Source organism: Perna viridis, chromosome 3, assembly GCF_037379345.1.
Source record: "Perna viridis isolate PV_CMFRI_1.1 ecotype Kerala chromosome 3, ASM3737934v1, whole genome shotgun sequence".
Taxonomy (NCBI): domain Eukaryota; kingdom Metazoa; phylum Mollusca; class Bivalvia; order Mytilida; family Mytilidae; genus Perna; species Perna viridis.
The window spans coordinates 49339868-49411956 of NC_142447.1; the positions used below are offsets into that span (position 1 = coordinate 49339868).

Consider the following 72089-nt stretch of genomic DNA (forward strand, 5'->3'; position numbering starts at 1 on the left):
CCAACTGTTCAGGACGCTATTGACTTAGATCTGTTGTTTTCGAATATTAGATAAATAAGATCGATGGAGTGAAACTGAATTATTTGCAGAATTTACAATTGGCTATTATATCCAAAAGAATGCCTTAAAATACTATACTATACTATACTATACCATACTTTACTATACTATACTATTGTCAGTGACTCAAGTAAATCATACTCATTTTTGTAACGTTTCAAAGCGTGCTGTAACTATGTACCCTTTGTAACGTCACGTAATTATTGCATGTATTAGCTGAATATACATTACGTTTTTGAGTTGAATACACAGTTTTAGAGAGCTACATATATGTCTTTGTTATTCCAGATTTAGGAAGTTTAAAGCAGTTAATATATCTACACTATACTATACTATACTATACTATACTATACTATACTATATGGAGAAAGGGTTTAACAGGAGGCTAAATTGCCCGACCCTACCCACCTCTCCCTATTTCCAGTGGCAATCAAAATTTGTCGACCCCATTGTCCTTGTGTCCCATCCCTTTTTCATTTCATCATCATTTCATGTTCATTTTATCATCAATTTCATGTTCATCGTCTGAATATAGCTGAAATATTGCTGCTCGGACGTTAAACCCCAACAAACAAAACAAACAAACATTTATTTATGACGTTATGTCTATGACGTAATTGTAAAAGTGCTCGTTGTGGTTGAGTTAGCGTAAAAAAATGTCAGGAATTTGGCTTCAGGAGTGTTCCCACCAGAAGAAAGAAATGTACGACGCCTGGATGCTAATCCTTGACCAAAACACATGCCTCAAGTTCGGGCTAAGCCAATCGCTTATTTTATGTTGATGTTTACACTTAATCTAATGAAGAAATGTGTTAAAGAAACTAATAGGTACGTTTACATATTGATGACCTTTTAGTAAATAAATATTTTGGGAATTGATAGTACTCAAGTAGGCTTTAAATCTCATTCCAGTCGCAAGATGGACAAATGGACCTTGGTCCCAGCTACCGACTTTTAAGTTGGTGAAGAAATAACAGGTTTTTTTTTTATATATAATTTTTGTAAGTGTTTAAATCGAACTCGATCATTATTATTTCTTTTAGGTTTTCCGAAAGAGATTGAAATCATATTGTCGTCTATATAGGCAAATAGTACCGTTTTATCAGCTACCAATGCCCGTTGTTCTTTTCTATATATTCATCCGGATAAGACAGTCTTTCACTGTCGGTTTCTCAAGTTTTCTACAAATGCTTAGACGCATACATTTAACAAGCCATTTAATAGAAATAGATTAAAAATAGTAATCAGTTTGGTTACAAATTGCCTAATATCCACTTCACATACATACGTATTTTCTTACGAAACCTTGTGAGTATCGATTCGTAGTCATTCCCAAGCTTTCGTATTCAATTATCCGTATAAGCTGGGAACCAATCGTAACGATACGTACAATGTATTCCTGCCATAATAATCTTTCTAAAACTCTTATACATTCCTAAATCGCAATGAAACGTAAACTGTAATTATCGAAAATAGGCTGCATTCATTCTAAGTATATTTCAAAAGTGATAGTTGTATTCGTAACCAATCGTAAACAGTCGCATATCACTCTCACAAGTCACTCACAAGAGTGGCTTTTTCGGAGAACTCATTTTCTGTGTTAGAGGGTGCCGGTTAGACAAGGTAGTGTTTTGTCAGTTTTTTTGGTATTTATTAATGATTTAATTTGTAACATTGAGAATCACAGTAAGAACATAGACATTTTTAACATTGTAAGTTCATCACCTTCTGTAGCTAATGATATATCATGTGTGGCAACTACCCCTATTTCGCTCCAACGTATACTCAATATTTGTTTCAAATATTCGAAAACATGGAGATTCCGATTTAATGCGAGCAAATGTCACATAATTCAGTTTTAAAAGATCACGAAAGAACGTAGTGACCAGTTTGTTTGGCGAATGGGTGACGAAATAATTTCAGTGGTCGATGAGTATACTCACTTAAGCGTAAAACTAAATTCTCGTTTAAAATCAAAGAAGAGAACTGAAGATGCTTGCAGGAAAGGAAAAATACTTTCTATTCATTAAAAGGTGTAATGTCAAGTTCGACACATCCATACGTCATAATTAAACTTTATGAAACTATAATCCTACCGAGTGTATCTTAAATAGATTTCAACATATCATTATTAAATATATTTTGGATTTACACTCATCCACAAGATCCGATATGTGTGAAAGTATCATTGGACTGCATCCGATCGTCAGTTGCATTCACAAAAAAACTTTCTACTACGTTGAATTCATGAAGTTGTGCCACACACACGTTGTTAAAACTATTGCCGATTCGATCCCACACATGAGAGAGATATAATGTTTTTTTCTCTTATTATTGATTGCATGCATTTTTAATCATTTTCCATTGTAGACTAGAAAATGTTGACACAAATTAGCCATTATTTCTTACGCAGTAAACAAACATGGTTATTTGGGTCGTCAAATATTCGTACGCTGTTGCTTGTATGTAACGCGAGGACATAGAAACTAGCGATAATTTTCATTCTCACTCGACTGGCGTGACATTGAAAATTATCGTATAGCTAGATCAAAGGGATTTTATTTAAACAAAATAGCAATAACAAAAGATCTCTAATGTTTGCATTTTATAGAATATTTCACCCTTCTACATGATAATGCTTCTATATTTTTGTAGGATTTCCTTTATTTTGTTGGGTATCATAAGATGTGGAAAATTAAAAATGTTTTCTCTTACATCAAACTGACATTTAACATTAACCGATCGTCTGATTTTCCCATAAAAATACAATCAACTATTATCTTATAACAAACCCAACCGATGCACAATAGTGTACTCTCGGTAATCTCGATATACATAATCACTGTATGTACTGAGTGGAGACTGTCGTGTTAACGCTTGAGCTCTTTTTTTATTTTGTTTGTTTGTTTGTTTTTGGGGGGTGTTTGTTGGTGTTGTAATATTACACAACACATTAAGTATCACTTAGGAAACACGTCGCCTTACATAATGAAAGAGAGTGTGGTTTTTTTTCGAGAGTGAAAGGGAAAAAAAATGGACAATTATGCCAACGACGAGATAAAACTCTTTCATATGCTTTACACTGGTATATACATATACCTACAATACTACAAAAGAAAGCATAAACAATTCAACACATGTGCAGTTGAGGTATGCGAGTTTTCTGTTGGTTTGATGGCAGCTAAGAAACGTCATAGGAATATGATATCTACACATAGTTAATGAATTTTTAATACCTCATCATTGAATAAGAAAGTTTGAAAATATCATATTTTAGTAAAAAGTGGAAATATTTTTTTATTTATTTATTAAGAAAATAATGATAGTTTTATATTTATTATTATAAAAGATGCATACTGTGTTTTGTTTGTGTTTTTAACTTTTAAAATAATAAAGGATATCCATAATGCTAATTTAATAAGTATTCACATTTGAACTTATTTTCGAATATGTTAAGCACAAACCATGTGATGTGAAGGTTTACAACTTTGTTATAAAACTATCATTATCTTCCATACTAAGTTTTTACTCTGTTATTGTACTTTCTTCATCTACTTATCATATGAAAAACTTAGCAATATTTTGTTTACAATAAATAATAAAGAGTAAAGGAGCATCGACATATTTAATTTCTGTAATAGTTATTAATCTTTGCAGACCACTAAGTCACCTGTGAAATATACAGGTATTTTTTTCATAAGCTATTTAGAATTAGATTATAGAAAGTTAGCATCTGTATAAACAAAGTAACTTGGTAAGTTTTATAGTTGTACGAAATAGATAGTTTGAGTCTTTATTTGATTCGATTATTTTTTTTAATACTTAAATTTAAAATTCATCTATATATGTAATAGTTGTTCGTTTGTTGTGTCTTATTTTTTCCTGGTATTTAATTGTGATACCTGGTTTAATAAGAAATGTCAGGCGTCCAAAGTTTCCATTATTTCTCCGGGTTAAAATGCCCAATGTAATTAACAGGCTCACTCTACCGTCTAAGCTTTTTTTTTAATTCGACATCGACTTCCATTTTACATAACCAATAACCTGTGGTAGGTATTGTCTTAATATGAGTGAAGCAGTGAGTCCATAAGATTGATTGGTTACACTGGGGTGATACGATATGAGTAAGAAGGTAATATTTTTCTTGATTCTTGTAAGATGGTTTCAACATATCCATAACTGATGAAGGATTGTTTCGAAATAACCTGGTTTGCAGCAGTTAACACTTATATTTAGCAGTTAATTAAAGTGTAAACTACACAAAAAGCCTAAACCATATTACCTGATAAAAAAATACAAGAAACAATCCTTATAATTACAGTTCAGACTCTTTGTTGAATCGTAGAGTAAGGCCCAGTTGACGTCGGTTATGCATAATTTGGATACTTAAAGAACCTTCCAATCAGAAAGCTTATTACCAAGCAAACGAAATGTTGAAGGTGATTATATATCTGCATTTATCATGTTGACATTACTTTTAAGTACATCTCCGTCTCAAAATCAGGCAAAATGTGGCACATGAAGAAAACGCAGATTTTTTTTGCATTTTCCAAGTATTTATACCTTGTAACATACAGAAAGAAACGATGGAAGTATTTGTAAAATTTGCCCTTTGAAGATATTGATAGGTCAAATTTGATTAAAATGTGCTACGGAAAATGGCGGGAAACTTATTTTTAAGTCGTCAAAAATTATCTATGTCATAGATACTTCATTATAAATTCAAGTAGCAGTTCGGTGTTTTCTAGATGTATTGAATATATTTGAGGCAAAGTAAAGAACAATTTCAGAAAAATGACGTGCCCCTCGTGACCGGCGCATTTTCGCTATCGTGATCCGTTTTTCTACAGATTTATTTTTTTCGTGATTCGTGATGAAAGCATTGTTCGTGAATCGTTTTCATTGTAGTTTTCTGTTCGTTCTTCTTGATTGGGACATATATTTAGTTCTCGTGATTTTTTTCCATTACGGAAATAAAGAGTTCCATTGAGTTGTCTTTCTTGGCTTAAAAAGTTGAAGTGGCGATTTAATTTAGAACATGGGAGAACTCAACACGTAAACAAATAATGATCCAGTAGTGTATTTGATTGTAGCTTAATTGAACCAATCTACAACACAAACAACCAGCTTCGGAATCTCTAATATCGAGATTGATTGGGGATACTCTTTTTATATTTTCGTGATCCGTGATCATGGTAATTTATTTTCTGTGAATCGTGATTGACAAAACAATCAACTCGTGAATCGTGATGAGACCCCCACCCCAATCAGGCCCCTCATTGCCTGATAACCACACAGAAAGGTACTTTAAAGATATCGACAGTCTCTCTTGGCGATATTTCCGTTGTAGATCACCTTTCTACACACTTTGATAGGCTTCTGGAACAGGGTTATGTTGCTACAAGATTGAAGTCATCACTACAGGAGATTTATGGTCGTCACCATGAACTTGTGGATCGTTATGGTGTATCCATCTGCACCATGAAAACTGATTTATTCAACGGGTCATAGTTTCCTTTCCTCGTTTGTTTACCCCGTACTTGACTTTTTATGAGCAACTCGGCGGGTGTTTCTAGAAAAAGCACAGGACGCTTACCCTACCGGTGCACCTGGTCCATGATCCCAGTTTTTAGTGGAGTCCGAGTTGCTCATTTGCTTTTGTTAATTTGTATGTATGATTTTAGTTCCTTTATGTTCTTTGTTGTGTATGTCTGTTTTCCATGTCTGGTCTTTGTCCCTGGATTACATTATTTTGATTACCGCTATAACCTTTCAAAGTAACAAACAAGACATAACGACCGAGACAGTTGCTTAATGACTTAAAGAACATTTTCTTGAACTCTGCTGCAGAAACTTTTGAGACTCGTGTTATCAAAAATACGAAAAATGAAAATCTGATAGAAAACAAAACAAATAAGCCTTGGTTTGATTATGAATGTAAGAATTTTTATCAAGCTAAAAGAAAGTTAAAATCAAAGCCTACGATGCAAAATAAAACACTCATGTTAGGAACAGAAAAGCAATATAAAAATATAGTAGACAATAAGTATAAATCATTTTGTAAAAAGTTGTCTGACGAACTACATGGTGCATTAAATGATAATCCGAACAAATTTTGGAAAATGCTTGGATCGCAAAAAAGAAGGAAACAACCAAATATTGAACTTGAACAGCTATTTGACTTTTTAAAAAACTTGAATTTTAACTCTATAAATAGTGAAAATGTGGATGAGCTACATATTGAAAACCCTACACTGAACGCTATCAAATAAATGGTCCAATTTCAAGGGATGAAATACGAAAATGTGTATTGAATTAAAAAAAAACGATAAGGCGTGTGGAGACGATAATATTATAAATGAATATATTAAAAATTCGTTAGACAAATTCTTAGATATCTACAAGAAATTATTCAATATAATACATGTATTTAACACCGGTGTAATACCGAGCAGCTGGTTAAGTGGAATGGTAAAACCAATATATAAAAATAAAGGAGACTTGAATTAGCCATAAAACTATTGAACAATTACTATCGTAAGTTGTCTCGGAAAATTGTTCACAGCTACATTTAGTAAAAGATTAAATAGTTATTCAGACGAATTTGATATTTTAAAAGAAAACCAATCCGGCTTCAGAGAAAATATTCTACTCTCGACAACATATATAATATATATACATTGTTTCAAGTTTTGAAAAATAAGAAGAAAAAACTATATTGCGCGTTTATAGACTTCAAAAAAGCTTTTGATACAGTATGGCGCGACGGTTTATTTCACAAACTACTTCAAAATAATATCAATGGTAAGATGTATAATGTTATCCATAATATGTATGATAACATTAAATCATGTATTTCCCACAATAATTCAAAATCTGACTTTTTCAAATGCGAAATGGGTGTCAGACAGGGAGAAAATCTTCTCCTTTTCTATTTTCAATTTTTCTGAAGACTTTTTCGTGTCGCGGAAAAGGAACCTAAAATTTTTTAAGTTATTTTTGCTTTTATACGCTGACGATACGGCCCTCTTGTCTGACTCCTCAAAAGACTTGCAAAAAAGCTTAACGCATTCGGTGTATATTGTGATATGTGGAAATTAAAAGTAAAAATCGATAAACAAAAATAATGATTTTCGGACTTGGAAGAATTAACCCAAATGAAGAATATTCTTTTAAAAGGATCGGAAATCGACATAGTAAACGAATTTGAATATCTCGGAATTACTTTCACCAGGACATGCACTTTTGATTTAACAAAAAAAAAAAAAAAAACGTCTAGCCGATAAAGCTTACAGAGCAATGTATGAAGTATTAAAAATTGGACATTTATGTAGGCTTTCAGTTAAACTACAATTGGAGCTATTTGATAATATGATTAAACCAGTACTGTTATATGGATGTGAAATTTGGGTCTTTGGAAAAAATTGAATTTATTAGTAAATTGTTTTTTAGCACAATGTTTGAATTTGTCGCGCATGCTTTGGGTTTTTTCGCTAGGCCTCCATACGATCCCGCAGTCTCGTTTTGACGAGCCGCGCTGCTAGTGCAAAAATATGCTAATGGCGACACACTGTTTTTGTCAGCTTTGAAAGTAATATGACGAATGGAGCCGATACTCCGGGTAAACTCAAAGACCTGATAGAAGGGTTAAGACGAGGAAAGGGCAGAAGACCCGATTTAGACGACGGTGCAAATGCGGCTGACGAATCAGCCGAGCAAAATGATGTCGACCTACAACCCGAAAGCCCCAAATCAGACGGTGCACACGATGCTGTTGAAGAACTGCAGGATCTAGAAAAACAGTTGAGGGATCTCAGACTTGAAAGGAAGAAAGCACATTTACGCCTGCAAATTAAACAAGAAAAAGACAGTTTGCGGACTTTGCAAGCCTCGACGATGAATTCCGGAATGCATTCGCTCAAGACAGGACCAACGATGTCATCTTCACAGTTTCCTTCAAATACAGGTGAGCCTATTAGCTTATTAGTTACTTCCAAAGAACAAAAAGTGCTTCAGATTTTGTCATTCATCTAGCCAGAGCCCGTTGAACAATTTGAAACGTTTACTTTGGGCGGTGAAGTTGAGTTTCGCATAGGCAAAAAGAAATCTTTGGATAAGGTTACAATAGAGGAGTGGGGCTACGCGAACATTAAAATCATGCAGGAATTGGTGAAACAAATGCGGCTTAACGGATATTAATGGTTCCCTCAACTATACCGCCGATGTCTATCGCTTAGCCGCCCGGAATGTATAGTATTCAGTTTTGCTATACGACAAAGAATATCGTCAAAAGCAGGCCGATGAGTTATTCGAATGGGGAACATATAGACAAGATTTGCGTGACTTTCAGTTAGTGTCTATAGCATTCGTAGAAGCTTTTAAAGTCGCCATTAAGGGTAGAAATCAGAAACAGATTACTGATGATCGGTGGAAAGGTCCGTTTCTGTCCGATGGACGCGAGATCTGTCGAAGCTTCAATTACAATTCATGTTATCGTGTAGATTGCAAAATGATGCATAATTGTGCAGTTTGTTTTTCTAGTGCTCACTCTGCGTTAAATGGTCACAATCAACCAATGACGAGACCAAAAAACCAGGAAGTGCCTAAAAATCGGGACTAGTTGTGGAGCCGAAGGCGACATCCGCGATTAACACCCTGCATTTCGAGGCTTGGTGTCGCCTATTACCTATGGAAACAGAGGACCGAGAATTCATTTTAGATGGAGTAAAAAATGGCTTTCGTTTATGTACAAAATTTGGCCTGCATTATCCAACCAATCGTGAAAATTATGCATCAACATTTAAAGTACGCGAAAAAGTAGAAATTCAGCTACGAAATAAGCTTGCTTTAGGAAATTATGTGATTACTAAAAAGATTTCAACAATTGTGAGCTGACTAGGGGCTGTCCCAAAACCAAATGGTGAAATACGTTTAAGTCATGACGTTGTTCAGCCTGTAAAAATTTCCCTCAATTCTTATACAAGTGATACAAATTGTTCATATATGGATATGCGACACGCTTCAAAACTTATTAAACCAAATAGTTTTCTTGTAAAAGTTGACCTTGAAAGTGCGTATAGATCCGCTAAATATCACAAGTTAGATCATGAAAACACCGGCTTAAAATGGACCTTCACAGGTGATGATGTTCCTACTTATATGTATGATTCTAAACTTCCATTTGGCCATTCGCGAAGCCCAAAATTTTTTCAAATGTTGAGTGGGTCAGTTTGTAAAATTATGAAATGTGTATACAATATAACATGTATTGCTTATCTAGACGATTTTTTAATTATTTCAGAAACTATGTATGATTGTTATATGGATTTGCTTTTATTGGTTCGCACATTGAGACAATTAGGTTTTAACATAAACTGTTCGAAGGTAGAAGGTCCAGCACAGCGAATAACTTTTTAGGCATAATAATGGATACCCGTGATTTGACACTTACCATGCCAGAGCAGAAGCAATCTGAATTTTTTAGCCTCCTGTTATCCTTTGAAAAACGCAAACGTGCAAGTGTTAAACAACTTCAGTCACTTTGCGGCAAGTTCTTGTCAAACGGTGAAAGGTGGTAGAACGTTCTTCAGACGTTTAATTGACGCTATTTCTAATGTAGAAAACCGCAGTAACAAAGTGTTATTATCTGCCGATTTTCTTGCTGACATTTCTTGGTGGATTAAATTTATGAAGGTTTTCAGTGGCACAGTGAAATATATGGACTCGAACAAAATCATTTCGTTACAAACTGACGCGTCTTCATTAGGAGACGCTGGCTATTACAATGGAGATCTCTTTTATGTTAATTGGTCTATTGACTTGCCAGTTATTCAAAATGAACATATCAATATTAAAGAAACTGCTGCTGTCATCTTAACTGTACTTCGTTGGGGACATTTATGGACAAATAAAACTGTTATAAAGTTTACGGACAATATGACGACCAAATGTATTTTGAATAAGGGGTCGACAAAGAACAAGTGGCTGATGAGTTTACTGAGAACTTTGTTTTGGTTGTCCACTATGTATAATTTTGACATTCAGGCAAAATTTTTGAGAGGGCGTTACAACGTTATTGCCGATGCTGCCTCGCGTTTTCACGAAGAATGTCAACTTTCGAGACTTTGTTACATTAACTAATTACAGTTACATTCCATTTACGGTACATGAACTATTGAGACATGTTTCGTTTGCCTTTTATCTTTTTAGATGGTGCAAATATGATAGCGGACTTGGAGATAGCCGTTGGTAGATTGAAAGGAAAGAGGTGGGCTTAATCAACAGCTGGAACGTACGCCACGCACCTGCAGACGTATCTTCAGTTTTGCGACGAGTACAAACTGCAGCCGGTATCATGTGACCAGAAGACTATTGAGATTTATATCGCATATTTAGTGGACAAGAAACATTTCGCATATAGTTCTATTCGCTCCTACTTGAACATTATTTCTGTTTTACATAAGATGCACGATATACAGGATCCTATTTCTAACTCTTGGAATATACAGCACTTACTAACGGGTGTGAAAAGAGAACTAGGAACAAGTCAATCCTGCAAAGCGCCAGTTACGCCGGAACTGTTATTGAATTAAGGAACATTCTTGATTAGTCAAACCACAACAATATTGTTTTTTGGGCAGGTTGTTTGACAGGATTCTTTGGCTTTTTAAGACCAAATAATTTTCTTGTAAAGGGAACGTTTAATCCCGACCTTAATCTTCGCAGGGTTGATGTATTACCATGTAGCTGGGGCATGCTTTTACGTTTAAAAGTAGTTAAAACGCTTCAATATCGTTCAAAACCAATAGAAGTGGTATTGCCTTGTTTAAGTAATCACCCGTTATGTCCAGCTACAGCCATGTCTCATGTATTAGCTTTAGCCGGAGATTCTCTGGACCCCCTTTTTCTCTTGTCAGATAAGTCATGTTTAACATACTGTATTTTTAAATGCCTTCCGGTTTGCTTTGCAAAATTTAAATGTAAATACCGCAAGCTATGGTGGTCATTCCTTTCGCCGTGGAGCCGCTACCTGGGGCTCAAAAGCAGGTCTCTCTGACAACGAGATTAAGTTACTAGGATATTGTTCAAGTGATTGCTTCACAAGATATATAGATAGTGATGTTATTCAACGTTTAAAAGCAGGTTCTTCCTTCTGTACCCTCTTACCCCGTTAAAATTCTTCTTCGGGTTTGGGACTTTCGAAAAAGATATTTGACCTGGGAAATAGAACTTATAAATTGTTACTTTTTATTAAATCAATTTTTGATGAATATGGTTGTTGTTATATATAAGAGACTAATATACCACCTAGTGTATCGGCCTTGAAACATTTTATAAAACAACGACTCCATGATCAGTTTAGACAAAGTTGGAATACACTTATAATGGACTCGGCAAAGTCAATCAATTACAAATTATTTAAAAATGAATTAGAATTTTATTTTAAAAATTTTAAAGATGCTATGACGTTTTGTAGGTTTAGAACTACCAATAATTATCTACCTGTTGAGACAGGCAGGTGGAGAAATATTCTAAGAGAAAATCGTAATTGTAATTTATGTAATTGTGAAAAATTATATTTTGGAATGTAGTGCCTTAAATGAGGAACATAAACGATTTCTCTCAAAATATTATCTTTGTAACCAAAACATACTTAAATTTTCAACTGATATCCACAAGAAAACCGGTACTGCTTGAAAAACTGTAAATTTACCAGGCTTATCAATTTATCTATATAGGGGCTTTCTTACACTGTACCATAGTCTCCTGTATACGTTATTGTAAGTATTGTATATAGCTATTGTGCTTATAGTATTGTATGTTGCATGCAGTAATCTCTGTACCAATGTATATTGGCTTTATGAGAATAAAGATATAGTTCACTTGATTACTCTTTGATAAATATAATTAGTACAAATTACTGAACAATATGACCAAGTTTACAAATATCAGGGCTAGGACAAGACAAGACATTTACTATTATGTTACTATTAGGTACTAATTGAGACAAAAGTCACTGCTTACAACTCTTATACGGAATAAATTGTGTATACCAAGCTTAAAGGGAATTTTTAGAGCAACTGCCTTGTCACGCCAATTTACATGTACTTGTAGGGTGTCTTACAAGCTCGAAATATATAAAGCGCGATTTATTTTTTTCCATCCGATATGCACGTATTTAGCTGCTGCCTTACCAATTAGCTTTTATTTTGTTACTTTGAAATATTGAAACAAGTATGATTATTTTTGCGTAGATTTCAGCATTATAGATAGAAGTAAATTTTTTTAAATAATGAATCAGAAATAATAATTCCTTCCGCTTTGCAGGCTGCAGTAGATTTCATGCACTTTCTAATACCTACACTTTTCCTCGCTGCCTTGTGGCAGGAATAGGATATTGTCGGCTAATTTTCACAGTGATCCAGAGACAAACAAGAAAACAAGTATTGATTTTTTAAGGATTGCAAATTTTTCTAGATAAACATCTCTTGTGTCATTTTGTTAAGGGTTTTAAATATGTTTGCTTGCCTTTATGTTCAGTGTTCTTAATTTTTTGCTTTTCTTCTGGGTTCTATTTTTTTTTCTAGATAAAACATTATCTTATGTGTCGTTTTGTACAAAATTCTAAATCCTTCCAAAATTTTTTTTATCTTTAATGATGTTTGGTTTTTTGTTCTAAATCTCTAGACTAAAATTAGTTCTGTTGTTGTTGTTTATATTCGCAAATTCTTAAACATAAACTAATGATATAGAAAGACTTTTCGATAGAATTAAAGTGGATAGAAAATTGTAGCAATGTTTCGTCAAATAACAGCACAATTCTGTTTTAAATTGACATCTTTTGACATATAAAAAATCATTTCAATGGTGATATAGTACTGACAGTTGTGTATCACAGCGCTCGCCCGAGTATCAACTCTGATGATAACAAATCAATGACTTTTTACTCGACTATTTCGTTTCTTACTTTTTCGACGTAAATTTTTAATTAATTTCTCCTGTTCCTCCAAAGATTCCGGAAGTCCGTACATATGACGGCTCAATTTTTCATGTTCTAAGACGCGCGGAGTGATATATTGCGTATGGTTTCTATACCAACAAAGAATTTCGAATTTTTCACGAACATCCTTTAACTGTTCATATTGTTCCAAAGCCCTCTCTATCTTCTCCCTTCTTTTGTCCTTTTCTTCTGAATGTTTAAGTTGTTCAATTTTTTTCATTCGCTCTTCTCTTTTTTTCATACTCTTGGCCGTACGGTCATCCTGTGATTTATAATCTGCGTAAATCCCACTAATGTTACTGAATACTTTCGCTTCTCGACGACTCATTTTCTTTTCTGGAACATAGTGAGATGGATATTTAGGTCTGATGTCATACACAAATTCCAATTTAAAATCCTTATCGCGCTTTGGATAACGATTCAAAATTTTCTCCGTGTCATCAACATAAACTTTATTAATACTGGAAGTAGAATTCAAAACTGGCAGTGTTACTGTGCTACAATCACTACTTCCCCTGGTAGGATGTCGGTATATCGATCCATTATTCAGCATCGTAGACATGAATGATAATGGTTTCGGAGATTCGCTTCTCAAGATACTTTTGCCCTTTTTAAGTTTGGGTGATTTTGAACGCGATTTACTTTTCCCTTTGACACGAGTTCTTTCTTGGAAACTTCGTGGGGTATGTCCTATTGACGACCTTCCACCCGTTGTATTGCTATCTGTGTATCGGTCGCTATCAGTTACATCACTGTTCGATTTCACATTCGATTTTGATTGTGGTGTCTTTTGAGTACCTATTTTACTTTCTTTCTTTGTAGACTGTGACCTATTAGTCTCGTGACCAGTGTTTCCGGTTTTCGCGTGCTCACTAGAGGGAGTTTCAAGTCTTCTTTGTTCAGGACTTCTTTGTCTTTTATGGTCCAAGTCGGTTTCTGTATTGCTAACTGAACTACCGAAATATGGTGCTTGGTCTGATTTATTTATGCTGTCTCCTGAGCTCGGCGGAAGGGTTTGCTTTTGATCAGCAGGTTCAGACAAACTTAACGTAGCTTCGGCGACATCATTGTTGTCTGTCTGTTCAGTTGATGCATTTGACATGATTTCTTTATCATCACCAGACTCACGCAGATTCTCTGTGGTTTCACTTACTAATGTATCTTCAATGTTTTCAGAATTTGTGTCTTTCAGATTAACACTATCAAAAGCTTTTTCTTCTTTTCTCTCTGTACTGGGTTCGTTGTTATATAGTCCAACAGCAGTGACTACGTCCAGACTTTTCTCGTCTTCGCTTCGAAAACTTAGTGGTGGTAACGGTGACTTGGTGTCCGCCACTTGAAATTAGATAAGACAACAATTATAATGCATCTAACGTGTTATTAAAAAAACAGGCAAAAGTGCTACCAGTAAGGTAACTAGAATAATAGTATTTTTTTATAAAACACACGTACTTGGTACATTTGGGTGTTTATGTCATTTTAGGGAGACCTTTGGGAAGGACGTGCCAAATCTGTTTCAAATCTTAAGCATGTGTGTTAATTCAAGAATACTATCTTCAAAAATAAAAGGAGGACCTTACCTTTTTGACCTTTTCTGCACAGATAGATACGCTGGCAACCTATAACTGACTTGTAAGTCTATTTGGCATATTTCTTATTTAAACTTGATCAAAACGCATTATAATGGGGATTAATTTTAACACTCGGAATTAAATTAATTCTTTTCGCAAATATAAAATACCTTCTACCATTTACGTTAAAGGGAAACAAATAAACGATAATGAGACAATTCGTTCAGTAATTTTAAGTTACAATTTATCTCAATATTTACACACCAACGAACATATGGAATAATGAATGGTTTGTGAGATAAGTATAAAACTTGGACCAACAACTAGGGCGTTACCTATTCACTTAAACCCTTAGTTTTCATACAAATGTAATTAAAGTATGTTGCCACTGAGAACTTGAGTTGCTTTTTACCTTTTTAACACAAATACTGCTATTTCCGTTTGAGGAAGATTTCATGTCGATCCGCCCCTAGTGGATGCATCTCCAGTAGATCCACAAATACTGATTTGATGTCGATGAGAGAGTTATCAAGGGAAATCAAAGGACAAAGACCAGACATGGAAAACAGACGCACACAACAAAGAACATAAAGTAACTAAAATAATACATACAAAGTAACAAAAGTAAATGAGCAACTCGAACTGCATTACAAATTTGGAGCATGGATCAGGTGCACCGGTAGGGTAAGCGTTCCGTGCTTTTCTAGAAACACCCGCCGAGTTGCTCATAAAAAAGCCAAAAAGTCCTGGGTAGACGCAAGGGAAACTATGACACGATGAATAAATCAGTTTTCATGATGCAGAGGGATACACCCATAAAACTCGATGCATTATGAATTCATGCAATTAAAATATAAAAAAATGTACAATATAAATGAATAGATCATAGTTCATAATTGAATACAGTTTAGAGTTATTATATATAATTATTAAATTACAAAATTAAAAGTAATTATTCAATTGAAGTTATTTTTCATCATTAAAGGGTTGTTGTTATCCATTTACTTGTTTTTAGTCACGTTTTTTACAAGTTCAATGTAGCATCCAAGCCTACCCAAAAATAATGGACATCAAACAATTACTCAGAAAGGAAAAAAATCCGTTCTTTTTTTAATATAAGATGAAAATGGAGAACTTCTCCCGTTTCAAATATCGCCATGCCGTATCCATGACCGTTGTCGTAAATAAAACTGTCTGTACAAAATAACAGGTTTCAGTATATGAAACTGAATTTAATACACATATAAATTTATACAATATAATTATTAGAGGAGACGAAACAACCTGAGGACGGATCGACTTAGGAATTCATTAAGTATCTTGTCTTTTCTTGCCTTACGGAAACGTTTGATGCGATGGAGCTATAACAAAACGTTAAAAATTATTTTGGAAATTTATGTATTTATTTATTTGATTATTAATTTAATCATTTTTTGGCTTTTTAAAGTATTTATAACTTCTAAAATCATAGAAACAAAATAAAGAACATAGCACGTTTCAATATGCTGGCACAGTTTTCAGAGTATCGATTGTTTTCTTTGATTCATTATGAATTTGCTTGAATTTTAAATATATTGTACTGTGTAAAGAATTTCCCTTACCATTGCATGGTCCATGTGAGTCGCCTCTCGACTGTCAATGTTTTAATCTTATAATTTCCATTTTTCATACAATGATAATATTTTTATTTAGTCTTTTCCATAGGTACAGGTGTGTCCAAGGAAACATAGCCTGAGGGTTCACATTTAAATACAATTATCAGTTAACAGTTAATTATTGATCTATATACCAGGACAAAATACATTATTTTACTGCAAAGGGTTGATATCTCTTACCTAGACTGCAATCGAATTGTTAATTTATAATATTTCCTTCGACCCATTGTTGACTCTATAGATTTTTTTTTCTGTAATTAACCAACGGTTTTGTTAGGTTTGGAGAAAAAAATCCATTTAGATCAAATATTTGATTATTAAAACACTTTTATGTTATAAAGTGAAGCAAAGATGGTAAAAAAAGCCAAGTAGATAAACGATCCCCTTAAAAATCAAACAGCAGATACTAACTGTCAAATCGAGCATTGTTTTCAATCAAAAGAGACCATAAATGTTATAAGTATTAATGTTAAAAATATAATTTATATATACAATATACGTTTAACTTACTTCTTGTATATGGCAGGTTTACTTTTTATTTATTTTTTCATCTAACAAAATCCACTAGACATGTTATCCATTAAGATCAAGTATAAGTATACAAGGGAATCACAGTGATCCGCGGCCAGATTTAATGACAAGTGATCCAGAAAAAAAAACCCATTAAATTGTTGATTTAGACCTTCGTCATGGATCGACAATTAGATATATTTTAAAATCTATAAAATCGTGTTTGTTATAACATAATTCTACTTGAACTGGAGTTAGGTATTCGTTGAAAAAAAAATAATGACTGGGACATTGTTAATACAGTTAATATGCGACTTGATGTAAGTCAGGGGGCTGGATGTAAATAGCCCCACCTGGATATAAAAAGCCCCCCCCCCCTTCTGGATGTCCGAGACCCGACAGGGTAGTCAAGGATGTTAAAAACCCCTTAGTAGTGGATGTAAGTAGTCAATACAGAATTATAGTGTTCAATTAGTCTTACTTCATCTGACCAGAGAGAAGAAAATAACTTACTTGAATGTATGCCATGCAACTCTGTAAATTTCTCACGAAGCCAAATGAATTACTAAAAGACGAACAAACAATACTGACAGTTCTGAAAATGTCTGTGATCTGCGTTTTTAAACTTCATTAAACACCTCATTCAGTGGAGGAAATTCCACAACAAATCGGTGAAGAAGCACCACCTCCGTAGTGTGTGGAAATTCCAGGGACAATTTTTCGACAACTTGGTCAACCAGAACATATTCGATGAAGCGACTATCATTTATTGAGTTAATGTTTCACTAAATAATGTATAAGTACATGAAATATTAATATAAAAAAAGATCAATATATATATAAAAACTTTACAAATTCTTCAATTGACGATCTTCTCAATAAAAATATCTTTAAATAGTTTCAATATGTGGGGTGAAGTTGTGCAACGTTTATCAAAAGAAATTGATATTAATTTCTAAAATCTGAAAGTAATAGCATTTCAAGTAGAGAAAGGCAAACTTCGAATTTAGAGTCAGGTTAGCGGGGATTGGGTGGAGCAAACATTTTGTTCCTTATTCTTCTGCTGATTAACATGCATCAATTACCCATTTTCACTTACTGTGAAAGTACTTTAATTCGAAGATACCAATTTTCGTGGATTAGGGAAGAAACAAAAATTTGTGAATTCTCGAATTCGTAGTTTTGAGGTTTTCAGTACAAAGATCAAAGGGAATCTCATTTTCGTTGAGAACCAATTTTCGTGGTTTGGCCTACCCACGAAAACCATGAATATTGGTACCCCACGAACAATAGTACTTTCACTGTATTTGTAAGGCTGCTATAAATAATGAGCAATTTAATGGTCATTTAATACAAATACTGTATTTTCTTGTCGATATTGCAATGTTTCAATTTACCAATTTTTTTTTCTCAGTGAACAAAATTCGAGATGGGATGATTCTATAGATTTTTTTTTTGAGTACAATTTAACTGCTAAAACCATGTTTATAGGTCGAAGTGTTTCGTAATCTGTCGTTTACAGTTTAGCTAAAAACGAAATGACAGGGAAACTATATACCAATCCCCTGGAATTAAATCTTATTCAGTGCATCAAGGATTAAACCTTATATGGAGCGACCTAATCTTTTCATTTCTTTGTCATTAAATGACAATTTGTTTGTATATAGTGTCGAAGCAAATGCAAAAAATGTACAGCGCAAGTAAAGAAATCAAAAATTTAAATTAATACCACATCGATGATTTTCACACACACGATATGAATATTAATGCACATAAAATCAACCGTTGTCAAAAATACACAACGCGTATTAGTCAAAAAGAAAAGTCCATATAACAGTCTTAACCCTGAAAGTGTAATATTCCTTACTCGGTTCAGGATGGATATAGTTGGTAAAACCAGGGTTTACAGTGCGATAAATCCCCCCAAAAAAATCTGATCTAGTAAAATGTACTGACAAGAAAAAATGCGGCATCATGGCATAACACTACTGTGTGCTCATGTTTACTACTAAATAAATAAAATATTCTACATTGATGTAGTTTCAGATGATACAATGCACACATATTACACATTGGTACTAGTCGAGAAGTTTTAACGCATTTACAAGTCCATGGACTCTGATGGGAGGGTCCATCGTGCATCGCATTTACGTCGCCATAGATTATAAATTATTTCCATTTTGTATTGTTCGACTGATCATTCCCTTTTTTACGACTATATAATGATTGTAGCCCAAACAGGAAACAATTAAGAGATTCATCGATCGTTACCTTAATTATACATGCCCAAAATTCTTTGGTAACCTTTTGATACGGAGACCTTTTTTATAGGGGTAGGAGAAATATTTTTAGTTCTTATTAATTCTTTCATGAAGTCTAAGTTATGAAATTGAATTACCAATCGAATGATACAAAATTTAAGACGTTTTCGACATACAAGAAATTGTAGAGTTGAATTTATTCGACTTTTTATGGAAATATTGAAATTCAGTTTATACCGATTTTTCATTCTGACTATGAAACTCTTCACAAGTTATAAAAAGAGCCACTAAAGCATCAATTGTGAGAAAATGCAAAATAATAAGCCATTTTTTATCGAAGCAGAAATATACTAAGGACTGTGACATTCAAAAATATGTCAACTTAAGCAATTTTTCGGTGGGGGACAGGTACACTTTTGGTTACATTTCAATTCTCATCGTTCTGTAGAATGTAGTCTAGGGGTTTGAATTAAAAATATGTTTCTGCGTCAACGAGATATGACAAGTGGCAAAAATGTCAAAATGCTTTAGTTTTTGTATTGGCGACAAATTAATTCGTAAATGGGTAGGGTAAATGTCCATGAAAATCATATATCAAGGATATTTTCGTTCGTCCAACGTGTCGCTAGAGTACTTCAGTAATTTTTTTATGTCTTCTTCCTACATGCTGTTCATTAATTTTCTTATGAAGGGTCTTTTTTAAATCAAAAGGTGCATTCTTCTGATAAACTGGTCTTCTTTTCATAGATTTTCCAAGTTCGATCTTTCTACCGCCATTCATAAAATTTTCATATATAGGATCCACATCTTCTTTATCTGGACCAGAAGTATTCGACATGTTATTACCACCCATCCTTTGTCTAGAATTTTTATCAATGACGAATTCCTGGATGTCATCTGTACCTTTACCTTTAATTTTCTGTATGATAGTTTCAGGATCTCCTCGCCTTGGGAACATATTAGTAACAGACAAAACATGCAGTAGCGTTCCGTACCTGTGTCGTATCATTCCAAAAAACTGCAGTACTAGGAGAATAGCAAATATTAACAAGAAAAGAAGACCTAACGGTTCAATTGTCGTATTACCACCTGGTGTCGGAATCTGAATATTCAAAACACCTTTCACTTCATTCATAGCTGACATTATGACTGCCCATAACGCGTTAATGAAGAAAAATGCGAACGTCACTTTATTTCGGAATTCTTTTAAGCTTTGTGCAACTTCCTTTTCCTTTTCTTTATTTGCATCTATCGGTTTTAAGTAGTGTTCAATTAGTTCCGTCCAAAATTGTACTTCATCTTCTTTTAGACGTTTTATTGAACCGTTATCGTTAGCCCATGTTTCATCATCAATGCCATCACTGTCTTCTGATTTGGATTTTAGTACCACTGATTTGGCAAAACTAAGCCTTTTTTTTCGAGTTCGAACGAGTGTAGATGTATTTCCTTGTCCTTCATCTTTTTCTTCATCGATATTTCTAAAAATGTTCTGGGCACTTTCTAACGATCTCAATAAGGCAAGGTTGTTATACCACTGGAAAGTATTGGGTATCATATCTGTATAAGAAGTGTCCTTTACCTTTGTGGTTTTTATTTGTTTTAAAATGTCCTCAAGAACATCTTCAGAAATAATGCCGAATTCCTCCTCTGTCTGCTTTTTCCGAAGTTTTTTACTTTCCGGTTGTTGCTCTAAAACGGCCTTTTGTGTCTCCCTAGTTCCCCACGAAACGTTGTTCAAATTACATATTGCATATACAATAAGGAACAGGTATCCGGCAGGAATACAGACAAAGTAGAGAACTCCCCAAAATAAATCTCCTAGTTCGTGCGGATGGAAAAGTCCCGCAATGAGAAATATTCCAATGATTACATACATAAAAACTGCTGTAGGTGCAAAAAACCCTTCTTCTGCTATGTTGACAATGGTCCCAACCAGGACAGCCATCATTGCCATTGCATAAGCCGCACTCAGTACCATAGCAATGGTCAACTGAGTCTGAGTCTTACATTTCAGACAGATATAAATAAAGATTACTGTTGGGAGATAAATGATTACGTATTGTAGCCAGTTGCTGATACCATCTTTAATAATTGTGGTAACTGCTGACTTCATGGCTAAGAGAACAAGAGATGGACCGAGAATGGACGACAGAAATAAAATCCATTGGTAAATAATGTATAATGAAGAAATATTAGAGTTGTGTCTGGTTGTTCTTCTGTGGCTTATGAGTAGGTCCAAAATGTTGGCCATTGTCGAAGGAAGCCATCGCCTTCTTTGGTTGAAAAACTCACGAAAGTCTTCAGGAGCAAAGGTAAGAGCTTCAGCAGCGGCACAGTATTCTATCTTGTGTCCTTGTTGTAACATGAGAGTGCACAGCCATCTGTCTTCACCTATAAGGTATAGTTATCAACTTTTTAGGACATTGTTGTATTACATATTGTGTTCAAATGATAGCAAATCAAAAGCTTCAGGAGGATAAAAGTTGTTACCATGAAAAGAAAATGAATAAAGAACAGATATTGTGATATGATACAAATTTAATTGTTTAGTGAAACTGGTACTGCAAAGTATCATGCTTGAACGGACGGGAGGACAGACACTATGACCACAACATATTATCTTCCGATTTTATTACATGAAGTTTGTATTCTTCAATTGAAGCCTTTAAATATTTAGGGCTTAAACTCTACAAATCTCACTCTGTTTACCAAAACTAAGTAGCTATAGAGTATTTTGTAGTTTAACGGTGTTCAAATAATTCTGTTTTATAATTTTAACATTTTACCGCGTTGTCAGTCTAACTGTATAAAAATATTTCGAACAGGTATAAAAATGACATTCGGATGAACTTATTCCATTATATATATTTCATATTTCAGGGAAGAAACGATGGTGTATTACCTTGATCATACTGAAGATAATGTTCAGGTTTGGTTGGCATGCTAGCGTAGGTCCTCATCACATTATCATCCATTAGTGCCTTAGCTCGGAAAAGACTAAAGCAACCAGGACTACACAACACACATCCAAACACGTGTTCCGCAGATTTCTGTAACCAGTGTCCTATGGCATACTCAAATGTTTGATACCAGACCACGGGTCCTTAAATCAAAACCGGTACAATATGTAGGCAATATATTTACTCATCTTAAATTGCTATTGAAAACAGAAAAAAAACAATCACAATGAATTTAAAAACAAATAATTTCTAACATTTGCGATGTTTATATTATGATTAAACATGCAACTGTGGACCAATCTCAGTAACTCTATCTTTGTCTAAAATAATACACACAGTGTACCATCATTTCAATGGTCGTCCGAAGTCTATCGTATGTACCTATAACCAAGCGTTTTCATGCTTGTTATATATGAATTTGGACTAAGCATTTCAATTTCCGGACATTTGGACACTATAATCTTTATTTGTTTTTCATTGTGGTTCTTCATTTTAAGTCATTTACTATAATTTAATTAAGGAATAATTATGTGTTAAATTAGAATTTCTACTTTTATATCCATTTGGATTAAGTGACACATTTGAGACTATTTTATAATTATAGACAATAGACTCTAAGTTCGGTTTAATCCATAGTGTTAATCTGTTGTAGTCTCATTTTGTCATGCTAATTAACTTTGTAATTTGTCTTATCGTATAAAAAGGCATTCCATGTTGAATTAATAATTCTTTGCAATAAATACGGTCAAAGCATCGCCAGTAAGCTGGCAGCGGCTAATTGTCAATCACCCCGCCTATCCGTAGTCATCAGTGGTGTGATCGAGGGCATCACATCAACACAGTCACCACCAGCCATCACTCGGGCTCCCAGGGTTACACACAACCAGCAAGGTTATATATACCATTTTCAATGGTCACCCATAGATTATCGATCGTATGTACCCATCAGTGTACGACCATTTCAATGCTTTGCGAAGTTTATTGTATGTACCCGTCAGTGTACGACCATTTCAATGCTTATATATCCGAAGTTTATTGTATGAACCCGTCAGTGTTAATCGACGTTTATTGTATGTACCTGTCAGTGTACGACCATTTCAATGTTTAGCCGAAGTTTATTGTATGTACCAGTCAGTGAACGACTATTTTACTGGTTCATCATAGAAGTTTTTTTGTACCCATCTTCCTGCGATTATTTTGTTACCCTAGATTTATCATCGTACATATTAATGGAAGTGTGTCTTTGACAGGCATCGGTTAAGATGCATACAAAACTTGATGTTATCTTACCTGATCCCCCAGGTTTTATTCGCCCACAGGCTGCACCCACTTTAGGATTTTTCTTCATTCTGTCAATCAAGAGTAGAAGGGCTTCCGGTGAAAAATCTACATCTCCATCCAAAGCCATGACGTACGTGTTCTCAGCCTATGAAGAAAGGAACAGTTAAATGATCAAATGCACGACTTAACACCCCGATATATTTTCCTCATCTGCGGGGCTTGCTTCCACTTTCAAATACGCAGCTCGATTATTTATGAACATGTTCATATATAATTGGGCTGCATATTTGATGGTTGGAGCAAGACCTTGTGCCTCAACTTTCATTGAAGCTGATGTAACGTGTTAAAGACGAAAAAAATATTTTAACACGATAAATTGGAATTAAATTTTCAAATAGGCTTTTAGACTATCAACATATTTAAGAAGAAGGTAAGGAATGGTAAAAATTGAACAGGAATACACACACATTTTCTTTTTCAAGACACTAATTGCACTGAATTTTGACTCCTGACTTTATTCGCATTTTCACTCCATAGTTGAACAGTAGATAGTATTAGGATTTTTCAAATTCATGGAGTCTGAAGTTTATCATTTGTTTTACCACAGCCTGGTCATTTATGTAGACTTTCTTACCCCAGCCATTGCATTAATATTACGTAAATTTAGAAGAAAAATATGGTACTTGTCTAGTATCATTTATATGAACAATATCTTTTTCAGCAGTTTACCACCATGCATGTTATAAAATATCACATGTTGCAAAAATGAAAAAAAATATATTAATACCCTTTTTAGAACCTTCATTGGCAAAGCTTCATATATTGAAGCGACCTTTTCAATGTTTTTCTCAATCGGGTTTGTTATTTCCTTCTGAAGTAGTTTGAATCCCAGTAGGTAATACATATACATTATCTGCAATGATAAAAAAATGAGTTCTGAGGCTTTCAGATAACTTATTAAGAACAGTTTATTAAATATATTCCAATGTGCCACTAAAATCCTATCATGGTCAAATTTTTTATCACTTTAATAACAATCAAACCAGTTTCAGTTTTCTTATTCTGCGTTCCCTAGTCCCTGTGACAGTGAACACAGCGACTCTACCGATGCAACCGTTAAAGTGAAATCTTAGAAGACCTCATTGATTTACATTACAGTTGTATTACTTTTTGGTTTAAATATATACATTTATGTATTATAGGCAATGTGTCTGTTAATTTTTTTTTAAATGCAAAAAAAAAATAATAATAAATAACAACAACAAAAAACAACGCAAATCTTGCTTCGAAAAATAGATTCTCTGTTTTTAAAGATGTCCACAGCATTTCTATGTTAATTGGTAGAAATATTAAAATTCATTAATATTATAGAGTTTCCTATTGTTTGAAAACAATTAGCAGTTTATATATGTAATTTTACTATCGGCAACTTATGAAATTTTTGTCTTTGATCTCACCTGTGACCATCTTTTTTTGTGTCTGATCTTGTCTTTATCTTTGAGATGAACAATTAAGTTGTTATGTCCCGGTAGTTTGTAGATCAGCCTACCACCATAGGGAGTGACCAGTTTATCTGGTTCGTTCATGTTGGTTGGGAAGTCATACACCGCACTAAATGGATATTAAGATGATTCTATACAACAGTGTGACTGAGGTCAATTTTTGGAAAGGCTTTACCTATCTCAACATGACTTGAATTTTGACAGAAAATCCTATGAAATATTCAAGTAACTTTTGTTTTAAAAATAAAATAATCCATTTCAATTATTGTTCACCGTTACATTGACGCAAATATTTGTCAAAACTTACGTTCCTGCTTCAGTTATGATCTCCATCATTTGTTTTACAAATTCATTTGGTTCTCGTTTACCATCAACAGTTTGCATGGCATCATCAAACAAAATATGAGCTGGAAGAAAAATTTAAAACTTTTTTTATCATCCACCAATAAAATCTAAACTTAAATGGAAATATAATCAAGGTGCACCGTGCTTTTGAGAATATCAAATGATCCGCACAGATTAGGTAGTTTATGCATGTACAAGTAAACCCCTCGACATTGAAAAAAACGATCTATAACATCAAAGAACACAATAAAACACGTTAGACTTCACGGCCAACTAGAAGTAGTCTATGTATACTGGTAAAGCAAGGTCTCTTTGTCCAAGTACAAACAGCGGTCTTACTGTCCATGTACAGAGGGAGGCTGCGTTAAAACGCTTCAAAATCGATCTTTTTTATAAAGTTTAAGTTGAGCATGGTATAAAAATCCGAGTAAAAAAAAAAACAAAAACAACAAGAAAAGCATATACATTGTTGAATGAATTACCTTCAAATTCGTAATAATCACTACCATCTTTCAAGTCTTTTACCTCATCTTTGGCTATTTGCCGCACAGCCTGGTCATAATCTAGCCTGTAATTTGTTAAACTAAAATAATACTTCGCCTCTTCAGACATTCAGAACTTTTTAACTTTCCAGAAAATGGGGACCAATTATAACTTTGGATGTTTGCAGTAAAATAGCTAATGTGCTCTCTGTTTGATTAATCTGATTCCATTAATCTGTCCTTTTATTGGAGTCGAAGTAGAATTAGGTCGTAAAGTAAAACTGAGGGAAATTAAGGCCATGGTGATTTCAATGAAAACAAAGTACATGTAGAACGTAAAGATTCACAAAGGTATAGAAATACATTTTTTAAATACAATTCTGAATTAATGAGGTGCCACTTTCATTTACCGGAAAAGTGTTTTCATGATCTGTTTCATCTCCGTTCTATTTTCATGCCACATAGTAGCACAGATGTAAACTTTTGTACAAATCTGTTCTTCATATTTTGTAGATTCAGCTTCTGAAGACTGAACGTGTCTACTGTGGAGTAAGGATATATCAGCCAGCGGACTGCAGTAATGTGGCAAAACAAACAGTCTGCAATGTATCATACAGAAGGCTGTTTTAATAACCTCAGATAATGAAATAGAGAATAGTGAAGTAATAAGACAAATAGCCTGAAATGATTGAATGTGTCTGTCAGGTGTGAACAAACTGCAGTGTGGCTGTTTTACACAAGAGCCTGAACTGACAGAAATAACCTAATTGATTAAAAAGATTTATCAGTTACCAGATTGCTAAAATGTGGAAAAACAAGCTGTTTGAAACGACAGATATATTTAAGAAAACAGACGGATTAATATGTCCTTATATGAAGAAAATGCCGCAGCAAGCAGACTGCTATGATGCAGCAAAAATGAAACATTATGAAATGAAAGAAATGTAGCAGTATATATAAATGTGGTAAAACAAAAACAATGACGAAATCGTTTGAAGTATCATTGCATTAATAAATCTATATTTAGATTCAAGTAATGTACGCTACTTACACTTTTGTAAGTCTAACAACGTTGGAAAGACCATTATAAATTTGCCCGTCTAATGCACGTTGGATTTAGATTTATTTGTGTCAAACCCTTTTTTTAACGAAGAATAGGTGAAACCATGGTAAACATCTTAAAGTTTCCGCTAACAATTACCTACCGCAGTGTATGTATGTCTAAATCGCTCTAGAATACTTACTTGTTTTCAAACATTATCCGGTTATGAGAACTATACCAGATATGACGGCAAATCCAAAGCTGACCAAGCCACGCCACAAAAAACAATCCCGCCATGATGTAAACATCACTAAAGTTTGCCTCTGGAATGAATTTATTTGATATCCAATTGTGGTTGACACTGGATATGAGAATAGCTATTACGTATACGGGGGTAGATACTGCTAAAGCTATGCCAAAACAAATTCGATCCATACAAAGCTTGGTAGCAAGGACGGCTGAGTAGTACAATGCCATACACGTGAAGAAATGAACAAGAAATGGATTCATTATACTTTCATCGGCATACCTAGTGCATCTTATGGTGCTCTGTATTGTTGCATTTGCGACATTCAATGGGCAATCTATGTACATCTCTGGTTTGGGTGAAAAAGCTTTGCTCGGTTCCACTATGTCTTTTGCGAAGAAAGTTGGAAAAAGAATAAGCATAAGAACAATGCGCATAAAACTAGACACAAGAGTTGATACACAGTGTGTTTCACTGTGATTTTTGTAGTCAAAAAGTTTCCTGAAAATACTTGATTCACGTGAGGTCTGCAAATATGTCTCGCACCAACGAACGCTTACCAGCAACGATGCAACTATCATCCAGATCGCCTCTCCTGTGTCAATCTGATCTTTAAACAATTTATACAATGGAACAGCCGTTATTCCAATTGCCTGTAAAATGATTGCCAGAATATTCAGTATTTGTTTACAGCACCTTTTAGTGCATTTTCTCCCATAAAATATTGAGTACATTATAGACGGAACCAGTGGCATCCCAGCAGTATATGCACATACTTCCACTGAGTTTAATTTGGGCATCACGATGAAAACTATTACAGCAAGGCAGAACATATGAAGGCATTCTTTTATCACAATCTGAAATTATTCATATATATCTAATCATAGTTTTGATGTGTAGTAGTTTAAGACGAATGTTTTTTTTTTCAAATTAATTCCAGAACAAAGTTTGACAAGAAAAGCCGATTTACTATTCATACATGAATAGCCCATATGGCACACAACTGAACGCATGTTGTTTTTTTTTACATCTGAATTTGAAATAAGCAGCCAATGTTTTAAATGTACATCTCTAATAACTTTGTGTTGTCTCATATCATTACTTTTACTCACCACAATCATTCTGACAATAGATGGTGAGTTCCTTTTACCAAATATAACCCTAAAGAATGACAACATTAGCTTCACTCCATCTGGTATAATCAGTAGAAATAATAAGTAATATGAAATAGCGTCTTTGGCAAGATTATTCTGCAAGAGATATTATGAATATAAATTTCATTTTCCAACGGATATTTTTTTCGCTATTATAACGTTAATTAAATTCATACATTGTACAAACAGGAAATGTGGCCTAACAGGTTGACAGTGTACCAGAGGTTAGAACACAAAATATCACCTACAATAACCAAGCTCAAGCAGTATCAATATTGTAATGCTGGCTCACAATTAAAAACGAGTGCGTTGTTATCTTGTCCGTCCGTTATTTTTTTTCCATTCATTCGGTCACTCCGCCAGTCCAAATTCCTTCTCGATTATCTCGCCCCGTGCAGGTCCGGGTGTCAAAAGAATAGGCCTGCAGCAGCGCTAAGCTTGTAAAAGGCGACATAATAGTGCTCAGAAACCTGAGCAGGGGCTAGGCGCTCTGCCCACAGAGCAACTGGGATGTGTGCCTCATGTGGTGGAATGGGGTACCCCTGACGTGTTGCATGCTGGGGTTGTCAGGCTATAATACGGAAAACCTGACCGCAAACCATAGGGATGCATCGTGTTGGGAAAGATGCCACGTTCCTTGCACGTTAAAGAACCCTGCTGTGGTATTCGATAGGAGTAGGAACTTTTTGCGCTCCGGCACAGGAGGCTAAATTGCCCGACCTTACCCATCCCTCCCTTTCTCTAGTGGCAATCGACCCTATTATCCTCGTGCCCCATCCCTTTCTTTTTAAATTTCATCATCATTTCATGTTCATCGTCTGAATATACATGAAATATTGCTGCTCGGACGTTAAACCCTAACAATCAATCAATCAATCAATCTCGATTATCTCGCCTTCTACCCATCGAACTGATTTTAAATTTGGTTTGTAGCTTTTAGTGATTAAGTATTTTTGTTGCTTTTTGATGTCAACACTTTGACTCACGAATATTTGAATTTATCAGCTTTTGAGCAGAAATATAAATTTTATCAAACAGGACGTGAAATTTCAATAAAGCTATTAAAAAGCAGGAAGGAAAGGCTAGAAAAGCAATGTATAAATTTCTAAATAGAGGAAGAACGCATTCGTCAATTGGGTATCAAATCGATCTTTTCAACAAAAACATTTTTTACTATATTGAGCTGAAATATGGGGTTTTAGCAAATCAATATCATGCCTAGAACAGGTTCGATATTGGTTACTCATATTCACTGCCTCCTACGGAAAGTAGCGGCAATGAAAACACGCATTATTAATCCAACTTCTAAGGGGGGGGGTAAACGGAACAGCCGTTATTTTGGCTTCGCCTAGGGAAATTTTTGTCACAAAAATTACCGTATTTGTCATATTAGAAAAGAAATAATTCGTGGAGGGGGTAGATTTGTACTCATTTTAACATGGGTTTGGCTGTCGCTCGGTGTTATATAATCGAAGATAAATGCCGTACCCATGCTAAAATGAGTACAAATTTACCCCCTCCACGAATTATTTCTTAAATACCAAGCAGTTTTTAATACCGATTGGTTAATAACTCCATTAAAAAGACCGATTTATTCAAGAGTGGCATGCTACGATCCGAAATTCCCCTAAAGCAGTAAATTATAGGTTATTTATTTGAAAATTATCTAACAGTTCTTGAAGACAAGGATTTATTCACTCTTAACGCTTTCAGAACCACAAATCACCAATCGAAACAGGGCGATGGAACGGGTCGAAAGAGGTAAACGACTCTGTAATAAGTGTAATGACACTAAATTGGAGACGAATTTCATTTCATAATGGAGTGCACCTTTTTTCAGTGGAAAAAGAAACAAACTTATTAATAAACGCCCGTCAGCACGACCTAATATCTTAAAATACCGACAAATTATGTGTTCTCAAATAGAAGAAGTAGGAAAAACTATGTAGATTTATAAAATGCATCACAAAAACAGATTTTCTCTAGGCTTACCTTTTATCCTTCTTAAGAATGAAATGTTTCCCTGGAGTATGAATGGGTGAGTGTGTGAAGTTAATTGGGAGAGTGTGTGTGTCTTGTTTTGTCTTGTTTTTTGTTTGTTTGTGCGTATTTTTTTCATTATTATGTAATGTCTCTGTACCATGATTAGCCTTAACGAGTCATTGAAAATTAATTACACGTTAGTTAACGCTTGCGTTATATTAAATGCCAAGACAAGACAGACAAGACAACTTTATTTAAACCTCAGACACAAAGGTGTACAAGAGGACATGATATAAACACAAACATCACATTATAGCATACAAAGCAACACATAACGTATAAATCCATACAAGATATAAATACATTTACACATACATGTATATTTAAGTCAAAATACAGGGAGAATACAACGCAGTATACCTATAATAAGTACGATATGTAGGGGTACTAAACCACATAATTTTAAAGCATTTACATAAACAGTATACATTGAATGAGATAATTTATAAAGTACGAATAAGAATTTTTAAATAACTTGCAAGATTTTTGCAAAGTTCAACATGGCAAAACATTAACAGCCTTTTTAATTTGTGATCCCTTGGATTTTCAGTGCAGTATTGAGGAATATATTTTTTACGGAATTTCTTTAAATCTGGATTATTACAAACAAAAAGATCATGAAATTCATCCCCAAGACCGTTTTCACAAAGATGACAAATTCGCTCTTCTTTTGGAGTATTTGTCCACCTCCTCGTTTCAATGGGAATCTTTAAATTAGAGCATCTCAGTTTTGCTATATATAACCTATCGCCCTGTTTCAACTTTAGTAAATATTTTTCTAAACCAAACTCGGTTTTGTATTCTGAATAGAAAAGACCTCTAGATGAATTGCTCATTTGGGCAAACCACTGTTGGATAAATTAATCATGTAATTGTTGTGTAATTAATTTTTTCAAAGCCAATCTCTGCATTGGAATCTGACCTTCCCAAATAATACTCAAGCCATTTTCGTCAAGTATTGACTTAACATAAGATATCCATTTAAATTTCTGCGGAGATTCTAAATGCAGTGCTAGCATTGCTCTGTACATAATAGATGATAATTTAGTATTTTCTAGTAATAAACTATTCCAGAATAGGACCATCTTACGTTTTATTATGGTCTCCATAGAGAACCTACTTAATTCACCATACACCATATAATTTGGTGTACTAGATCGAACGTTTAAAATGTTTTTACAAAACTGAAGATGCATCTTTTCTATTGCGTCTTTATTTTCAAATCCCCACACTTCAGAAGCATACATTAAGATGGGACTTACAAGTGAGTCAAATAGTTTTAACTGTAAATCAATTGGGATACAAATATTCTTAAATTTATGATAAAGTGCAAGTTTTTTTCTAGCATTACAGAAAGAGCTTCTTGCAAACCTTCTGGGGATTCGGAGAGCAGGGCTGTGTCATCAGCATATAAAATTAAGAACAATTTTACATATATATGTAATGATTCTTGACATAAATCTGAGATTTTCCCAAGACATTCTACGTTATTTTCCGAGAAAAAAATTGTCCAAATCATTGAGAAATATTGAGAAAAGAAAGGGAGATAAATTTTCTCCCTGTTTCACTCCAATATGAGATAAAAAAAAATTGTGAAAAATCATTTCCCTTTTTAATACATGTTTTGATGTTTTGATACATATTATAAATTACCGTAAAAATTTTACCTTTAATGTTTGATTTTTGCATTTTTGCCATAGTCCTGACCTCCAAACGGTGTCAAACGCACTTTTAAAATCTACAAAAGTGCAGTACAGTTTTTTACCAAGGGAAAAATACATAGGGATTAGAGAATACAATACAAATATATTATCTACTGTAGAAAAACCTCTAAGAAATCCTGCCTGTGACATTGTAATTAAATTAACATGTTCAGCGTACATATTCAATCTATTATTAAAAACAGCGGAAAAGGTTTTACTGAAACAGGAATTCAAGGTAATTCCTCTGTACATTTCCGGATCCGCCCTTGAGCCTTTATTTTTAAAAATAGTAATCATTATTCCAGTGGACCAACTATCAGGAATAATTCCAGTTTCAAAAATTAAATTAAAAAGCTTTATGTAAACAGGCATCAAATCACTTATAGTATTTTTGATATATTCATTTAAGATTCCATCACTACCAAAAGCCTTACCATTTTTCAAATTTGAGACAACATTTTTTATTTCATCTTCCGTAATTGGTCCATTTAAAAATGATTCAACCTCATCAGATATATTATCAAAATTAAAATCCGGTTCCTGGTCATTTTCGATATTGTCATTTTCATTTAATGCTTTAAAATGATCATATAATGTCTGAAGAGATATATCGTCATTATCATTTTGTTTTTTGTTTTGATTAAGTTTATTCAAAAAGTCCCTTCGAATCTTTTTTAGACATATCCCGTAACTCGTCCGCAGCTTTTTGTTGGTAGTTTTCAAATGCTTTATTTATAGTACTTTTGTGTTCTTTACTAGCAAGCCTCATTTTTCGTCTATTTTCAGCATTTTTCAAAAAGCTATATCTTTTACGTGCTTTATGAAATTTTTTCCTGCTATTTGAACACTTTCTATTATACCAAGGTTTTGAATCTTTATGTTTATAATAGTTTTTACGAAATGTTCCTTTACCGAAAGTTTTTTTCGCTGCATCTGTGAAAATATTATTTATATCTGAAACAATATTATTCATTTCAATTTGTGTAACATTATTAGCAGAAACTGCATTTAATTTGTTCAACACACTCTCCATGTTACCGTTAGAGCCGTCGTGAACATGATTTACATACTCGGATTTCTTTTCAGTTTTCCACTTAATAAAAAACTGACTTGTGTGTTCCTTCGTAAACGGTCTGTTGCTCATTACAAAACGTAGCCTGCAGACTAAGCTTAATCATACAGTGACAATCTGAATATAGAGGTAAAAATTCACAAATTTCAAAATCAGAAATAAAAGGAAACATTTTTGATGATACGATTAAGTAATCAACAACACTTGAATCATTACATTTTTTTTCACCTACATTTCTGTCTATACCTACTCTAGAGTTGACAATATTAATGTTATTCTTTTTACACATCTCAAGTAATCTATTGCCATAAGTATTTGGTCTACATGTACATTTAGATACCCTCTGTAATGAAATTTGGTTATGTATCAATTCTTGAAAATCATACAAGTATGCTAAAATATCAGCATCATGAAGTCAAATAAATTCACTATAGACTCGTCTGGAATTACATAATCTGGTAATACAAACGTTTTTGAGTTACAGTCATCGATTAGTGCAACATAACTATTTTCGTTATTAACTAAAGTTCTTAATTCGTTTTCCATTTCTTCAAAAGCTTCCAATCTAGAGTAATTCGAATTTTCAGGTGGTACATACACACATCCGAATAGTACATCAGAATCACTTAGAATTAAAGAATTTGATATCTTAAACCACTGAACAAACTGGCTTTCAGTTTTGTAAAATTTTATTTTTTTACCTAAACTTTTTTTGGTAAATCACTATTATTCCGCCTGACGCTTTTTTAAATTTTTGTCTATTTTTTGTGACATAATCAAAACCTCTGGTAAATCTATATTATCTAAATCTGTAAGTTTTGTTTCTACAAATACACAAATACCATGTTCATGCAAGATATCTAAAAAATCAGGAGATAATAATCTTTTCTTTAGACCACAAACATTTAAATAACAAATTTTTAAATTACTTTTAATAATGTTAACATCATTTTGGAAATTACTACATGTATCTATATTGAGGTCCCTGTTAAGTCCGAGGCGTCCTCTTGCACCAACCCCCTATCTGACGGATGCCGAATGAGCAGTTACATTCGAAAAACGAGGAAACGGTCCCTGTCTGTTTTTTATAAGGCGGCGAGTTACCAGAGTGGATACTTTTGGAGACGTGTGGTGGTTAGCGGCAGAATCATTTGTTGTATCGGTGTCGGGAATATACAATTCATTGTAAATATACAGCCTATCACGGATAAGGGTAACTTGTTTTCTCTGCTGCTTCGCAGCTTTCATTACCGGATATAAAGGTTTACGAGCCTCTTCAATTTCTGTGGGGAATTGCTCCCGTATTCCATAGGGTTTACCTTTAAGTCTATTGGCTATACTTAAAACACAATCAAGATCTTTATGGTACAGAAATCTTGCGGCAATTGGTGCTCTTCTGTCGTCGCCCCTACGTTTCCGAATTCGATCTTAAAATCGACTCCCAACTCATTATAGAGGAAACAACGTAATAGCTGTTCAGTATCCTCATTTCGTACTCTATGTTACCCTGTAAAAATCAAATTGTTTTTCATAGAACGACATTTGAGGTCGAGTACGGCGTCTTTGAGACTTTGAAGCTCTTCTGAATATTGTGCCACTGGTTGTATAATAGGCTGAAAGATAGGCTTCTCTTCCAGTTTACGTATTCTACTATCCAGGTGAATAATATTTCTGGTATTGGTTTTTACCTGGCCGTTTATCTGATCAAACAGGTTACTGACACATTGACAGCTTGTCTCACAATCTGATATTTTTTTACTGAATTCAGTAGCTTTATTTTCTATGTTCTGACTCGGGAAGAAACAGCCAAAAAACTCTGTTTTAATTCATCAAGCTTTTTGTCAATGTTTGTTTCAATGCGCTGCATTCTAGAATCAATACTAGTAACTATTTGTAGGAACATGTTTATTATTGTACTGACATCATCATGGGAACTTTCTACAATTTTGCGGCTCTGCTCAATCAACTTTGAAGTATCCCTCAAAGACATTTTGTTTTGATTGGCTGATTGTAAAGGTTAAGAGTTCACATTTACTATAAACAGCTGACTTTACTACGAGTCTAAAGTCCAATATCATTAACAACTTGGTAAACACTTCTTGTTTGTACTGTTTAGCCCCCCGGGTATGATCAAGGCGGGTCACAATGAACTCATTTATTCAAAATTCAAATATCAACAGATGTTACAATATACTAAAATGGATTGAAGAGCTCCCAAACGAAAAGTTTTTAGCAGTTAGATAAAGTTTGAAAAGTATATTCACGTTTGGCGAAATTTAGTGTCCAACAATATCCAAAAACTAACCAAAATCCATATTTTTTTACGAGAAAAACAACACTCCATTTTCACAATCAATCACGTGACTAGATACGTGCCTTGCACAAAAATATTAAACAATGTGTTAGCTAACATCATGTTAGCTTATTAGTGTTAAATGTTACCCATCATACTATGCACAAAAGTTCGGAAAACATATGCTTTAAATAATCTTCCGCAGAAATTTCTCATCATTAAAATCAAGGGAAAGGCAAACTCTCTCTAAAACGTCTTTCACGTCTTTGACCAGGAACAGGTACTTCCAAAAATGCAGCCATTTTAACCAAGCGTTAATTTTTTAATTAGGCATTTTTAAGTTGATTAAAATAAACGAAAAATGAACACAGACTTTTTTGTTAAAATATTAGAACAACACTTAACGAACTCATTATTTTTAACAACAACGATAGCCTAACGATGTCTCGAACAGCTGAGCCCCTACAATTATTTGGCTTACTAATATGGTAGTGCATCGTAAGCCTCATTGACTGACTGTACAAGTTGTTTGTATTTTGTCACAATATCAAATATAAAACGAATTATAAATATTGATAATTGTCTTATATTTATAAATATTTATAAATATTAATAATTAGGCATTTTCGTCCACTTATGCTTGCCATAGATATATCGTATAGGTCAATATTACATCAAGGTTGTACTCACAATTCGTTTTGTTTTCTTCTCCTTTGTATAGGTATCTGTTAGAATCTGTAACGATGCTCTGGTAACAGCAGACCCACCAAAAACCAACAGAAACAAGACAATGTATGCTACTAGTTTGACTACTCTGAGAAGATTATCTGCTACGGAACTCGTGTTTTGTTTATTGTTCTCTCCGTACACGTCCTTTCGGAACATGTCCCAGTAGTTCATGTTTTGCATCGAAGAACTAGGGACTCTGAAATTGGAAGAGTGTATTTGGAAATATATTTACTACCCAATCTGCTGAATCATTCTAAAAAATGGTTAATTACATATTACAAGATTCATGTTTGCGATTATAGTTAAAGACACATACGCAGGGTAGTTAAGGTACTTTCGGGAAAACTTCCGGAAAAATATGATAAAAATTATGGGTCCCTTAAAACCTTTTTTATTCCTTGAAGATATTAAATATGTCAATAAAAAAGTCCTTGTAAATGAAAATAGGAATTAAAAATCATGCTTTTTACTTCGTCTATACTTAGAAACGAAAGTTGGCACGTAAAATGACATTTTAAAACACGTGGACGAACTTCACATATAATGGAAAAACCCAGCGTGATAATCATAACAGATTTGTACAATCAATACTTTAAAAGAAGCGCCTTTCCATACAAATTCAGAAAAGTGCTATGCCTACAATATTAATAAGGTTTCATATTTTATTTTTAATCAAATTCACGAAAAAATCGAAAAAAGTGGATTTTCCGGTATAAAATGAGCCCCAGAAATTTTATTTGTGGTTAATATTCGTAGGCATAGCAGTTCTCCTATGGGCACATTTTGCAAAGTGCACAGGTGAACAATTCCGAATATCGGATTTCGATTCGGTATGACTACGATATAGGACAAAGCTGCATATCCGGCAATATCACGATATGTTAAATAAATTCATAATTTATAAGTTTTATTAAATACAGATATAGAACCTATATATTTTTTCAAGCAGAGGTACTTTGTGTTGACATTCTTTAAAAAAAATAAATATACAATGTACATAGTTAATTTCGATTTGAATATATAAAGCCTATTCATTTTATTACACAGAAAAGAACGAAAATTAAAGTAAAATATAATAATATCGAAAAACAAAAGTAAAAATAAAATAATTTAAATGATCATAACAATTATGAAATTAAAAAAAAAAAAACGTGATTAAGACTCATTTAAAAAGGATAAATTGTACGATTAATAAAAAATTAATTCATGCAAGAACAAAAAAAAGTGTAATCATATTATTTGACAAGTAGTCTACAGATCAAGAAGTACCATTTTATGTGTTTAAAAGACATCACAATTAACAAGGAAATGTACTTCGTCCTCAACCTCGAAGTGACAAAACGGACAGAGTATTCGGTTTAACGCGATTCCTGGTGAACCAAATGTGTTCTTCTTGAATGTGTATTTTTAGCTTGATTGTTGTCGGGGCGTTCGTCCTTGCATATCACCAACTCTTTAAGAACTGTATAATTTTCCTCTTCATATACCTTAAAATAATTTTCAAACTCGGAATTAGACCTAGAGTTTAACCGTAAACTCGGCACTCCCCTCTCCATGACTTTAAAATTGTTTGTGTTATTGTGGCAATATAAATATAAGTATCTTAAAGCTGCATTAGCTGCCAAATTTGTTCAGTTTTAATTCTACTGAATTTTGTTGATTCAATGAAATAAGTTTGTAAGAATGCAACTGAAGAAATAAATGTCAATAATTCCTACAGAATATTGTAAAAACAACGTTTTTTTTTGATAAAAAAGATCGATAGCTAATTATTTTCCGCAATTACTTCCGAAGATTGCCGACGGGACATTCAACTAGTTTAAAAATACTTTAACCATGGTAAAAAAATCAATAACGGATACACAGCTGCGCACGTGTCTTGTTTACATTCCTTTTCATCTATTTCTTTATTAGTTTTCAAATAAATAATGACAATTACTGACCATATTTGTGCCACATTTTATCAAAATACCAAATTTCAAAAGGATCCTTGCATTCATTCATTCATTCATTCATTTATTTATTTCTTCATTAAATAATTATGAATATACATACATAATACATAATACAAAATATTAACTATATTAAGACATGACAATAATATACAACAATCGGGATATCAAAATATAGTCACATTAAGGAATCACTATATACATTATGTCTGAGGATTTGGGGGAGATTTGGCGCACGAGATCTCTTGAATCAATTTGTCCCTGAGTGTGCCTGTTGAACAACGCTATGCATTGAATCACATGAGTGTGTCTCAGCTAAGACGCCTGAAATTAAGTAAATCGTCATCATCCATATAAGTATCAGGAATCTTTCCCAAAAGAGTCTGATAAAATGACTCGTCGTTATACAAATGAAGTCCTAGAAACAGTTCAAATTCAAAGTTTTCGGTGATGACATTCCACAACAAATCACGCAATGGATAAGTGCATGTACAAGAGCAACACGCGTGAACATATATATCCGTGAATTGATTACCACATACTTTACAGTTTTACGTTATTGACTGGTATTTCCATCAGAAGTTTGGTAATGATGAATGAGGTTCCGATTTCACTACAAGTTTTCGATTTTCTCCAATAATTGGCAAATGACACAGCTTTATGTATATCGCGAAACCTTGTGAATTGGGAAACACTGTCAATTGTAGTCTTCCATGGTTCATTTTGAACACTTGAAATTTTTTCGTTCACTAGTTTTTTCCAAGCTAATTTTGAGGAGAAATGCCCCGTAGATATAAATTCATGAATGTACTCCTCTAGTTTATACTTGTAGATAATGCTGCATACATCTGGAATAAGGCCACAGTGTTTATGATTTCCTTTCATCAAGAGGGAAAATAACCTAGTCAAGAATATCTGTTAGGATTTGTAGTTAATGTCCGACATACAAAGCTTCTGTAGAACAACAGTTTCCTTTTGTCTATTTGACTACCTATAGGATGTAACCCACAATGCTCTCACACATGTGGGATCGAGTTGATGTCTTTACTTTCAAAATACGATTTGATTATACAGTGTTGCAAACGGTTTAAGGAGGCTATCTCGTTTGTTTTCAAATTCTTCCATACTTCACAACCATGTAGAGTGGACGGAGGGACTACATATTTATATAAGTCAATAAGCACTTTTGAGTTTGTTATTTCCGACATTATTCCACTAAGGTCAAAAAAGCAATTTCTTCCTTTTCGACACGAGCTATTTGTTCTTTCACTCAAGTTCAATTTTGAGTTAAGTTCGATTCCTAGGTGAGTATATCCGCGAGCTTGTGGAATATGTTTACGGCCTATAGTCCAATCAAAAGGAAGGGGTTGGTCGGAGAAAAAAACTGTAGTACACATGACTCTCTTGCATTAAATTGAAAGCGGCAGGTACGTGCATAATATTCACATACGTCAAGCATGCGCTGAAGAGACAAAGGGGAAGTAGCAATACATGAGATATCGTCCGCTAAGGCTGGGACACAGCTGACTACATTCATAATACCTGTATTCGAATTTTTTTTGTTCTAGCTGTTGCAATAAATCATTGACAAAAAACTAAATATAAAAGACCCGACAACCTCCTCCTTGTCTAACACCTTCATTAACTTGAAAAAAAGTTTGACTGGCATTGATTTGAAACAATAGAAATTAGTGTTCGTACGTACAGTAATCAATAATTTCCCACAATTCACCTTTTACTCCTAGTCTATTTAATTTAAACATAAGACCTTTACGCCAAACCGTGTCAAAGGCCTTTCTGCTATTCAAATAAGCGACGAAAACTCTACTAGACATCTCTGTATTTTGAAAAAGAAATGTTTCTTGCAAATTAAACGAGACAGTGAGGCAGCTGAGATTCCGTTGAAATCCCTGCTGCTTTAATGTCATTGTCTAGCACAGTAAGAGGACGCGATTTTACCACTTGCTTGAAAATTTTCAGAATACACGATAAAAGGCCTATAGGTCGGTAACTGTCTGGGGATGTCTATTCTTTATTATTTCCCTTGTATAACGGGACAAGAAGACCACATGTCCGCGCATTTGGGATATGTCCAGCTCTAATAATTACGTTATGTAACGTGGTTAGATAGATTCCTCTGAAATCCCTGCTGCTGGGAATTCGGAGATTTAACATCATCGTCTAGAAAAGAAGGAAGACGCGATTTTACTACTTGCTCGAAAATTTTCAGAATACACGATAACAGGGCTTATAGGTCGTTATATAACGTGGTTAGACATTTTACAAGAGATGTTTCACAGTGGATTAAATGTTCATGTTGTATCCGATCTTGTCCACTAGCTTTTCGTCGTTCCAAGTTTTGAACTATCATTTCAATTTTAGTCTATGTCACTTTAACACCTGGTAAATTTTCTTTGTTGTGTTGTACAGCTTCATGTATCTCGCTTTAGAATTCTACTGTGCGTCTGCCACTACTATCAAATGATTCGTCATCACTTTCTTCGTACAGATTTGAGAAGTATTCTTTAAATGCATCAACGACTGACTCGGGAGTGTTATATATTTTTCCGTTGAAGGTTATAGCTGGGTATATTTAATCAGATGTACGTTTGTGGCGTTTAATTAGCTTCCAAAATAAGCGAATGTCACACTCAGTTGCATCGTTTATGTCTTTATAATTCTTATGTTAATATTCTTCAGCAGCAGCATTTTAAATATTCCGAAATTCACTTTTAGCTTCTTTTTTTTTTATAGTTCTTGTAAGTGTCAAACATCATGCCTCTCGAGCGGCCTTCTGCTAGCCACAGATGACGCATAGCTCGTTCTTTATTGTGGGCTGCTTTGACTTTTGCATTCCAATAAGGTTTTGTTTGAGGGGTTATAATCACACTTTGGGATAGTTCTTTCTGCTGATTGGTGTATGATTTTTGCAAATTCATCGTTCATTTTATCAACATCACAATGATCGTCTATTTGGAGATTTTTGCACAAGAAATCTAACGTACCCTGTAGCTCACTTTTGTAGTCATTTAATTGTCTCTCATTTACCTTGTGCCATGCCAAAAGGTGTATTTCCGGATTTATGATATAATGCGGAGTAGAATCAATAGTTAAATTTACAATTACTGGTAGATGGTCGGAGGTACTAGAAAATGTCCCTTCAGGAGGAATTTCATAGGAACTCACCTGTCTGAACATGGCTACTAAATAAAATACAATTAATTCTTCATATTCATTAACGTTAACTGGTTTTTAATTATTTTTTTTTTGTAAATTATTTGTAATTTCATTGTCTTGTGTAATAATGTCAAATGGATTGTACACTTTGAATAGATTTTAAATTTTTATTTGATTTTCTTTTTGTTCAATGGATTATGTAATTTGAATAGATGTCTCACGGATTAGACAGGTGTTTGAAACTTCCCATTTTACTGGTGATTTCAATAGCCCATGTATTGATTTTTAACCGTTTTATTGTGCTTTATGAATACATTAGAGGTGTAAGGACGTGTTGCGCAATGTTTACTTCTCGGACATTAATTTTTATCGTTGTTTTAGTTATTTTTGTTTAATTATGTTGAATATTTTTTTGTATTTAGTTTGAATAATTAATATTACTATTTTGACTAACGTCTAAAGATATACTGACAATTGTAAGGTTAACAATTGATATTTACGTTTGGAATGTTAATAGCTTTTGAATGGTGTATTGCCTTTCATATTTATTAAAATTTGATTTTTATAGTCGACTTATTCATCACCGATGACAGACACACGCAACCTTTTCATCGATTTTATCCGTGTTACGAGGCTCTATCGGGTAAACAGATTTCCTTTTTCATACTTTCAATGTTTACATGTCGAGTGTACTAGATTTGACCCGTTATGGGGGTAAACCTACTACAGGATTTTTTTCTCTCTCCATATTTTCATTCGTGCTTTGTTTCCTTCGCCCCCTTTTTTGTATAAGTATTGTATGATGTTTTTTTTTTATAAGGAGATCGAACTTTTAAATGTTACACAACAAGATTTATTTACAATTCATAATCATTGTTCCATTCGTCGGGGTGTCGTCTGTTTTTCGAGACCGGATCCTGCTCCATGGTCTGTTCCATAACGTGTTGCTCTTCCCCCTTTAAATGACACTTCACGATCCGATCTTCTTATGATTCCGCTTTACTATGAGTCTTCTTTCCGTCTGAGTATCGTTGGCGTCAAGACTATTTTTCCACCCTATTTAACCTTCTCTTCCTTTTGTTCCTCGGATTACATGACTTATGGTCTTTGGACTAGGTTTTCATTGTATATCCCATATAGGTCCTGATATTTTTGATGAACTTTCCTCTCATCATATTAGGTCCAGGTATCGTAGTTCAATATGATTCATCTAGTTGAACTTTTGCAACTTTCTTGATTTATTAAAGTCGTTGATTCTTATGCAAAGATTCAAGGTGCTCCGCTCTGGTTTCCACTAATATTAGCTATTCTGACGTTGTACGTTTTACGTTCTTAATACAGCTACACGATCTTTGTTCTGAAATCCTCTTCATTAATAGGTGTTACATTTGTTTTCTTGGCTTTTTTTTCTTTCCTCCAGCTGGTCTACCACGAGGTCTTCTGGGGGCCTCACTTTCTTTTGTCAGTTCATTCCTTGGTTTGCATTGTACACTTTCTTTCGTCCATTGCACGTGTATTGCATCACGTCTGGTGACCTCTTCTAAATGAATCCCTCGAAAAGGAACTATATTGTAAATCTTCATTGCTCCGGGTGCGTCCATTTCCTTTGCGAGTCGGCCAAGAAGTGACCACATACTTTTTATCTCTATTTATACTTTTCCTCATCCAAAAACACATCCTGAATTTCCCATGGGAAAATGTTTCTTCACAATCTCAAGTTGTCGGGAATGCCCTGTTTCATGTCGATCAATAAATATCCGTGAGGTTGGGCAGTGGCATACTCGTACGATTTCATTAAGTAGTTTGTCTTTTGGGGGAACATTTGTAGGGCCATGGTCATGGCCTGTGATACTTCTCTGGGATTTTTAAACAGAACCAGGTAATGGGCATTCAGACTGATGGTTCTGTGATACTTGTTTTTGTTGAACAGATTCTGGACCAACAACATGACACTTATATTTTTGTGGTGAGAATATTTCGTGAAGAGATGTGAGATAGATTCAGTGACCGAATCCATCATATCGTCAAGAACAAGCAAGTGTCTTTCTCTGGGATCCAATATGTCAAGGTCGGGGAGTCCTTGTACAAAGTCGACATCCTCCATGGTTCCATAAATCGTCTGGTACACGTCTTACCACCACGTTATTCGATTGGGTCTAGGCATGATCGTGTGTTTCACGTTTTGTACGAGTAATCAAGGGAACCAAGGTTACAGCGGTAATCAAAAGAATGTAATCCAGGAACAAAGACCAGACATGGAAAACAGACATACACATCAAAGAACATAAAGTAACTAAAATCATACATACAAAGTAACAAAAGCAAATGAGCAACTCGGACTCCACTAAAAACTGGGAGCATGGACCAGGTGCACCGGTAGGGTAAGTGTCCTCTGCTTTTCTAGAAACACCCGCCGAGTTGCTCATAAAAAGTCAAGTCCGGGGTAGACAAACGAGGAAAGAAAAACCATGACCCGTTTAATAAATCAATTTTCATGGTGCTGATGGATACACCATAACGATCCACGACTTTATGATGATGACCATAAAACTTCTGTAGTAATGACTTCAATCTTGTAGCAACATAACCCTGTTCCAGAAGCCTATTTGTTAGAGTTCTAGCGCGATACATAACGTCTGCGTTGTTTCAGCAAGCTCTGACATAACGCATGAGTTGTGATATGAACACTCCATACGCAGGTGCTGAAGGGATGTTGCCACAGATGAAAGGAAAGTAATACACATCGTTTTTCCACTTCCGGTGGGTCCTGCTATGACGTTGGTAAAGGGACGAGCCCATGGCATGAAATGTTCGTCCAAGTATCTTTTGGGTACGTCGAAAGCAAGGGGATCGTCTGTCGGATGTATGAAAAAGTTTTCGTTAGCTGGGTGCTTGGGTGATCTTTCTTGAGTTTCATCTTTGATCGATTGGCATAGCCTTTTCATCAAAGTATCTTGGTTTTCTTTCCTCAAAGAATACTGGTGAAGTCCGGTCATCAAAGTATCATAGTCCGATACGTTGGTTTGACTTGGTCTAATCTGTGGGTATGGTCTGTACCTTGTTGTATCTGAATATTTACGGTGAAATAATCTCATATATCTGTTTAAACTATCCATTCTACTCAAAGACTTTGAACACGTGGAACAGGGGAACATGTTGACTCTACGACAGTCCATTTACAACTGTCAACTTTCAAGGGTAAACTCGTTTATATATGGTTTCTGGAACATTGTTTGGTTTACCTCAAGGTGTGTGTTTGTACGTGTACGTGTGTGTGTGTGTGTGTACTTGTGCGCGTGTCTGTTTGTACGTATGTGTTTGTACATGTGTGTGTTTGTACGTGTGCGTGTTTGTACGCATGTTTGTATGTGTGTGTGTGTTTGTACGTGTTTGTATGTACGTGTGTGTGTGATTGAGGTCAGATACACCCCAATCCTAACATAACCATAACCCTGGACAAACATCAACATCTGACCCCAACCTTATATATAACCTCAAGCCTAACAAACACTTACCATAGGCTTAACCTTTGTCATAGACTTGATCCTATATCTTACGGTTGAGTCTTACAACTTTCTTGATATTAGACCTTATCTGCACTCTAACCCTAAACCTAACCCTAAGCCAACCCCTAGTGATCTTAACTCTATACATAAAACTAGGCGTAACCCTATACTTAACCATACACCCTAAGCCAACCCCCTAGTGATTTTAACTCTATACATAACACTAGGCGTAACCCTATACTTAACCATACACTTAACCTTAACCCTAACCCTAATCCGAACTTAACCAAAACCTTAGACAAACATCAACATCTGACCCTTACCTTAAACATAACCCCAAGCCTAATCCAACTCTTTACCATAAAATTAACTTTTGCCATAGACATGGGCCTATATCTAAAGGTAGAGTCTAACAACTTTCTTGACACTAGACCATATCTGAAACTCTAACCCTAACCCTTGCTCTAATCTTATCATGACAATTTCTTTCACCTTAATGCAAACGCTTTCACTATGTTCCGAACACTACCGCTAAACATAACCCTGAACCGAAACAAGTACATGTATCTTACCCTAACCACATAACTAACTCTAAATCTAACTTTCACTAAAGTCATCATCATGGACCATCAAGACCAATACATGACATAAGACCTAACTTTAGATCTAACTTCAACCTAGACCTAACCTACCCCTAGACAAATACTAAGATCAGGTCTCAAACATATACTTAATCACAACCGTATACCAAAACTTGGCTAAACTACAGATTTAATTGTGATCAAATGAAGACCTTAACCTAGATCTATCTGAAACCCTAACCCTAACCTTAGCTCTGATTTTGTCATGACAGTTTTATTTTCACCTTAAGGCTTTAGCTCTATTCCGAACACTAACCCCTAACATAACCCCGAAGCGAAACAAGTACCCGTAACTTACCATAATCACATAACTAAGTATAGATCTAACTAGATCTAAGACCTCACCCTAGACCATCAAGACCAAAACTTGAAAGTCTTAAATCTTGATCGGACTTTAACAGAGACCTAACCTAAACCTATCTCTAAACCTAATCCTAACTCTAGACAACCCATCCCCCTTAGACAAGTACTGACCTGTTCAAATAACCGTAACCCTGACTCTAGTTGTTAGACTCAGAGTGAGAATAACAGAAAATGAATCAGAAAAATACGGAAAAAAACTATTGACCAAACTTTACGACAAACGTGATGACTTTTCATTCAGAATTGTCAACTTTCCTTTCATCTGTGGCAACATCCCTTCGGCTCCTGCGTATGGAGTGTTCATATCACAACTCATACGTTATGCCAGAGCTTGCCGAAACTACGCATACTTTTTGTATCGCGCTAGAACTCTAACAAATAGGCTTCTGGAACAAGGTTATGTTGCTACAAGATTGAAGTCATCACTACAGATGTTTTATGGTCGTTATCATGAACTCGTGGATCGTTATGGTGTATCCATCAGCACCATGAAAACTGATTTATTCAACGGGTCATAGTTTTCCTTCCCTCGTTTATCTACCCCGGCCTTGACTTTTTATGAGCAACTCGGCGGGTGTTTCTAGAAAAGCAGAGGACGCTTACCCTACCGGTGCACCTGGTCCATGATCCCAGTTTTTAGTGGAGTCCGAGTTGCTCATTTGCTTTTGTTACTTTGTATGTATGATTTTAGTTACTTTATGTTCTTTGATGTGTATGTCTATTTTCCATGTCTGGTCTTTGTCCCTGGATTGCGTTCTTTTGATTACCGCTATAACCTTGGTTCCCTTGATTACTCTTACAGAACACTAGAGACTTGGAATTAGAGATTAGGTAATAGAAAAACAACCACAATGAAGATTTTGGGTGAGAGTTAGGGTCAAGAGTTATGGTCAGGGTTAGGATTAGTGTTTGAACAATAGAAAAACAAAACAGAACAAGGCTTAAGGTTAGGTTAAGAGTCAAAGTAAGAGGTAGTGTTAAAACGACAGAAAAACATACAGAACAAGGATAAGGTTAGGGTATGAGTCAGAGTAAGAGGTAGTGTTAAAACGACAGAAAAACATACAGAACAAGGATAAGGTTAGGGTAGGAGTCAGAGTAAGAGGTAGTGTTAAAACGACAGAAAAAACATACAGAACAAGGATAAGGTTAGGGTAGGAGTCAAAGTAAGAGGTAGTGTTAAAACGACAGAAAAACATACAGAACAAGGATAAGGTTAGGGTAGGAGTCAAAGTAAGCGGTAGTGTTAAAACGACAGAAAAACATACAGAACAAGGATAAGGTTAGGGTAGGAGTCAAAGTAAGAGGTAGTGTTAAAACGACAGAAAAACATACAGAACAAGGATAAGGTTAGGGTAGGAGTCAAAGTAAGAGGTAGTGTTAAAACGACAGAAAAACATACAGAACAAGGATAAGGTTAGGGTAGGAGTCAAAGTAAGAGGTAGTGTTAAAACGACAGAAAAACATACAGAACAAGGATAAGGTTAGGGTAGGAGTCAAAGTAAGAGGTAGTGTTAAAACGACAGAAAAACATACAGAACAAGGATAAGGTTAGGGTAGGAGTCAAAGTAAGAGGTAGTGTTAAAACGACAGAAAAACATACAGAACAAGGATAAGGTTAGAGTAGGAGTCAAAGTAAGAGGTAGTGTTAAAACGACAGAAAAACATACAGAACAAGGCTTAAGGTTAGAGTAGGAGTCAAAGTAAGAGGTAGTGTTAAAACGACAGAAAAACATACAGAACAAGGATAAGGTTAGGGTAGGAGTCAAAGTAAGAGGTAGTGTTAAAACGACAGAAAAACATACAGAACAAGGATAAGGTTAGGGTAGGAGTCAAAGTAAGAGGTAGTGTTAAAACGACAGAAAAACATACAGAACAAGGCTTAAGGTTAGAGTAGGAGTCAAAGTAAGAGGTAGTGTTAAAACGACAGAAAAACATACAGAACAAGGATAAGGTTAGGGTAGGAGTCAAAGTAGGAGGTAGTGTTAAAACGACAGAAAAACATACAGAACAAGGATAAGGTTAGGGTAGGAGTCAAAGTAAGAGGTAGTGTTAAAACGACAGAAAAACATACAGAACAAGGATAAGGTTAGGGTAGGAGTCAAAGTAAGAGGTAGTGTTAAAACGACAGAAAAACATACAGAACAAGGATAAGGTTAGGGTAGGAGTCAAAGTAAGAGGTAGTGTTAAAACGACAGAAAAACATACAGAACAAGGATAAGGTTAGAGTAGGAGTCAAAGTAAGAGGTAGTGTTAAAACGACAGAAAAACATACAGAACAAGGATAAGGTTAGGGTAGGAGTCAGGGATAGGGTTAGGATAAGCCTTGGGCTAAGAGTTAACATAATAGAAAACGGGCAGCACATGATACGGATTAGACCTAAAGAACACATTATACATAGTCACATGACTTAGGGTTAGGGTTAAGGAGGTGTGAGGGTTTACAAAGAAAAGACAAGTCTAAAGAAAGTTAGGGTTTGCTATAGAAAAAGTGTCAGAACAAAAGTAAGGATTAGACCTAAAACAAACAAACTAAAAAAATGTCAGTGTGAGTTATATACTATGTTGGGGTATGGTTATGGTAAAGTTGGTGTTGAGTGAACACAGAAAAGACCGGACTTAAGAGATGTAGGTTAAACGCTAGGATAAATGTTATAGTGAGGGTTATAGGTCACGGGAAAGGGTAAGATTTAGTGTTTGATCTAGGGTTAGGTATTCGTCTTGGATGCAGTTAGATCTAGGGTAAGGTCTTCATCTTGATTACATTTAAATCTATAGTTTGGTCTAAGGTTAGATTCTGGGTTATGATTAAGTGTAGGGTTTGGAACAGGTCTTGTTACTTGTCTAGGGGGGTGTCTAGAGTTAGGGTCAAGTCTATGGCAAAGGTTAAGCCTATGGTTAAGTGTTTGGTTAGGTTTGAGGTTATATTTAAGGTTGGGGTCAGATGTTGATGTTTGTCCAGGTTTATGGTTAAGTTAGAATTAGGGTGTATCTGACCTCAATCACACACACACGTACAAACACGTATATACAAACACACACAAGTACATACAAACACACACACACACACACACACACACACACAAACATACGTACAAACACGCACACGTACAAACACACACCTTGAGATAAATCAAACAATGTTCTAGAAACCATATATAAATGAGATTAACCTTAAAAGTTGACAGTTGTAAATGGACTGTCGTAGAGTCAACATGTTCCCCTGTTCCATGTGTTCAAAGTCTTTGAGTAGAATGGATAGTTTAAACAGACATATGACATTAGTTCACCGTAAAAATTCAGATACGACACGGTACAGACCCTACCCACAGGTAAGATCCAGTCAAACCGACGAATCGGACTATGATACTTTGATGACCGGACTTCACCAGCATTCTTTGAGGAAAGAAAACCAAGATATTTTGATGAATGGACTACGCCAATCGATCAAAGATGAAACTCAAGAAAGATTACCCAAGCACCCAGCTAACGAAAACTTTTTCATACATCCGACAGACGATCCCCTTGCTTTCGACGTACCCAAAAGATACTTGGACGAAAATTTCATGCCATGGGCTCATCCCTTTACCAACGTCATAGCAGGACCCACCGGAAGTGGAAAAACGATGTGTTTTACTTTCCTTTCACCTGTGGCAACATCCCTTCAGCACCTGCGTATGGAGTGTTCATATCATAACTCATACGTTATGTCAGAGCTTGCTGAAACTACGCAGACGTTATGTATCGCGCTAGAACTCTAACAAATAGGCTTCTGGAACAGGGTTATGTTGCTACAAGATTGAAGTCATTACTACAGAAGTTTTATGGTCGTCATCATGAACTCGTGAATCGTTGTGGTGTATCCATCTGCACCACGAAAACTGATTTATTAAACGGGTCATGGTTTTCCTTTCCTCGTTTGTCTACCTCAGACTTGACTTTTTATGAGCAAATCGGCGGGGGTTTCTAGAAAAGCAGAGAACACTTGCCCTACCGGTGCACCTGGTCCATGCTCCCAGTTTTTAGTGGAGTACGAGTTGCTCATTTGCTTTTGTTACTTTGTATGTATGATTATAGTTATGTTCTTTGTTGTGTATGTCTGTTTTCCATGTCTGGTCTTTGTCCCTGGATTACATTCTTTTGATTACCGCTATAACCTTGGTTCCCTTGATTACTCGTACAAAACGTGAAACACACGATCATGCCTAGACCCAATCGAATAACGGGGTGGTAAGACGTGTACCAGACGATTTATGGAACCATGGGGGATGTCGACTTTGTACAAGGACTCCCCGACCTTGACATATTGGATCCCAGAGAGAGAGACACTTGCTTGTTCTAGACGATATGATGGATTCGGTCATTGAATCTATCTCACATCTCTTCACGAAATATTCTCACCACAAAAATATAAGTGTTATGTTGTTGGTCCAGAATCTGTTCAACAAAAACAAGTATCACAGGACTATCAGTCTGAATGCCCATTACCTGGTTCTGTTTAAAAATCCCAGAGAAGTATCACAGGCCATGACCATGGCCCTACAAATGTTCCCCCCCAAAAGACAAACTACTTAATGAAATCGTACGAGTATGCCACTGCCAAACCCCACGGATATTTATTGATCGACATGAAACAGGGCATTCCCGACAACTTGAGATTGTGAATAAACATTTTCCCATGGGAAATTTAGGATGTGTTCTTGGATGAGGAAAAGTATAAATAGAGATAAAAAAGGATGTGTGGTCACTTCTTGACCGAATCGCAAAGGAGATGGACGCACCCGGAGCAATGAAGATTTACAACATAGTTCCTTTTCGAGGGATTCATTTAGAAGAGGTCACTAGACGTGATGCAATACACGTGCAATGGACGAAAGAAAGTGTACAATGCAAACCAAGGAATGAACTGACAAAAGAAAGTGAGGCCCCCATAGGACCTCATGGTAGACCAGCTGGAGGAAAGAAAAAGAGCCAAGAAAACAAATGTAACACTTATTAGTGAAGAGGATTTCGGAACAAAGATCGTGTAGCCGTATTAAGAACGTAAAACGTACAACGTCAGAATAGCTAATATTAGTGGAAACCAGAGCGGAGCACCTTGAATCATTGCATAAGAATCAACGACTTTAATAAATCAAGAAAGTTGCAAAAGTTCAACAAGATAAATCATATTGATACCTGGACCTAATATAATGAGAGGAAAGTTCATCAAAAATATCAGGACCTATATGGGATATACAATGAAAACCTAGTCCAAAAACCGTACGTCATGTAATCCGAGGAACAAAAGGAAGAGAAGGTTAAATAGGGTGGAAAAAACAGTCTTGACGCCAACGATACTCGGACGGAAAGAAGACTCATAGCAAAGCGAAATCATAAGAAGATCGGATCGTGAAGTGTCATTTAAAGGGGGAAGAACAACACTTTATGGAACAGACCATGGAGCAGGACCCGGCCTCGAAAAACAGACGACACCCCGACGAATGGAACAATGATTATGAATTGTAAATAAAATATAAAAGAAAAAAATCTTGTTGTGTAATAAAACTATACCAAAGAAAGACCTCCTTACAAAAAAGGGTAGCTCAAAACCGATAACACCTATTAAAACCGTTAGCGACGGCATAACGAACATATTTACTATCAAAGCCTCATAACACGGGTCAAAGTTTGAGTGTAAGTAACTTGAAAACATACTATAACATTTAAAAGTTCGATCTCCTTATAAAAAAAACATCATACAATACTTATACAAAAAAGGGGCGAAGGAAACAAAGCACGAATGAAAATATGGTGAGAGAAAAAAATTCCGTAGTTCAATTGTTTACCCCCATAACGTGTCAAATCTAGTACACGCGACATGTAAACATTGAAAGTATGAAAAGGAAATCGGTCGACTATAAAAATCAAATTTTAATAAATATGAAAGGCAATACACCATTCAAAAGCTATTAACATTCCAAACGTAAATATCAATTGTTAACCTTACAATTGTCAGTATAATCTTTAGACGTTAGTCAAAATAGTAATATTAATTATTCAAACTAAATACAAAAAAATATTCAACATAATTAAACAAAAATAACTAAAACAACGATAAAAATTAATGTCCGAGAAGTAAACATTGCGCAACACGTCCTTACACCTCTAATGTATTCATAAAGCACAATAAAAAACGGTTAAAAATCAATACATGGGCTATTGAAATCACCCGTAAAATGGGAAGTTTCAAACATCTGTCTAATCCGTGAGACATCTATTCAAATTACATAATCCATTGAACAAAAGGAAAATCAAATCAAAATTTAAAATCTATTCAAAGTGTACAATCCATTTGACATCATTACACAAAGACAATGAAATTACAAATAATTTACCCAAAAAATTAAAAACCAATTAACGTTAATGAAAATGAAGAATTAAAAGAGCAATATAAACAAAGAAAAACAAGTCGTAATGCCCCTCCCCCTTTTTTTTTTAACTTGCCTGTTTAAAGTATACTACATAATGACACTAATTAGGACACTTAATGAGGATACCAATGGAGGTAGTTTCTTTCCCTCAATAACATTTAAGACCCTCTCTTCCGAGATCAAAAGGATCCCATGTTCCCTTTGTTGGTCCTCCATCCACTTCCGGTTCCCTAATGTCCCTCCTCTTCCCGGTCACTTCAGGCCCCCCTCCCTTCCAGGTCACTTCAGGTTCCCCTTTATCCCCCGGTCAATTTATGTCCCCACCATCTCCCGGTCACTTAGTCTTAGACAAGCTGTCATCAAAAGGTCAAACTAGTTCATGTATGACAATCGATACTAGATCATTAGTCATCACATTGCACAACCAGGTTATGTTGAAAACTGCTCCTCACAGACCTTACGCTTGAGTGCACATTTACAATAGAAAACTCATAGAAAAGGTAATTAAAGTGATCTAGAGTGACGTCTATGACCACTCATAAGTGTAAATTGAATCTTGTACATGTAAGTTAGTATTCCCATAAAAAAGATGGTGTCGACGTTCCATGTTTGTTAATTTAATGGACTGAACTCTATTAATATGCATTGTATCATTAGGATTACAACTACCGTTAAAATCACCAGCACAAACAAAATTTCCATATTAACAGTATTGTGTATACAATGGGTCTAGTCAATTAATTTCGTACATATATTTATCAATGGATTCGTCTGCTGGTAATATATTTTAAAATATTATATATAATATTTAGTCCCATTCTCATTTGTGAATTCTATAACTACTAGTCGGTCTGATTGAATATCAGATATTTCAATTTTTGTCGTATCATGTCATCAGAAAACATTGTTGAGCTTGAAAAATTATGTAAATTAATCAAATGTATTTCTTCGAAACTAGCACCTCCTGGTTAACATATTATATTGTATGTATTGTATGTATTTCCACACATGCAGCAGTTACTGCATATATTATATTATTTTGTTATCTTCTCTATAACTATGTTCAGTTTATGAGAATAAAGATATCTATCTCATAAATTGAAAAGTTAAGTGCTTCTTTAACAAAATTCCTTTTCCATGCTAAGCTCTGTAATTATCTAATAGACTCTCAGCTTTATCTATACATTTATATTCATGATCTAAAGAAGATGGTTTAAGCTTGTGCTCTGAGAGAAGCGTGCGATTGTAGACAAGTTTATTTCAATTCAGTTATATTTTTCTGTATAGACAATATAACTTTGTTATGTCTGGCTATCTCGGAGTCAATTATATGCACAAGCGCCTGGTACGACTCATGGTCAAATTCACCGGCTGATTTGTATTGTTGGCTCAGGAGTCTCTATTTTTTTGCGTCACATTGTACACATGTTCGACAATTTCCATATTTATCTGTTGTATTAGCCAATTCACACTTTAATTTGTCATTCTCTTTTCTCAAACAATCTATTTTTTCCCCTCTCACTGTCAGATTTTTCTAAGACGCTTAGTCTCTGTAAGGCGAATTGCAATGTTACTATCATTTCAACATCAAAAATAGGACAGGAGGTTCGCTAACACTTTTCGTGCAGTCATATTTTCTAAAAATTTCATCAATGGACGTGTGGTCACCATTTATAAACATATAAAGGCTAAAGCAGTCACGAGCGTACTTGACTGTTGCTGGGCTTCTATTAGTACTTTTAGGATTGTACAATGTACCCGATGGGCACCCGTCAATAGATTTCGCATTTATCTTGCAAGACAATAAATATATAGACACATATTTTATGTACTTAATGCATTTTATGCGTGGATATCAAATGAAATTATACAGGAAAAGTACAAATAATTCAAAGTTAAGGCATATTTCAACAGAAACCAAAAATTACGAAAATGACAGCTAATGCAGCTTTAAGTATTAGTTTTTTAACTGTTCTGAAATTTCACACTTTGAACAAAACGATTTTTTGTTATAGGTGATACATTTTATAAGCTATACGTACAAGTTTAAATGTTTACAGATAGTAACAACTTTCGTTACCGGCACGGACAGTAGATGGAACTATACATATTTTAAATAGATTTATTAGAAGTACTACGAAGCTATGCATAGCAATATAAAAGGGTATTCATTAAAGGGTTACCATGTAATATTTCCTGCAAAGTTCACCAAAGTGAACTTTAGTGTGATCTAATGCATATAATGTTCCCCATATATTTAAATCTATCCGAACTTACTTTGTCTCTTGTTTAGCATTATTATCAGCCATTACGCCTTCGTTTGTACTTTTTTCTTCAAATCTTCTTTTTAATTATCAACGATCTATCTGGCTTATATGAATCCAGATATTTGACTGAAAATATAAGGAATAAAGAGAGTACAATTTTTTTTAATATATGTAGTATTCTATATCCCCAATATGTCTTCAATTTTGTATTTTTAGCTGTTTAATAAATGAAATGTTTCTTCAGTTTTCCAATAATTAATCTGATTTTACAGATGCAGGTGAACCTCACTCTTAATCTCAACCTGCAGTACCTAAACGCCCCTCTTCAGAAATCCTAGCTGCAGTAATACTTTTATTGCGCAAGTAAAATAGTTTCGTGTTAGATATAGATGTGGATAGGACATTTTCTATCTTTTTTCTCTAGTATGGAATTTGAAATAAGTAGTGCGCAAATCTTTAGTTCCTTATATGACTTTCTTATGGCAATGACATTTTGGATGTTTAATGAGGAATTGTGAGAAAAGTGGTGGAAACGAAAAAAAACATACATATTGACAAATAAACAACTGGTACGTACAATGATTAAACATAATAAATTTTAACTCGATTGTTAGAATGATAAAACTTACCATTGGTAACGCATACGATCCAAATCAGGAAGTTTATTATTACAGAACTCAGGTATTCTTCATTCGTTATTCATATGCTAATTGTTATTTACTTTGAACAAAAACATCATCGAATAAAATAGTTTTTGAAAGTTGTGTCTTTGCCGCAGCATAAAGATAAACCCGGAAGCATTAGAAGGACCTTGATTGCAAAACCAAAAACCATCTGACGAATAAAATAGTGTTTGAAAGTTGTGTCTTTGCCGCAGCATAAAAATAAACCCGGAAGCATAAAAAGCACCTTGATTGCAGTATCTACATGTACATTACGCACCTAATACGTCTTTTTTCATTATTTCGTTAAATCCGAAAACTTCTTTCCAAGCAAACATTTTGTGTTCGATTCAAAGTACTTTCTCAATGGTACTGACTTAAACCTGTCTTCCCATCACAATTTTAAGAGCCCAATATTTCTTACAACAGAGACAATGTATTAAATATGTATGATTTACTCATTTGTACATAGTGAATGAATATTATTGAGGCAAAGATAAGTTCTTGCTTCCATGTCTTCACTTCACTCATTTTTGTACCTCCTCGCCATGATATGTATTTGTCACACAAATGTTAACAAAATATTTTGTGTGATAACATGAAGCAACACTCCGGCATGTGTAAACTTCGACTAACGAAAATTAGAAATTCCAAATTTGGTTAGTTCTGCATGAAAACGCCCGCTGTGTTCCGTATTTGTTGCTAAAAAGCTGTTGCTTTATCATGTACGCAGTCACATACTCCCTCATCGTTATTTGTTTTGTTGTAGGAAAGGTTTTTAAGCGTTTTATTCTAGTTTTACTAGGGTCTTTTAAACACGTCAACGTCACTCATCAACAGGACACTATCATGACTACGATAACTATGATAATGTCATTTATCCAAGCATTTGACTTCATAATTATTTTAACATCTGGTCTACAATACATCTTAATTGAATAATCCCGGTCCATACTCTAACTACCTAACAATGGTTTAGGGCTACCAATGTCCCGAAGAAATAGAAGCTATCGAGTGCAAATTTAAATACCTTAAAGTGCATACTTTACAAACAAAAGTGTAAAATTTACAGATATAAGGGTAAACATTGCGGAAATGTAAACTTTACAGATTAAAATACGAATTATACATATTAGAGTGTGAAATTTACGGACTAAAGTGTAAGAAACAAAAGAAAAACAAAGAAAAACAAAACAAATGTGATAATCCCTGTCGACTCAAAAGCATTATAAATCGTTGTTATGACGGAGCGTCAGCAACGTCCTGTATATCATGTAGAATGTAAGACCAGTTTATGGGGTTCACGGTCTTATATGTATATCATAGAAGAGACCATTGGGTGTAAATAACAGTCCAAGGGGTTCACGGACTTACGCGTTATTCAACAGAAGAGACCATTGGGTGTTTATGGCAGTCTACGTTATTCAGGATCTAATGTCTTATATCATAGGTTGTTTATGACAGTCTATGGGGTTCATGATATCATGTGTTATTCAATAGAAGAAATTCTTGTAGACCTGAACAAGAAGATTTTGGAACAGACTCAGATGAGTATATGTAAAATTTACCCACAAATCTACCCGCTAATGAAGCTACTCTTTTAAATCCAAATGTCCATATCTTTATGCATCAAAGTGATTAATCTATTGTAGATTCAACCTCTAGTTACTTCACAAATCCGCCAAATTTTCAGTCTAAGTCAACGTACAGTGCACGCAGTGACTAAAACATCCCAAAATTGAATATACCCGTATTTGAAGAAGACATATTAGATTGGCAGTCTTTCTGGGATTCCTACGAAACCTATGTCCACCCAAATCCCACATTGAGCGACGTTCAGATATTCAACTACCTCGAGTCCCTACTACGCAACGAGACATTACAAACCAATAGAAATAACGCTAAATCAATTTTACTGTTACAGGAGAGATATGGACGGGTTCATAAGATCATACAAACCTACATGCAGGCCTTACTCAATATTGCAGCGCCGATATACTCCTTAGTTAGCCTCTCTAATTACATTGAATTAAATTGATTAAACTAATATAAAAAGTTAAATAAGTAACTTGTAACTGTTGAACAAATTATTTTCACCAAGAACAAAAATAAAATGAAATGCAAAAGTGACCAAAATATTCTTACCTAAAATAGACGTAAGTTCTGGATGTAACAATTTTATTTCCCAAGGATCAAGTTAATAAAAAGTAAAAATATCTTGACTTAAATAGTGATTGATCCTTGGCCTCCAGAGACTTACGAAACTCCGCCCATGTCCATTTCATACGGACACGTAAGATTTGCAAAGGTTTTAATCATAACATTATTAGCTTTTGAACATGTGGAAGTGAGAATTACCGTCAAGTATTAAAACATAAAATTATAAGTAAAAATATTATATAATACTAACTCTTTTCATAAAGCTTTTATCTATTTCAGAAAATAAACTTTTTTTCTAATTTTAACTTCAAATTAAATTAGTTTCAAAAATAATAATTAGTACTAATTAGTCCCTTGTATAACACAATATATCCCTCTTCTTTCAAAACTTTGTTCCTACAAGGTTGGAAAAAAATGCATATATACATACTAGCAATACAATACAATATATATATTTACAACTATACAAATGTATTATAGATATTCAACCTTCAAATTTTGTTCATTTAGCTTCATGGCTGCATAATTTGATTTTTCCTTTTAATGGCTAGAGTATCGATTGGTTGTACACCATCAACTAATTTATGATAAAGATATCTTATTTTCATGTTATAATTATTTTTCTTGTGGATAAAGTAATGTAGAAATGGAGTATGTAAATGGCCTTTTCATTTAGGCCTGTAATGAATTTATTAACCTTATGAATGGTTTCATTTCATGCATTTTGCATTTCATCATATAGGTGACAATATTTAAGTTGGTTTGTTTTTCCTTGTAATTTACGTACACTATTCCATTTCTGTATACTTATTTATGTTAGTGATGTCAAAATAAGTTTCATCATATCCTCCATGTTTGATTTTATTACATAAATCTGGTATTCCAGCCATAAAGTAAACTATTTTGGGATCTTTGTTATCTTGTAATTTTGAAACTGCTTCAGATGCTAAATCTTCTAACTTTCCTCCTGTATGTGATGCAGTAAAATTCTATATGATTCAGCCAAAATTGAAAATAAATAAAATTCATTTTAGCTTAAGTAAATTGATAATGTCTTGACATATTTGTAAATTTAGCCATAAGAAAGAAATATTTGTAGTATTGAATAATACATAATATGTGACAGGAGACTAAATAGGTTTGAATTCTTTGGTACTTGCTTAATTGTTTTGCAAATAATTTATGTAAACAACTGACACTTTATAGAGATGGGTAAAATGTATTTAATTGCTTTAGGTAATAGTTTCCACTGTTTAAGGATAAATAAATTAAAACAGTATTAGACATGAAAGATAAAGTAAGTTTGAGTAAACGTAATCTTACAAAACCAAACGTATCATATACTCAGGCGTTATGAATATTCATCTTTGGTCATTAAATAAAATTAAGAGATTTCAATGGTAAATAAAGACAGGTCCTACAGCACGTGATACTGGGTTTTTAAGGGAGCTCAACCCAGCCCTGGTATCACTGTGTAAGTTCAGGACAATAAAGAGTAAAAACTTAATATCTTTATTTACCAGGCCAGCCTCGAAAGCAAGCAGTGTCCGATGCGCCACGGACACAAAACCAAACTACATGCATGCCAGACATAGGAAGAAAACACCATCACTCCACCAAGACTCTACCATGAACTAGTTTTCCCCAACAAACAAAATGTCACTCGAAAAGACAGAGTTCATAAGAACGTGTCGGACGGGGAGGAAGTCGACATCTCGAGGAGCCATGCCATGCCCTCGACCTCTCCGCTCCGACCACACAATTTACGACATAACAATTTACTGCACTAAAGTCACTTCCCATGAAGATCGCATGAGAGCTGTTAAAAAGGATAGATTGTGTTTCAACTGCCTTGGCCATCACAGATTAACGGACTGTAAATCGTCAAATCTTCAAGTAATTGTAAAAAAAAATGTAACAAGCGCCATCACACAAGCTTATACAACGACAAGACAAATCGCAATTCTGAGGAATCGCGTAAACCTTGCACAGACGAGAAAAGTAATATAGTATTTTACATTCATCTCTAACACATAAAGCTTCAAATGTATTTTGAAAGCTGCAATAGCTAACGTGCGCTCAGAAAAAAGTATTCTACAGAAGCCAATATATTGTTCGAAGAAGGAGCACAGAGATCATTCATCACAGAATCACTTGCCGAAAAGCTACAGTTATGTTCAACCGGAAACGAAGTGGTCTATATCAATCTGACAAATAAGACACCTGAGAAAAGCAAATATCAAACTAGAAACATATGAGGGAGAAAGAATCCCACTCAATGAACTTGTAATACCAGAAATTGCCGTACCAATACAACCCATGTAGACTCTGTCATCGAATTGAAACATATACGCGGACTGAAATTAGCACACCCGGTGACTAGCGATGATAGGTTTGAAAAAAGCTTACTAATAGAGGCTGACTATTACTGGAGCATCGTCGGAGACCGTATTATCAGAAGCAATGGTCCAACTACAGTTGAATCAAAGTTTGGTTATCTACTGTCTGGTTCCACACCATCAAATAAACAAACACATGGTACAAGTTGAATGCTGAATGTTATAGTATCTCACAAGGTAGAAGAATGCAGTTTACAAAAGTTCTGGGAAATCGCAACAATCGGAGTTCAGATAAAGAAAACAAATACAGAAAATGAAGACTTTCTTGGAAAGTACGAAAACTCTATAGCCTATCATGACAACCGTTACCATGTTAAATTACCAATGAAAACCAATCATCTTCCATTGCCGGTTAATGAAACAATTGTTGTGAAAAAAAACTAGGAATGTAGTTAGGCGATTAAGTAAAGAACCACAGTTGCTACACGAGTACGCCGAAATCATAGAAAAACAGGAAAGGCGATGTTTTATTGAAAAAGTAACACCCAATGAAGCCGTTCAAATTACCAATTACCATCCGGTGAAGAAAGATTTAGTAATCATGCCAATCAGAATTGTATATGATTGTAGCTGTAGACAGAACAAGGGCAGCGCTAGCCTGAATGATTGCATACAAAATGTACCATCGACATTGAATGGCATAACCGCATTTTTTATGAGATTTCGGTTGAACTAGTACGCGGTAAGAACAGATATAGAGAAGGCATTTCTAAACATGGGACTGGAGAAAGAAGATAGGGACGTGACAAGATTTTTCTGGCCTAGTAATCCAATAGACCATATCATTGACTTTACAACTTACAGGTTCAAGTCCGTACTTTTCGGTGCCACATGTTCACCTTTTATACTTAGCGCTGTACTACTGAAACACGTAAAAGACAATCAATGTGAAATAACAGAAGCATTGACAAAAGGTTTGTATGTAGAGACAATATCCTATCAAGTTTCAAATTTGAGGAAGAATTATCAAACCACTATACAACTGTTCGGCAATTATTTTTGGGCGGTGCATTCAACCTACGCCCATGGGCTTCACATACACAGTACTACAAAACCTAGCTACCGTGGAAAATGTGTAAGATAATAATCAACATACCAAGACACGTTACGTTGGAATTCGGAAAACGATACATTAGGATTCGCTACGACAGCAATATTATATATCATTGGGGAACTTGTAACAAAACGGGAAGATTTAATTACAGGCGTCTAGAATATACGATCCGCTTGGAATTTTAGGGTGCATTATACAGTTACATTAAGGCGCACTGTTTAGCCCACCAAGTTACCCCGGTCAAATTTTGTAAAACTTAAAATTAAAAGTTGAAATTTGGTGGATATATTGTTTAAATGTAGTTAAGCATTTATACATAGACAGATGTAATATATGTAATGGTAAACAGGCGTTATTTAAATGAAGAATGGTATCCGGAACGTTTCAGTCCCCTACCGTATTAGCTTCTCTTCTCAGCATCTGATGGCTGATTTTCAAAATACCTTATTTCACACGAACTTTTGGAACTAAAATTGTGAGAGAATGAATCGAAAAGGGTCTTATTATTTTTACCCTTCTTCCACCTACTCCATGCATGCTTTCATCCTGTGGTAGTGTCTAAGTGCCTGATGTTTTATAAAACATAGTAATTGGCTGTTAGTTTTGGAAAGGCACCCCTGAGTTGTATTAAAACTCAGTAATATTTTTTTTCAGTATGTTACCATGGCTACTGGATTTTATAATAAGAATCACTAAATTACTTATAAATGACTTAAACCTCCACACACCAAGGATTTCAAAAATATGCACTTTTTATGACAAAACACTAGAAATTTCTGTGCGGACTGCCTCAAAACAGCTTTATTTTAACAAAATGAGACCAAATTTTCAGAAATGACCTAACTGTATTGTACTACCTTAAGTACAGTAACTGTCCGAGGCAAGATGTTTATGCCAAGGCTGTGGGAGGAACGGGGACCAGGTATTACCACAAAATTTAATCTCAGAGTGAATTAAGAATGCACAGTATGTTCAAGAGATTACGAGAACAATTACACCTCGTCATTATTTCGAAGAGTGTTCAGATGAAAATGAAGATACCGTCATACATGTATTTACACATGCTATTAGCAAAACTTACGGAGCATGTGCTTATGTAGTATCAAAGGGACAAAGTAAACTTATTACGGCAAAAAAAAAACAGAGTTGCACCACCGCTAAAAGAACTTACACGATCACGATTACTTATAGATCAACTAAACAATTACGGAAAAACATGTAAATTTATACCTTAAGGAGCCACATGGTATGGCGACTGGTGGGAGAGGCTGATAGGTCTTATAAAGAACTGCATAAAGAAAACGTTAGAAAGCTTACTTATCAGCTTAGAACTACTAACGACAAATGTTACAGAAGTTGAGACTGTATTCAACGACCGACCACTCACATACGTTTCATCGGATCCGTTAGACGAAGAACCACTTACTCCAGCTCACTTACTTCACAAACGAAAAATAACTTTCTTTCCCTACCAGGAGAATAGAGACTTTACAAACTCACCGCATATCATGACTCATAAATCTGTGAACAAATTGTCAAAGTTCAAATCAAACATCATACAACAATTCTAGTGTAAATGGAGACGAGAATATCAGAACACAAGGGAAAACGAACAAACTATAAAAATCGGATGATGTTGTAGAAGTTTATGACAATACACCGAGAGCAAAATGGGCACTAGCCGTAGTGGACAAGCTCAACTCAGTAGGAGACGAAATAGCAAGATCAGCAGTTATACATACAAAAATAATTACTTACGGCACGTCCTATCACGAAACTGTATACCGTTAGAGGTGACATCAAATAAAAACTCAAATGACGTTAATTGTGAAACTGAATGTTAAAAAAAACTGTTCGTAACGCAAAATTAAAGATTAAAAATAATGAAGCGTTTAATTGAAAACTTTCAATGTGAAACTTAAAATTGTGCAGAGACTGTAAATTCTGCGCTTTATTATTCATGAACATTCATTATTTCTATAATTTAATCAGTAATTTGAATTTTTTTCTTGTGATAATTGACTTTCGCGTGGTACACAGAATGTCGAGAATTCCACACTATCGTAAGCATTTATCGCGCTTTATTGTAACCATGTAACGTCAAAAGTGCTTGACGGAACTTTACGCTTTTTCGAAATACTATGTTCAGCTGAATAGACGTTCTCCTTCACTACATGATACATTTCTTATATCATAGAATAGACCATTGGGTGTTTATGATAGTATATGGAGTTCATGGTCTCATGTGTTATTCTTTAGAAGAGACCATTTGGTGTTTTTGACAGTCTATTGGGTTCATGGTCTCATGGATTATATCACAGGAGGGACCATTGGGTGAAAATAACAGTCTATGGGGTTAACGTTCTTATGTGTAATATCATAGAAGAGACCATTGGGTGTTTATGACAGTTTATGGTGTTCACGGTCCTATGTGTTATATCATAGAAGTGACCAGTGGGTTTTAATGACAGTCTATGGGGTTCATGGTATCATGTGTTATTCAATAGAAGAGACCATTGGATGTTTTTGACCGTCTATGTGGTTCATTGTCTCGTATCATAGAGGAGAGAATTGGGTGTTAATGACAGTCTATGGGGTTCATGGTCTCATATGTTATTTAATTGAAGAGACAATTGGGTGTTTTTGACAGTCTATATGGTTCATTGTGTCATGTCTTATATCATAGAAGAGACCATTGGGTGTTTATTATAGTACATGGGGTTCATGGTCTCGTATATTATACAGCAGAAGAGACCATTGGGTGTTTATGACAATCTTGTATCATAGAACAGAGCTTTTGGCGTTTATGATAGTATATGGAGTTCATGGTATCATGTCTTATGCCATAGAAGAGAGCATTGGGTGTTTATGACAGTCTATGGGGTTCATGGTCTCATATATTATACAATAGAAGAGACTATTAGATGTTTATGACAGTCTTTGGGATTCATGGTCTCATGTCTTATATCATAGAACAGACCAATGGGTATTTATAACAGTCTATGGGGTTCCTGGTCTCACATCTTATTCAATAGAAGAGATCATTGGGTGTTTTTAGACAATTTATGTGGTCCATCGTCTCATGTTTTATATCATAGAAGAGACCATTGGGTGTCTATGACAGTCTATCGGGTTCATGGTCTTATGTGTTATATCATAGAAGAGACAATTACATGTTTTTGTTTTGACAGTCTATGTGGTTCACGGTATCATGAGTTATATTATAGTAGAGACCAGTGGGGGATTGACAGTCTATGGGGTCCATTCTCTCATGTGTGATATAGAAAGGATCATTGGGTGTTTATGACAGCCTATTGGGTTCATGGTTTCATATGTAATATCATAGTTCTAAGAGACTACTGAATGTTTTTGACAGTCTATGGGGTTCATGGTCTCATGCGTTATATCATAGAGGAACCAATTATGAGTTATGACAGTCTGTGTGGTTCATGGGTTCATTTGTCACATCATAGAAGAGAACATTGGGTGATTGACAATATATGTGGTTAATGGTCTGATGTGTTATATCATAAGTTGGATCAACTGAAAATTGTCCTATCACAAAGAAAGATCTACTGCTTTGCCACTTTTAAGGGGTGCGCCACAGTTGAGTAGTGGCTGATCAATGCTATTTCAAAATGATCCTGGTTTTTTTACATATAATTTTTTCAAATATTCTATTCTTTTACATTGAATACCAATCGATTAAGCTCCACATTCAACTGATTCTATAGCTAGTTATCAAAGTGAAAGTAGTTTCCATTGGGAACCTTTACAAGTACCGAGCGATCCGAGTAAGCTTGAATGGGTGTTGTCTGATTTGTTCAACGTGTCATAGTTTTTCTTTCCTCTTTAGTCGACCCCGGACTTGACATTTTATGAACAACTCCGCGGGTGATTCTAGAAAAGCAGAGGACGTTTACCCTACCGGTGCACCTGGTCCATGCTCCCAGTTTTTTTATTAGTGGAGTTCGAGTTGCTCATTTACTTTTGTTACTTTGTATGTATTATTTTGATTATTTTATGTTCTTTGATGTGTTTGTCTGTTTTCCATATCTGGTCCTTGTCCCTGGATTGCCAGCCGAACAGCAAAGTAAAAAATTGCGTCATTTTCATTTGCAAGAGTCACGTGACAAATCGTGGTCAGAATGGCGATGTATTTAGTGGCAAGATTTCTGATGGAAACTCTCTTCGTGTTACCATTTCTATTGCCAACGGTAAAAAATGAAATAAACATACAAATTTTTGAACATTTTCATACATATTTAGTCCTTCAAATTAGCGGAAATAATCCGTAGGAACGATTCTGTCAGCTTTTAAGTCACTTACCCCTCTGTCAGACTTTGAACAGCTTAGACCTTTCATGACGCTTAAGTATTTGTAATCTGAGACTTCTTCACAAAGTTTGCAGTCGTAATCTGGTGTGAAATGCGATTCTGTGAGCTTTTTCCCACATTGCGTATCGAGCCAGAGAGGTAATCCGGTATGGAAGCATTTGGAAGCTCAAAACACAGTTAGTTTCAACCAATATTAGATTTGAATTTTTTATATTAAAAAAGAGTTATTTCTTGTATTGAGAATTCGTGTACAAAAAATTTTAGTTTTTGATATTAGAAATCCATTTTTATATATATAAAAAAAAATCAATTTCTTACAATAAAATTCCTTTTTATATTTTCTATTTGATATTTTGAAAAATCAAAAATGAATTTTATTTTTTTTAAATGAATTTCTTCTGTATAAAATATTATAGCTTTTGTCCACTTTGGCTGACTATACACCATGAAAATATTATTGTAATGTAGAACCATTACCATGCAGTGCATATCTGACTTGAATAACAGATTCAAGAAATATAGTGCTAATTGTTTTTAAGTTTTGTCAAATACTGGTATGTTCTAAAAAAAAATATTCGAGGTGAATAATTCAACCACAAGGAAATAAATACTCTATTATAATAACGTAAACAAACATGTAAGTTGAGATGCATACACACCAAGACGCACATACCGCTGTGTTTATAACAAAAGAAATACGCAGAACATATTTCCTGTCTTAAATGGATGGGACTAGGTGGACTGACCAGGAATTTCCAAAGTTTACTTACAACAGCTTAACACTGACTGTTGAAGGAGATGATCAGATAATTTTCTAAAGTGTAAAATTATTTCTTTTAAATACCATAACTTGAAAGATACAATACCTCCATGGGCACGTTCATGTATATATCATCTGGGGTGGAAACATTCTATCCAGACAATTTATTCTTTTGATATTTTTAATTGCTTTATGTAAAATACAACCAAATCAAAATGAACATAGTGTTTTACAAAAGAAGAATTTAAAAAAGACATTTGTTAAGACATAAAACTATTGACCAGGCTTTACGACAAACGTGATGACTTTTCATTCAGAATTGTCGACTTTCCTTTCATCTGTGGCAACATCCCTTCAGCACCTGCGTATGGAGTGTTCATATCACAACTTATATGTTATGCCAGAGCTTGCCGAAACTACGCAGACTTTTTGTATCGCGCTAGAACTCTAACAAATAGGCCTCTGGAACAGGGTTATGTTGCTACAAGATTGAAGTCATCACTACAGAAGTTTTATGGTCGTCATCATGAACTCGTGGATCGTTATGGTGTATCCATCTGCACCATGAAAACTGACTTATTCAACAGGTCATAGTTTTCCTTCCCTCGATTGTCTACCCCTGACTTGACTTTTTATGAGCAACTCGGCGGGTGTTTCTAGAAAAGCAGAGGACGCTTACCCTACCGGTGCACCTGGTCCATGCTCCTAGTTTTTAGTGGAATCCGACTTGCTCATTTACTTTTGTTACTTTGTATGTATGAGTTTAGTTACTTGATGTTCTTTGTTGTTCTAGAAAAGCAGAGGACGCTTACCCTACCGGTGCACCTGGTCCATGCTCCCAGTTTTTAGTGGAGTCCGACTTGCTCATTTACTTTTGTTACTTTGTATGTATGAGTTTAGTTACTTGATGTTCTTTGTTGTATTTGTCTGTTTTCCATGTCTGGTCTTTGTCCCTGGATTACATTCTTTTGATTATGGTTACTCTTAGACTGATTTTACTAGTCAATACATATCACTATTATATAAAGAACTGCCATGTAAGTGGCTAACAATTTTATTAATTTACTAACTTATTCAACATATTAATGTGCTGACACCTACCAGTTTTACTGTCTCTTAATTGTTTTCCAATGACATATGTATCCTCAATGACAAAGGAGAAGCAACAGTATCTAACAACTGCGGCATCCGCAAACGGTCTCGTTCATACCAACGAGTATTAGGATACTTGTGCAAGATATATGCGCTTCCAGTTAATATGTGTGACCTTATTACGCCACATAATCATTGAATATTATCTATACACAATTAAATACCGCAAAAGTATCCGATCTTAAGATAAGAAATATTTGTTAGAAACATCGGTAAACCCCTATTTTGTTTTGAGATTCAAAATGATGTTGAACGGTACCAAAATATTAAAAAAAACAAAACAAAACAAAACAAAACAAATTCCATGCGCAGAGAGGTCACTGCAAATACATGACATAGTGGACGAAAAACACTTAATACAAACTAACTGGAAAAATACTACCTCTACTATAAATGGCTGCAGACTCATAATTCTAGTTCACTAAATACAGCTATTCATATTTGTGTACAGTGTTTGTGATTTGGATTATAGCTTGTATTGTATTTATCCAATGGAGCATTCAACTGCCTGTACCATTGGCCAGTACTCCTTCGTACATATAGGTGTAACTTATATTCTGTTTCTTTATCTCCGTTGTAACAAGGGACCCAGACCCTTTTGGAACTGATTTTTAGGTGTGTTTAATAGTATAATATTTTTTTTCTACAGTGGCCAGATTTAAAGGGGGAGGGTTGTAATCTAGCCAAAATACTTTAAACCCGCCGCATTTTTTGCGCCTGTCCCAAGTAAGGAATTTCTTGCCTTTGTATGACTTGTTTCATTTTCACCTTTAGTTTATTTTTTAATGTTACATGTACTTGAACATATTGGGGCAACTCTTTCGTTGTACTTTATAATGATGTTTTTGGGCCAGCTGCAGTCTGCCCTATAGTATGAGGATTTTCTCATCGTTCATTGAAGACCAATAGGTGGCCTTGGGCTGACATTTTCATCCCGGTGGGGTTCCCCCTTTTTCGGCCCATTATTTCTAAGATTCAAGATTTAACCCCAAAATCAGTCCAAGTATGACCATTGTGGTATAGAATATTTGTAGAATGATATCGTGGACATTCCTAAGCTTTAACTGCAGTTACATAATTGAATTCTGTGAAATACTTGGTTTAGGCTTCTTTTTGAGCCCTAATTCTAAAACGGTTAGGACTATAATCCCTAAATTCATTACCAACCTCCCCTTTGTGGTTTGTTACCTTTATTGTTATCAAATTTCATAAAAATCGACATTTTAGTACTCAGTTAATTGACATTCCAGATAAATGCTTAAGGTTCCAGTTTAAAAAGATCAAAATGATGTCTTTCCTTCGTGTTCCCTTCTTGTAAATCTATACATGCACTCCTTAAATTATCCTGTAAGGCTGATGAATACACATATAAATGATTGATATCTAATATTTACTAGTTTTAGACTAAATTACGCTGAAATGAAATCTCGGTTCTATGAAATTTGAACGAATTTAATGAAATGTACATATGATTCTTATTATATCGTATAAAATTCTTAACCCCCACCTGACGTATTTGTCTAAACTTGGTAGAATACATATGTTCGCACACTATCCAACTTGGTAAATTTTGAAATTTTGGAAGAATATGTTCGTTGTATACGAATATACTTCCTTTAACTATAGAACGATTCTTCACATATTGGACTCGATTATACAGATAAACAGATTTTAAACAGATACAATGAAAAGTACATCAGAAATGAAATACCACATTTATTTTTAATCATGATTAGTTATTTTGCGTAACTTGTGATTTGGTCTTCGCGCATAGGTCATTTTTTAGGACTTTTTAATTTTCATTGTGCACGCAGTTGTTGGTCTTCCCTAACTTTTGTGTTTCTGTTTTATATCTTCTCTTGGTTGTTGGCAAATATTGTAAAAATCACACGTGCTTTTTTAAACAAAAATAAGCACTTTTGAAACTTTTATCAGAAAAATAAAAATAAAACTCCTCAAGTTATAATTATATATAATTGTTTTTTAAACTTCTTCATGTTCTACACGTAAGTGAACCATTCGTAAACGACAATAAAACAAACATCAATTTAATACTTTTCTACATGAAAATACACCTACAAAAGTATGAAATAAAACTACAGAGATAAACTACATTCGGTCCATTGTTACAGGAACGAGGGTAACTGTAATAGTTATGGTGCGCCATATCGTCAAAAAATCTACAGCAACGAGGGTAACTGTGGCTTTTCGAGGCTACGTCGTCGTCGGAAATTATCAGAATCAGCATATTTATGACCGTTGGGACATACAACATCGTCCTCTGTTACAGGAACGAGGATAACTGTAATAGTTATGGTGCGCCATATCGTAAAAAAAATCTAAAGCAACGAGGGTAACTGTGGCTTTTCGAGGCTACGTCATCGTCGGAAGTTATCAGCGCTGGAAAAAATACATGTTATATGTAACAAGTACGTGTAACTTTTTGTTTCATAAATTTTATTCATTAATCTTTTTCTAATCAAACATAATGCCTAGAACTAGTTACAACGTTGGTACTATTTACCCTTTCTCCTGTATCAAACCCAAGCGTAAAGTTCACAGAGAAATAAATTTGTAAAACTTGAGAATACGTGCCTACATCTTCTATGCGAACTATTTTGAAAGCAGACAGGAGTTACTTTCACGTACATTTGTAACTCCATGATTTTACATTGAGGATTAATAGCGTAAAAAGAAAAAGGTGATATAGAAATGAATACTACTTTAATACAAACATTTTAAACTTTAAATCTTCCAGATGATTAAAATTCCGGCAAATTTCATGTAGTATACTTACTTATTGAAAAGTGATTATTTCTCTTTTTAAAGTTTTATAAGAAATTTTGAAGTTTTGAAGTTAATCATTATACTCGAGTTCACCTCAGCCTGTTTGCAGTTTTTTAGATTAATTTTTTTATTACTCATAAGTTCCTTAAAAAAATGCCATTTAATTCATGTCGTTCTGTACTACAACTTTCATATAATTATTTGTCATTCTTACCTCCGAGATTGAAAAAAATTCAAAATTTATTTTTCCTACGAGAATTTTGCACTGATTGTATTGTTTATCCGCCATCTTGTTTCTATGAATATTTTGAGATGTTCTCTATTACCTCACAATTGAAGAGCTGAAATACAATGATTTCCCGCCATATTTCTGGTTTCCTGGTAATTCAATACTTTATGTGCTAAGTCATATCAAGTACCAGTTGTAGCATTTTCATTCGGATCTTCTGTTTTTTTTCTGTTGCAAAAGGTAAAGAGCAGACATATGGCGGGAAATCATGGTATTTCAGCTCTTCAATTGTGAGATAATAGGGAACATTTCAAAATATCCATAAAAACAAGATGGCGGATAAACAATACGTTCAGTGCAAAATTTTCGTAGAAAAAATAAATATGGAAATATTTCGATCTTGGAGGTAAGAACGAGATATAATTGTACGAAAGTTGTAGTACAGAACGACATGAATTAAATGGCAATTTTTTTAAAGGAACGTATGAGCAACTTAAAAGATACTTAAAAAAAAACTGCAAACAGGCTGAGGTGAATTCGAGTATAGTGACAGAGTCCTTTCTATTGACAAAATGATCTTTAAGGGATACAATAAACGTAATCATGTCATCAAACTAACAATTGAAATAAATAGGTGAAATTTTAACTGGCATTGGTGTTGCGAAAAAACAAACAAAAACAAAAACAAACCATGAATCTTTTTATTACTGTTTTATAGCAGTGAAATTTTTAAAATGTCATATTAGACATTTTCATTAACGACGATAACCAGGGAATCAGATGTTTCATTAAAGTAAAGGTAATGACACAATTACAGAACTGATAAACAACCGGTATATACAACATTCAGAAGGAATAATTAAAAAGAGAGTTCGTATAAAAGAAATGACCGTCTGTTTTTCCGACGCAGTCGGTATATTTTCTCCCACTTTTGGCTAGGGATGAAAAATGACATAAATGGAAACCGGTGGTTGCTATAGTGATTAAAAATGAAGAATCTATTGTTGATAAAACATTTTCTGAAAAAGGGGACTTTTAAAAGTATTTTGCAATGTTTTATATATTTTCAATGTTGAAGGGGCTTTTTTTCAATGACAATTTGACTTCATTGTGAAAGTGAAAGTAAGTCAATTTTTCACCATGCTAAATTTAATAAGTGGATTACAAAGTGAAATAGCTCAAAATCTAACCGGCGATGCCCATATGAGGAAGGGGTTTTCGAAGGAAAAAGTTTGAACAGTTTCAGGGGATGAAATAAAAATTGCAGATATTATGCGGGAAATTTGATATTTTTAAACCTGATTTTATGAACTTTTTTGCAAATTTTCGCATATTTTTGCATGGTTTCTATGGTAACCCTATATGCTGTGGGTATTTTTTTTCCAGAAATTTTTTACTGCATCCTGAAGGCCTTGGCTAGAGCTATTTCTAAATATATAGATTTACAGATGCTTGACATTTTTTTAAGTGATAAATGTTACAAAGCATCAGATTACAAGACCAAAATTAGGCAGTTCTACAATACTGTGGAGTGCTGGCCTAGTCAACCGGTGTCATCCCACTTGTCTAACAGATTTATTGGCAATTAATGGAAAAGACTATAACACTACCAACACTTTATAAAAACAAAATTATCTAATTAGTCAAAATAATTTTGCAGGACAAGTGGGATGTATGTTTTTTTTTACAAATGTAGGACAAGTGGGTATAAACCAGTCAACCAGGTGTGAAATACATTTTATTGTTGTTAACCTGGCATCCCTGATATGTGCATCGATAGTAATTCTTTAAAATAACAACAATTTATCAAACGTTTGATCATTAGGACCACAAAAGACAATCTCAGGGTTCTCACTCAACTTCAGCCGGTCGTTTTCGACCGCCGAAAAAAGCCTCTCGAGTTGACTCGAGACATTTCTGCTTATAAGTACGTTTAAAATATAACACATATATTCTTATTTTAAGGATTAGTTGTGTTAAACGATTTCGATTTTTAATGAATACCGACCGATTTTACTCCCATATAAAAAACCCTTCATGAACCTCGCAACATATACAGATATCTATATTTAGAAATTTAAATGCACGCAAAAACAATGTCTCCGATGTGTGTGACTGGTCATCTCATGGATTTCAATTACATGTAATTTTAATCAATTGCAGACAGTTAGGAAGTATTAATCAACGATAAATATTTATTTTACGATCCTCTTTTCTTCTTGAAACGAAATCACAATGATTACGAACGTCTTCATTTCTATTCATGATCTGGGGTCAAAGGTCTCTAAAAAATTACCACCCAGCAGTAAGATATGCAGCA

At 34.6% G+C, this 72089-nt stretch overlaps 3 protein-coding genes and 1 pseudogene across 11 annotated transcripts; 2 read left to right on the plus strand and 2 right to left on the minus strand.

Annotated features, from left to right (window-relative positions):
* The first annotated feature begins 7656 nt into the window (after positions 1-7656).
* On the plus strand, positions 7657-8094 carry LOC148622720 (uncharacterized). The gene has a single exon (XM_088572840.1). The coding sequence runs from the start codon at positions 7657-7659 to the stop codon at positions 8092-8094; it is 438 nt and encodes a 145-aa protein (XP_088428966.1).
* A 2147-nt stretch (positions 8095-10241) lies between these two features.
* LOC148622721 (uncharacterized) lies at positions 10242-11234 on the plus strand (annotated as a pseudogene).
* Positions 11235-12754: 1520 nt separating this feature from the next.
* LOC148622722 (uncharacterized) lies at positions 12755-17448 on the minus strand. Of its 3 annotated transcripts, none has more exons than XM_088572837.1 (2): positions 17310-17448; positions 12755-14395 (listed from the first exon to the last, which is right to left on the minus strand). In XM_088572837.1, coding segments are annotated over exons 1-2 (1404 nt in total). In that variant the 5' UTR covers positions 17311-17448; the 3' UTR covers positions 12755-12992. The 3 variants fall into 3 exon arrangements, with proteins under 3 accessions (XP_088428963.1, XP_088428964.1, XP_088428965.1); XM_088572838.1 differs by having other exon boundaries at positions 16797-17406; XM_088572839.1 differs by lacking the exon at positions 17310-17448 and adding an exon at positions 15044-16784.
* A 99-nt stretch (positions 17449-17547) lies between these two features.
* On the minus strand, positions 17548-55860 carry LOC148622723 (chitin synthase chs-2-like). 7 transcript variants are annotated; one of them, XM_088572836.1, is made up of 15 exons: positions 54240-54355; positions 37180-37397; positions 35872-36106; positions 32887-34395; positions 31781-31851; positions 28029-28166; positions 26872-27773; positions 26038-26226; positions 25628-25713; positions 25108-25207; positions 24756-24909; positions 24086-24211; positions 23308-23443; positions 21960-22160; positions 17548-21448 (listed from the first exon to the last, which is right to left on the minus strand). In XM_088572836.1, the coding sequence occupies exons 6-15, from the start codon at positions 28092-28094 to the stop codon at positions 19683-19685; spliced, it is 3726 nt and encodes a 1241-aa protein (XP_088428962.1). In that variant the 5' UTR covers positions 28095-28166; positions 31781-31851; positions 32887-34395; positions 35872-36106; positions 37180-37397; positions 54240-54355; the 3' UTR covers positions 17548-19682. The 7 variants fall into 7 exon arrangements, with proteins under 7 accessions (XP_088428962.1, XP_088428956.1, XP_088428955.1 ...); XM_088572830.1 differs by having other exon boundaries at positions 31781-33005; XM_088572829.1 differs by having other exon boundaries at positions 31781-34395.
* Between the last annotated feature and the right edge of the window lie 16229 nt (positions 55861-72089).

Excerpts from the sequence above, each read along its gene's own strand:
- LOC148622723 (XM_088572830.1), bottom strand. The coding sequence starts at position 32,188 with ATGCCTGTTTACATAAAGCTTTTTAATTTAATTTTTGAAACTGGAATT. Across the intron at positions 25,714-26,037 it reads ATCATGAAAACACTTTTCCG|GCTAGATTATGACCAGGCTG; the intron begins GTAAATGAAAGT and ends AACAAATTACAG. Across the intron at positions 21,449-21,959 it reads TTATCTTCAGTATGATCAAG|GTGAAGACAGATGGCTGTGC; the intron begins GTAATACACCAT and ends TATACCTTATAG.
- LOC148622720 (XM_088572840.1), top strand. The coding sequence starts at position 7,657 with ATGACGAATGGAGCCGATACTCCGGGTAAACTCAAAGACCTGATAGAA.